At 37.4% G+C, this 72,089-nt stretch overlaps 1 protein-coding gene across 1 annotated transcript; it reads right to left on the reverse strand.

Moving 5' to 3' along the window:
- Positions 1-23,117: 23,117 nt before the first annotated feature.
- Positions 23,118-37,361, reverse strand: LOC110802526 (alcohol dehydrogenase-like 7). The gene is made up of 10 exons (XM_022007952.2): positions 37,201-37,361; positions 36,957-37,093; positions 36,560-36,606; positions 24,645-24,970; positions 24,488-24,570; positions 24,320-24,395; positions 24,161-24,225; positions 23,957-24,052; positions 23,671-23,835; positions 23,118-23,568 (listed from the first exon to the last, which is right to left on the reverse strand). The coding sequence occupies exons 1-10, from the start codon at positions 37,238-37,240 to the stop codon at positions 23,413-23,415; spliced, it is 1,191 nt and encodes a 396-aa protein (XP_021863644.1). The 5' UTR covers positions 37,241-37,361; the 3' UTR covers positions 23,118-23,412.
- Between the last annotated feature and the right edge of the window lie 34,728 nt (positions 37,362-72,089).

Here is a 72,089-nt window from a genome sequence, read left to right on the forward strand (position 1 = left end):
CTCACGCCCTACGCTGGGCGCTGAAGTTGCTGCTTGGCCTTCTGGCCAGGAGCAGCAGCCTCGGTGCCCGCGCAAAAGGTAAATACGTAGCACAAAAAAAACGTTCGTAAAAAAAAATGCTACAAGGGCGTAAAAAAAGCACTCGATTCTAAAAGCGACTCAAAAAAAATAATAACTCTTTGCATCGTTGTTAGGCCTCCTACGACGACGATGCTCGGCACCAAAACCGAACATGCTAATAATTATGAATGTCACACGGGCAAGTGTTTCGAAAATCCAAAGAATGACCAAAAGAAAGAACTAAAAAGTGTACCAACAAAAAAAAGATGAAAAACCAATAGAGAGAGTCGAAGTCTAGATTAAGTAATACTTAAAACTTTGGGACCTAAACTTTAGCTTATCTTATGCATAGGACTGGTCCTGCCACTTGGTGCCGATCAGGAAATCAACGGTTAGTGCGCCTCGAAGATACATCGCCAACACCAGGTTTAGTGACTCCAAGCTCCGTCCGTCATCCCTCATTTCAAGGATCTCCGCTTCCCCAACCTCGATTCGCACCCTCAAACATGTCCATCGAAGAATTGCAAGAGCAGATGGCTCAAATGACCCAACTCATGGGCCAACTAAAAATGGAAAACGAAGCCTTAGCGGCTGCACAAGCCAAAAACGACCTCGATAACGAGAAGAGGATTGAAAAAATGGTCCTACAGCAAACCATAGGGAGCAAGTACTTCTCCCTCGATCCTGAACCTTAGCAAACTACCATAAAAGTTTAGTTCATCTGACTTACCAAAGTTTAAAGCCACGGATAATCCCCGTGATCATCTATTGAGCTTTGTGAATGCCATGAACTTGAAAGGCGTGGACAAGTCCATGTATTTACCTGCCTTTCCTTTGTCCTTGGAACCTGTGCCGCTCAAATGGTACTATCACCAGGACCCTAAGCTCTTCCCCACTTGGGAAGACTTTGTCAATGTCTTCATCAAGCAATACTCGTCGAACATGGATTTTCAAGTCACCATGCGCGAGCTGAAAGTTCTCTTCCAAAAGAAAAATGAGGGTTTCACAACCTACTTTGCTAGATGGAGGGATCAGGCGGCCCAGCTAATCAATAGGCCTCCCGAAACGGAATTGGTCCAAAAATTCATTGACAACCTGGACCCGGCCTACAGACAGCACCTTAGGTACCTGGGACTTGACACTTTCAAAAGAGTTTATGATGTGGGAATAAAGATCGAGGATGATCTCGCAAAAACAATACAAAGCAAACCCGCATACAAAAGCAATACCTACAACAGGGGCAACACATCCCAAGCCCAAGAAGTCCATGCCGTAGAGGAGACTCCCGCCCGAAGAAGCCCTGGAAGATGGGTCCGAGACCGAAAGTTTCCCCACTCGGGTCGAATTTGGTACAAGCCTTTGAAAGACTAACCAATCAAGGGAAGTTGAGACCTATAGGCCCCACTCGTGACCCTCCTGTCAAGGGCAAATATTGGGTCGAAGGTACTTACTGCAAATTCCATCAAGGAAATGGGCATGACACTGAAAACTGCTGGAATCTAAAACATACGATCCAGGACATGATAAAGGATGAAGTGATACCTCTCCCTAACGTTGGCAAACCCAACAACAACAAGAGCCCACTCGGCTCTTGTCACATCTCTCTCGACCAACCAGAGAACTTCGACCCCACGGTGTATATTACACCTCAAGGTGCACCACTCGCTGTGGTCCCTATGGATCGAATCGAGAGGAAAGTGTGCGGTGTGTGGGATGATGATGCTAAAGATATTTACCTATCTCAAGTGTCGGGCCAGGACCTCTTTACTGAAACTTGGCCCGGGCATGCTCTCATTGACACCACCCCTCAGGAGCCCGAGGTCGACAACCTCACCCGATCCGGAAGAATATACCAATCGGATATTCGCCCACCTCCTATGGACGATATCCCAGTTAGGCAAACTCCTGAGAATGGACGGCACACCACCGTCGCGGAAGTCATTGAAAATCCTCTCTTGAAACAACTAAAAAGAACTAAAGCCGAAATTACCATCTGGGATCTCATGTGTACTTCAAAGGAACATCGTGAAAAGCTTATTCGCTCACTCGACCTCATCTCAGTACCTACAGATATCACACCTGACTCATTGGTTAGCCATGTCACGAGAGATGCCGGAGAAAAGGCCATAGTTTTCACTGACAAAGACTTGCCCAAAGAGGGGGGTGCTCACAATAAAGCCCTTTATCTAGTGGTTGGATGCAAAGGACAAAACATCCCCATAGCGCTCGTAGATAACGGTTCGGTCGTTAATGTTTGCCCATTACGAACCGCCCATTGCTTGGGGCTAGGAAACGATGACTTCCAAACCTCCACGCAAGGGGTACGAGCTTATGATAACTCCCGAAGCCTGTGTTGGGAAAAATCAACCTTACCATACAAACCGGGCCTGTGGCACGCACCACGGAGTTTCAAATAATTGACATCAAGCCCACTTTCAACCTCCTCTTGGGGAGACCTTGGCTCCATGACTTAGGAGGTGTGGCTTCTACCTTGCACCAAATGGTTAAACTTAACCATAACGGGGTAATACTAGAAATCCGCGCCCCTCCTCTCGACGTCAGTTGTACTATGGTTGGAACGGCCGAAACTGCAGACGACCTTTACGGGTTTCAAATGGAAGAAACAATCCAGTTTATCGAAGATTATGATCCAGCATTCCTAGACCCGCACGCATCCCGAGTCATCCCTAGAATGCTGTTAGCTCAAGGTTATTTCCCTGGAACCCCATTGGGTATAAGGAAGAAGGAATGCACATTCCATCCTTTACCCAACAAATCTACTCCCTTTGGCTTAGGCTATGAACCAACGGAGGAAGATATTGTTGACCGCCTGTCTGGGCTACGCCTTAACAAGGCCAAACGAACCACCCTCCTTCCCCCATATCAAAGAACCCTTAACGGGATGTTCGTTCGGGAAGGAGAAGGACACTCATGCTGTGATTTCCCTGAACCCTTCGTTCAGGATGGCTTGCTAAAACCAGGATTTGAAATCTTCCATGACTGCCACTCCTTGGATGAGGCACCCCACCTCACCAAGACTAAAACAACTTAAATATTGGACGACCAGGCTCTATGGACATTGTTTAACGAATCGAGGCCTATGGAGGACGAGACTGTGACGACTACCCTAGCTTTACAAGATGAAGGTTTCGATCCAACCCGGTTAATCGCTCCTGCATCAACACTAGAAGAGATCGAGAACGGATGGGTGAAGACATATATCAGTGGGTCAATGCAAAAGGAATAGAATTCAAGATGAGTACCGGTGAAGGACCAAAGTTTTACGAGACTAAACCCAAGGCTTGAGCCACATAGAGCACCGTAGTAAAAAGCGCCTAGTAGTTCTTTAGATTGGTAGAAAAATAATAAAGACTTTAGATGGTCCTAAGACCCCTTAGAATATAGGTCAAGTTTGTTTCAGTGTGTTTTCCTTACTTTCCAATTAATAAAGGCGTAATGTTTCTCCTAAAATTTTATTCTAACACTAAGTAAATCACCAAGTGTACTTGCAAAATACAAAAATAAAGAGGCGGCCCACTCTAGGCCCAACAAACGAGACCCATTCGGTCTTGAAATAGTGCCATGGGAACCAATTCCCGAAACCCACAAAATAAACCGCACCATCCCATTCATATCCCCAAAACCTAAAAAGTCAACCAGTGTCATCATAAAAGTCAATCCACGCAACCCAAAGAAATCAAAAGGAAATCAAATTCAAACAATACAAAGGTTGCTCAAGAAAAAAAACTCATAAAAAATAGACACCGCCCCCGCATCAACACGCACCTCAAACCACCTCAAAAGCCTACACAAAGATCTTCATATCTTCCACACCCTAACTCCATTTTCAAAGCCGTTTCGAGTCACGAATAGAAAAAAAATAATCCGGACAAAAATGCATCTCACGCTAACAGTCAAAAAAGTCTCCGAAGTAGCCTCAAAATTGATTTTAAATACAAGCAAAAATCAAAGCACTAAAACAAAAAAAAGAGAAAAAAAAAATGCAAGAACACGTGAAGCAAAGCGTCAAAATTGACCGCCCAAATCATTTTCAGCGCCCAGGGCTGGGCGCCGAAATCTTTGACGCCCCAGCCTGGGCGTTGAAACTCTCTGCCTGCCTAAATTTTTTAGAAGTGCTCGTCATTTTATCCGCACGTAACGGAAAAATAACGAACACTTGGGGGGTACATCACGTATCCAAATAGGCTCACCAAAAAATATAGCCATACAAAAAGTAGTCGAATTTCATTTTTTACGCGACTTACGGCAAACAAAAAACGGCAGACGAAAATAATGATAATGCTTCACTCATTTGACCGATTAAGTAATATGCTACCACCTCAGGGCATATCTATTAAAATCTGGCATCCTAGAACTTATTCTAGCCAGAACTACGCGCGACCTGTTTCTGACAAGATACGTAGGCAATCCTTACCAAGGATTCGGTCCAATAAAAAAAAACAAACATACATAAATTGTGCAAAAAAGTGTTAGACATATAAAAATATAAAAAAGGAGGAGAAACAAAAAAAATGAAAATGAAAAAAATAAAATACGCCTTTATTGAAAAATAATAAGAAGGAAAACAAAGTGCTAAGAAATGAAAAAACAAACACAACTGAAATAAATAAAGGGCACCTACACCCTAGCAAGAACTACACTACTCTAGTTCTTCCGGATCATCAAATAAAGTCTTGTAGAGGGCAATGTTCGCAGGATCCACCCCCACAGTCTTCTGCGCTGCCCCAATATCGATCTCCATAAGAACCGGCTCCTGGACACTAACTTCCAAAGATGCCAAGGCTTCAGAAACATTCTCAGTTATAGCCCGCTCAGCCTCAAGGGCACAGACAATGGTGGGAGAAGGATTATTATCATCAACTAGACTAGTCGCTGTTTCTACAGGCGGCTGAGCCTTCCTAACCCATACATTGTTCCGGCGACGATCTTCGCGAGAGCTTGCATTTCTTTTAACAACAGCAGGCCCCTTCATGTTAGGCATCTTTTTAGGCTTGAAACTGGAACGGGGAGGGACTTCCTTTCGCTTTCGATCAGGATGAGCCTTCACAGTCTTAATACCATGGGTACGAGGTTTGGCAGAATCAGGACCCTCATACTTAACACGAATACGAGGTATCAAAAGCTCAGCCGGCTCCCCATTTCGAGCCTCGATCCTCACAGCTTTATCATCGGAGCTCATCCACAACTTGTAGTTTTCAGAAAGACCCACAAAGCAATTTGTAGCTACGGCCCAACGCGGGAGACCATCATAATACTTAACCCACGCTTGAACCCGTGCTTGTGAAAAGGCCGCTACTTTAGGTGGTACCGAATCAGAAAAGGGGATAGTCTGCCTTAAACCGTATTGACGCATGACTCGGTAAGGGAAAATATAAATGGGCCGAGATAACCCCAACAAATAAACATAAACCGTTACATCAGAACCCCCCGTCATAGTAGTCAAACCCCACCATGGTACCACCCACTTAATAGAACAGATGCCATAAGTAAAAAAGGAGGCTCATTCGGCCTCGTCCTGGCCTTGGTACAAATATTTTCGGTTACCCAAGGCTATAGGGCGATAATGTTTAGGATCGGCAGGAGCTTCCAAGAGCCTAAGCCATTCCACGAGCCAAATCTGCAAAAAACGGGTACGATAAAAAAATAATAATAAAAAGAAAACGGTTCCTGGGGCGCAGTTTCAACGCCCAGGACCAGGCGCCGAAAATTCCAGCGCCCAGCCCTGGGCGCTGAAACTCAGCCCCAAGGCAGGACGAATGAAAAATATATATGAGAAAAAAAAACGTATACGTGCGCAAAAAAAAATCGATTACCTGCAGTAATAGGGGGCTTCCCTTAAAATATTCAGATTTGGCATCCTTCTTCAGCTCATCCGCACTCAGCAAAGTCTCGGCAACGACCAACGGCATAATAGAATAGCAACTTTCCATCTGGCTAATCAAGGGGATCAACCTTATGTCACCGAACTCACCATTGTTATTCGACAGCAAATAATGATTCAACAAGCAAAATACAAGGGCTCGAATATTCAATTTCTGTTCGGTCATATTCTTACTAGGCCTAAAGTGGTGTTTTACAAGTTTTGCCAAATTAACCTCATCACCTACAACAACTTCAGCAAGCATGTTAGCTTCTAGTCCTAGGAAAGCCCCTATTGTTGTTTTACTCTCTTCAATAGTGCCAGGAGTGGCAGGGGTAGCATTAGTAGGATAACCAAGGATCGCAGCAAATTCATCTGGCAAAGGACATATTTCGTTGCCCCGAAAGACAAAAACATGATGATCGGAATCCCAAAAGCTTAGGGCTGCATGCAGAAAATTTTAGTAAATGTTAATTTGTTGTAAGCCTAAAAATGCCTCTAAGTGGTATTCTTTCAACAAAGCCTTTTCTGTAGGATTAAGGGCCCGTAGCCAACGCCTAACAGTCCGTTGGAGTGAGAAAGTGGGAATCGACATGACGAAAGCAAGGAGTAATTAAAACACAGCAAAGAAAGAAGGAAATTGAGAGTGATGGAAAATAGGGACGTATCTAGCCCCTATATATAGCTGAACGCATCAAGTGACATCCTGATCCCATTCGGAAACGCGTTAAGAAATCCGAAAGTCAAAATTCGCCAGGAAAGGACTTTCAGCGCCCGAATCTGGGCGCCGAAATAATTAACGCCCAGCCTTGGGCGCCGAAAATGCAGCCCAAGGCCCAGATTTCACAAAACGCGGAACAGGAAAAGACTTAAAATCGTGTTGCTAGACACGAGGCCCTATGTACAATTAAGATCAAGCCCAAAAGCACCTTTAAGCTCCCAAGTAGCAAAAATGGATGGTAAAACTTGGTCGAAACTTAGACTTATCTCAAGAAACATACATGTACACTTTTTAAAACAAATATGAAATATCAAGGTCATTCTTCGAAACACCAAAAAATGTTGTTAAGTCGTTGATTTCTCAAATAAAAATGTTTGTCTGTCAAAAGATTAAATCGGGTCAAGCTAAACCGAATGATATTAAACCTTGTCGCCCGAAGACTGAAGTCGCACCCCATGACTTCGCCAAAGTAGCACACCACTATGAAAGGTCGCTCGCACATACGAGCTCGACCCCAAACATGATTAAAAGACGTTATCAAGTATACGAAAATGACTAACAAAGCCCAAGTGCTTCGGGGCTCGCGAAAAGTATACTCCAACAAAAAGGGCGCGCAATCGAAATCACATTCCCGGACTGCGCTATACGCCGTCCCATGTTTGGATGATCTCAAAAGAACAGGTTCGACCTCAGAAAAGGGTCTTCATTGACATTTGTAAATGGTCCTCTGATCAAAGACCAAGTAGTGGCAAAAATCGAGCCATAAAGACTAGCTCAAAACCACGAAAGTAGACGGTCGCAAGACAAAGGTCCGTCTGAACACGTTGTCAGCCCACGTTCAGGTTACAACTAAATTCGAGCATCCCTCGAAAGAATTCTCTCTTGCGAGAATGAACAAAAGAAATTCTCAAAAAAAAAAAAATCACAATGAACAAAAAATAGAGACTTGCCCACCTCAATCAGGCAAGATCGCGCCGCGAACCACGCAAGTTCCAAATCAAGGAAAAAGCGAATTCAGGGATGTCCACCCTTAGCGGACAGGGCTCGCCCACCTTCAGCGGGCGGGGTCTGCGTCACTAGCCGCGCAGTTCCTCAGTTTTCCAAAAATGAAATTTTCAAAATTCAAAATGAATCAGGCTCGCCATTTTCAGCCGGTGGGGTCTACGGCGCAAACCACGTAGGTCCTTATTTTCAAAAATAAACACAAAACAAATTTCAAAATAGATTCGTCCACTTCTATCGGACGGGGTGTCCACCCTTAGCGGACAGGTTCGCCATCTTTAGCCGGCGGGGTCTACGTCACAAGCCGCGTAGGTCCTTATTTTCAAATTTCAAAAATAGATTCATCCACTTCTATCGGACGGGGTGTCCACCCTTAGCGGACAGGCTCGCCATCTTTAGCCGGCGGGGTCTGCGTCACTAACCGCGCAGGTCCTTAGTCGCTGCAGCGATAACTTTTTCTGGTTTTCCGTTTTTCCAAAATAGAACGATGTGAGTAGCTTTCCCTTTTTTCCAAAAATTGGTTTTCCGTTTTTTCCAAAAAAGACCGATGTGCTGGATTTTCCTTCGTTTTACGTCCCATAAAAACAAGGGGGTTTTCTCGTTTAGCTAGCCCTGAAAATGAGAATCTTTAAAAACATTTTTACCTCGTGATTGGACTTGGCCAGGCCCAATTACACTTTATGGCTTTGATTTCGAAAACATATGTAGCTACTCCCAATGACAAAGTGAGGGAGTTCCTACGCCTCTTTAGATACTTCCAATGACAAAGTGATGGAGTATTCTATACTATCCGTTGACAAATCCCAATGACACGTGAGGGATATGTCGAAACTCCAAGTGATGACCCTTAAGTCAAATGTTATCACTCGGGGGCTCGTGAGACCCTCGCAAAAGCAGGTCACCATGACTTGTGTGGCGCACTCCGTCTAATACTTTGACCATCGTCTTACTCCAAGACTCAGTCAAAGTGGGGGCTAACTGTAGACACCTACTTTTGTCCCCATTCCCGAAAGGGAAGGTTCGATGATGAAAACGTAAATCTCCACTTGACAACGCATCTCCTATAAAATAACGAATCTCAATTCCCCTTTTCATTTCACCCGAAACCTGCTATTTATAGAAACCTGCTATTTATGGAAACCTGCTAAAAATAGTAACTGCCGTAATGGGTAGTTGTTAAAAGTGGCAAGTCATAAAAGATAGAAACCTGTCAGAATTAGGTGTTGCACTCCAACATAAATCCTAAATGAGATAGGAATTGCGAGAGAATCCTATTCCTAATATGATTCGAAAGTAAGAGTCACGTATTAATTAAAATCCTAACGAGCCTAGAGTTCGTAACGGCCCAGACGCATCCCGTCACAAGGTTAATACGCACTAAAAGACTCAATTAAATCTCAAATACTCTGGATTCTAGGAATCCGAATCTGACTAAGAAAAACAGCCCAGATCCTATTTTCAACGCCTGGCTCTGGGCGCTGAAAATACCTGGTACGTGTTTTTTCCTAATTCCTCGTGGATTAGAGTTCTGCAATTCTATCTTTCCACGAACTCTTTTCTATAAATAGGGCCTTAAGTTCGACGTGAAAGAAACACAACAACACACAATTAATATTCTGAGTATTGACTCTAAACCCCTAAGCCTAAGCCTCACGCTGCAAAACCGATCACGCTTTCTGTCGCAATGATCCATAAATCGAACAGAATGTATCCCGTCCCATAATTTGAGATCCGTTAAATAAAAGGAGAAATAGCAAAGTCAAAGTGGTTAGTTTTCTGAGAACCGTGACGCACCTCTCAAGGGTGCGTCGTAATGTGTCCCTTTTCCATGGTTTAATTGCTTTCCTCGCCCTTTTATGAACTGTTAAACTAACTAAAATCTGATTGTTCGATCACGCTTAATAAATATGGTATTTTTGGGAAATTGGATTATCATGCTAGGTCCCTTAAAACAATCTAAATCAGATAATCGTGTTCGATCTAGTACTATATGTTGCATATTGTTAAAATCAACTCAGATTAGTTTCATAGTTAACGCATGTCCCTTCAATTATTTATGTTGAGCTAGTAAGGATATCCTGCCTCTGGAGTTATCGAAGAGCGAGTACTCCTCTCGGTAGTTACAGTCCCCCGAACCCTCAATCTCTACCCTGCGGGTGTACGTTGAGCGATCCCCACCACCAGGGATCACAAGGGAACCTACGGCCGTCGGGGTCAAACATAATTGCACTCCCTTTATGTCACGATAACCGGGTTTTGTCAGTTTTTCTCATTGTCGTTAAAAACTGAATGGTGACTCCTGTATTACTAGTCAATTGGGTGTAAACTCACAGGAAATCCAATTACACTTGATTTGACAAAAAGAAGCGTCACACCCACGAGGGACGAGGTCACGCATTAGCCTCGTGCTTTTTCGACCCCCTCACAATTATGTTAATATTAGGATTGCCATAATATTAGTATCCTAATATTAGGATTAACATAATAGTAGTATATTATCTTAAAATTAGGATTACCATATTATTAGTAGTATTATCTTAATATATATAAGAATAGTTAGGTTGAAAATAGTTAGGAATTGTAATATATATTCATTAATTTAATAAGAAGAGTGGTGGCTCTTTGCATCATATTTGTCATGGTATCAAGAGCAAGGTAAGATTTTTTTTTTCCTCCGCAAATTTGACGAGAGAAATACGGTGAGTTTTTAGGTCGTGTAATGGCGAAGGATAATGAGGAAACTCCGCCACCGAAGGATGAACTCGCAAAGGAATACTATCTAGGATCATCTGATGGTCCAGGAAATATAATTACACCAATTAAACTTAGAGGCTCCAAGAACTACGATGAGTGGTCTACATCGGTTCGTAGAGCTTTGATTTCGAAGAGAAAATTTGGCTTCATTAATGGAACAGCCAAAGAACCAACAACAGACCCGGACAGACTTGCAGATTGGATTGTTGTCCAATCTATGTTGGTATCATGGATCACACACACGTTGGAGGAATCGTTGAGATCAACTGTAGGAGATTATGATAATGCCGGAACTTTGTGGCTTCACCTGCAGAAGCGCTTCTGCGTGGTCAGTGGCACACGTGTCTGCAAATTAAAAACAAGCCTCGGTGAATGCAAGCAGGGAGGTAATGAGACAGTAGCTGAGTATTATGGCAGGATGTCAATTATCATGAAGGAACTTGTGAATTATGCAAGGGTACCTAAGTGTGATTGTGGAGGCTGCACGTGTGGTATTGCAGCGCAGGTAGCAGAGATTAGAGAAGAGGATCATCTACATTATTTTTTGATTGGGCTTGACAAACCTTACGAAGCCATCCGAGCCCAATTACTAGGACAGACGCCTCTACCTTCGATAGATGAAGCATACCAATCTGTGACTAATACTGAGGATTTACGAATAAAGGAAGGCCATCAACGTGAGGGTAACATTATGGCTTTCAAGACTGAGGTACGAGGTAAGTCGGGTTATCGAGATCATGCCACTAGATTTTGTAACCATTGCAATAGGGAAGGCCATGAGGATGAGACGTGCTACCAGCTAGTTGGCTTTCCTGAATGGTGGGATGATAGGAGAAAAGGAGGACGAGGCTTTAGCCGTAACAATAATAGTAGAGGGGGTCGTGGGGGCCGAGGTCGCGTAGGAGGCAATGGTTTCACAAGGCCAAGTAATCAAGGGGCAGTAGGTGGTGTGCGAGCTAACAAACTCACAAGCCAGGCACATCAAACTTCTTTCGATGATTCTGGGATGACTGATGGGCTAGCAGGAGTATCCTCCACTCAAGTCCAGCAGATTATTGACCTGATGACATCAAAAACCAATACGAAATTGCAAGGTATATGCGATAATAATTTATTATGGATCGTTGATACGGGAGCATCAAATCATGTTACAAACGACCTCTCAATATTGATGAATGTGCGGACCATCCAAAATTTCCTTGTAGGCCTCCTAGATGGACAATTCACTAACTCGAATCAAATTGGTTTGGTGGAATTGAATGGAGGATTAATACTTGATAATGTGTTATTTGTACCTACTTTAAATTGCAATTTAATTTCTGTGACGCAATTGAGTGATGAATCAAATTGTGTGATTCAATTTACTAACAAGATATGTGTTATACAGGACCGGTTGACGAGGAAGATGATTGGTCTGGGTGAACGAACGGATGGACTTTATTTTTTCCGTGGAACTCCGTTGGTCAAGGTGTGTGCGGTTGAGACAGAATGTGTGGTCGAACTGTGGCATCAACGAATGGGGCATCCATCGGAAAGAATTGTGAAGCTTCTTCCTCCTGTGAGTAATGCTGTTAGGAGAAATAATAATGTATGTGATATTTGTCCTCGTGCTAAGCATACTAGGAGTCCTTTTCCTGTTAGTGAAAATAAAGCTGGTGAAATGTTTGAGTTGATACATTTAGATTTGTGGGGGCCCTATAAGACACATTCGTCTTGTGGTGCTCGATATTTTTTAACTATTGTAGATGATTTTTCTAGAGGAGTATGGATTTATTTGCTTCGTAATAAAACTGAGGTTGAAGATGTGTTTATGAATTTTGTTGCAATGACTAAACATCACTTTGATCAAGATATTAAGGTGATACGAAGTGATAATGGTACTGAATTTAATTGCCTGCAAGGTTATTTTTTAGAAAATGGAATTTGGTTTGAATCATCATGTGTTGGGACTCCCCAACAGAATGGTAGGGTAGAGCGGAAACACCAAAATTTATTAAATGTGGCACGGGCATTACGTTTTCAGGCTAAGTTACCAAAGAAATTTGGGGGGAATGTATTTCAGCGGCATGTTATTTGATAAATAGAACGCCAACTCCTTTGCTCAATAATAAAACACCATATGAAATGTTGTTTGGTAAAATTCCGTCGTATGGGTTGATTCGTGTTTTTGGATGTCTTTGTTATGCATATAATCAACGGAGTAAAGGGGACAAATTTGATTCTCGGGGTAGAAAATGTATTCTTATTGGATATCCGTTTGGCAAGAAAGGGTGGCAATTGTTTGATTTAGAAACACGAGAATTCTTTGTGTCGCGTGATGTTAAGTTTCATGAGAAGGTTTTCCTTATACTGAGGGTATGGCAGATGATGTTGTCGGAGTATTTGCTAATGAGGAACATGTGGTAGTTTATGGGAGTGATGATGAGGCAGAATGTGTTAATAGTCGTAATGTCAGGCAACCTCTAAGGCCTAGTAGTAGTGAGGCAGTAGGAATAAGCGATAATGCACGAAACACAGGGGCATCAAGTGTGCCAGTAGATGCGAGTGATGGAGAAGTATTGCAGGAGGAGTTAGACGAGGTGTCGCATGAAGCGCACGCCGAAGTGCAGCAAGAGGCGCAGATCACAACACCTGCTTCGAACCAGACAACGGCTATTGGGCAAATGAGCAGCAATAGTGCAGAAATATTATGTCTGGCAGTACGACGGTAGGCTCGGGAAGTAAGGAGGAGTTGGGGTGAGGGAAGAGACAAAAATACCCTTCCTTCAAACTTCGAGATTGTGATATGCATACTATACGGAAAAATAAAGTTCCATCGGAAAGTTCATCCTTGACATCATCCTCCTCAGGTACTCCCTATCCTATAACATATTTTGTTAATTATGAAAGATTTTCTGCGAAACATAGAAATTTTATTGCAGCTATTACAGAGGGAAAAGCCCCAAAATCTTTTAAAGAGGCAATGAAACACAAAGCGTGGAGAGAGGCTATGGGTGCAGAAATAGACGCACTTGAAGGGCAGGGGACATGGGTCCTAGAAAAATTACCTCCAGGAAAGAAAGCATTAGGGAGCAAGTGGGTGTATATGGAGAAAAGAGATGAGGATGGAAATTTGATTCGAAACAAGGCACATTTGGTGTGCTTAGGCAATCATCAGATAGAAGGTACAGATTATAATGAAACTTTTGCTCCAGTTGCTAAAATGTCAACAGTGCGAACTTTCTTGGCTGTTGCAGCAGTGAAAAACTTGGAAGTGCATCAAATGGATATACATAATGCTTTCTTACATGGTGATTTAGAGGAGGAAATCTATATGAAAATTCCACCTGAGTTTCATAAAGATAATACTGACATGGTTTGCAGAATGAAAAAATCTTTGTATGGATTGAAACAGGCACCCCGATGTTGGTTTGAAAAGTTGTCCATTGCTTTGAAGAAGTATGGGTTTAAACAGTCATATTCAGATTACTCGCTATTCACCCTTTCGAAAGGAGAGTTACAGTTGAGCGTTCTAGTATATGTTGATGACATGATTATTGCCGGAAACAATGTATTTGCATTAAATAGTTTTAAAGCGTATTTGAGTAAATGCTTTAAAATGAAGGATCTGGGTCATCTTAAATATTTTCTAGGATTGGAGGTTGCACGTACCAAGAGTGGATTTTATGCCTGTCAGCGAAAATATGCTCTAGATATTATTTCAGAAACAGGTCTACTAGGTGCAAAACCCTCAGATTTTCCAATAAAACAAAATCATAAGCTAGCACTTGCAGAAGGAAAGGAACTGGAAGATGTAGAGAAATACAGACGTCTCGTAGGCCGTCTAATTTACTTGGCCGGCCGTGACTAGGCCATATTTTATCGCAGTTTATGAAGACACCAAAGGAAAAACATTGGGAGGCAGCATTAAGAGTAGTGCGATACTTAAAGAAGTGCCCTGGTCAAGGCATTCTTTTACGTTCTGATAGTGCTTTGCGACTAGAGGGATGGTGTGACTCGGATTGGGCTAGTTTTCCTTTGACTCGTCGCTCATTAACGGGATGGTTTGTATTACTCGGTCTTTCTCCGATTTCCTGGAAGACTAAGAAACAATATACAGTATCGCGCTCATCAGCAGAAGCAGAGTATCGTTCGATGGCAGCATTGACATGTGAGTTAAAGTGGTTAAAGCAACTACTTAGAGATTTGGGCGTGGAGCACAAGCAAGGTATGCGTGTGTTTTGTGATAGTCAGTCAGCACTTCACATTGCACATAATCCAGTTTTTCATGAAAGGACTAAACATATTGAGGCAGATTGTCATTTCATACGAGATGCAATCAAGGAAGGTGTTATTTGTCCTTCGTATGTGTCAACGAAGGTGCAATTAGCAGATATTTTTACAAAGGCGTTAGGAAAAGCGCAATTTGAATTTTTTCTTGACAAGATGGGCATTCGAGATCTACATGCTCCACCTTGAGGGGGGATGTTAAGCTATATTAGGAATATTAATATTATGTTAATATTAGGATTGCCATAATATTAGTATCCTAATATTAGGATTAACATAATAGTAGTATATTATCTTAAAATTAGGATTACCATATTATTAGTAGTATTATCTTAATATATCTAAGAACAGTTAGGTTGAACATAGTTAGGAATTGTAATATATATATTCATTAATTTAATAAGAAGAGTGGTGGCTCTTTGCGTCATATTTGTCAGCTTCCTATGGCTTGGTAGCCATCTGGCAAATCGACCAAATCCCAAACTTGGTTTTCAGACATGGAGTCTAATTCAGATTACATGGCTTCTTGCCATTGCTTGGAGCTAGGGCTCGTCATAGCTTGTTTGTAAGTCGCAGGTTCATCACTTTCAAGTAATAGAACGTCATAGCTCTCGTTCGTCAAAATACCTAAGTACCTTTCCAGTTGAGATCTATATCTCTGCGATCTACGCGGGGTTACATTTTTAGATGGTCCTTGATTCTCACCAGATACTTCTAAAGATCTCTGAGTTTCATCCTCAATGTCATCTTGAGCATTTTCTAGAGTTTGTTGTTCGACTCGAATTTCTTCGAGGTCTACTTTTCTCCCACTTGTCATTTTGGAAATGTGATCTCTTTCCAAAAAGATACCATCTCGAGCAACAAACACCTTGTTCTCAGATGTATTGTAGAAGTAATACCCCTTTGTTTCCTTTGGATAGCCCACAAGGATACATTTGTCAGATTTTGGATGAAGTTTGTCTGAAATTAATCGTTTCACGTATACTTCACATCCCCAAATCTTAAGAAAAGACACTTTTGGAGGCTTTCCAAACCATAACTCATATAGAGTCTTTTCAACAGCTTTAGACGGAGCTCTATTTATAGTGAGTGCAGCTGTATTTAGTGCATGTCCCCAAAATTCTATTGGAAGTTCGGCCTGACCCATCATTGATCTAACCATGTCTAGCAAGGTTCTATTCCTCCGTTCCGACACACCGTTCCATCGTGGTGTTCCAGGAGGAGTCAATTCTGATAGAATTCCACATTCTTTCAGATGGTCATCAAATTCATAGCTCAGATATTCACCGCCTCTGTCAGACCGTAGTGCCTTAATCTTCTTGCCTAATTGATTCTCTACTTCACTCTGAAATTCCTTGAATTTGTCAAAGGATTCAGACTTATGCTTCATTAGGTAGACATAACCATATCTACTTAAGTCATCAGTGAAAGTGATAAAGTAGCTGAAACCATCTCTAGCATTTGTACTCATTGGTTCACATACATCTGTATGGATTAAACCCAATAGTTCAGTTGCTCTTTTTCAACTTTAGAGAAAGGTTTCTTTGTCATTTTTCCAAGTAAACATGATTCGCACTTACCATAATCCTCTAAGTCAAAAGGTTCTAGAATTCCTTCCTTTTGAAGTCTTTCTATGCGTTTCAAGTTAATATGGACTAATCGACAATGCCACAGATAGGTGAGATCTGAATCATCCTTTTTGGCCTTTTTGGTATTTATGTTATAAACTTGTTTGTCGTGATATAATAAATAAAGTCCATTGACTAATCTAGCAGATCCATAAAACATCTCTTTAAAATAAAACGAACAACTATTGTCTTTTATTAAAAAGGAAAATCCCTTAGCATCTAAGAAAGAAACAGAAATGATGTTTTTAGTAAGACTTAGAACATGCAAACAGTTTTCCAGTTCCAAAACTAGCCCAGAGGGCAACGATAAATAATAAGTTCCTACAGCTAATGCAGCAATCCTTGCTCCATTTCCCACTCATAGGTCGACTTCACCCTTGCTTAACCTTCTACTTCTTCTTAGTCCCTGCGAATTGGAACATAAGTGTGAGCCACAACCTGTATCTAATACCCAAGAAGTTGAATTAGCAAGTATACAGTCTATAACGAAAATACCTGAAGATGGAACGACTGTTTTGTTCTTCTGATCTTCCTGAAGCTTCAAGCAATCTCTCTTCCAATGCCCCTTCTTCTTGCAGTAAAAGCATTCAGATTCAGAAGTGGGTTGGCTCACCTTCTTCTTCTCAGATTTGGTGCCGCCTGGTTGCTTAGTCTGGCTGGCCTTGTTGCCACCTTTCTTAGCATTCCTCTTCTTACCAGATTTCTTGAACTTGCCCCCACGCACCATAAGCACATCTTGCTTATCACTTTTGAGCGTCTTTTCAGCGGTTTTCAGCATCCCGTGAAGCTCGGTGAGTGTTTTATCCAGACTATTCATACTGTAGTTCAGCTTGAACTGATCATACCCGTTATGAAGAGAATGGAGGATGGTGTCTACAACCATTTCCTGAGAGAATTGCTGATCCAGCCGACTCATATTCTCAATGAGTCCATTCATTTTGAGAACATATGGACTTACGGGCTCGCCTTTCTTAAGCTTGGTCTCAAGAATTTGCCTATGGGTCTCGAATCTTTCGACTCGAGCCAGATCTTGGAACATGTTCTTTAACTCACTGATGATCGTGAAAGCATCCGAGTTGATGAACGTTTTCTGTAGATCTGCACCCATGGTTGCAAGCATTAGACATTTCACATCCTTGTTGGCATCAATCCAACAATTGAGGGCTGCCTAAGTGACCCCTTCGCCCGCGGCTTCGGGCATCGCCTCTTCCAGGACATACTCCTTTCCTTCCTGCATAAGAACTATTTGCAAGTTCCTTTGCCAGTCAAGGAAGTTCTTCCCGTTCAACTTCTCCTTTTCAAGAATTGATCGAATGTTGAATGAATTGTTGTTTGCCATAGTTAAAACTACAATTGAAAAAGAATAAACAAATAAATAACCATTCACAGTTTCTCTTAATAAACTTTAAATTCTAGCAAACATGCATAATTTATCATTTATTAAGCATTTTATTCAAGTTATGTGTTCCGGCAGGTGTGAATAAAATGATTCCAAGATCCTTAAATCATTGAAGAATTAAGCACATTATGTATTTAGACTCAATTCTAAAATATTTTAGGTAAGCAAAGCTTTTGCTAATAGTCTAGAAACTACTCTTGGTTGATAGGTACGTCTAAGAACTTATTAGGTAAACCTATTGCATTTGCCACGACATAAAAGGACTCCTTACTTACATGGTTGAGTTTCACCAAAACTAACATGTAATCACAATTTTTTGTGTACCTTACCCCTTTAGAACCAATAAGTAACACCTCGCTATGGCGGAAAAATATTACTAAGATTGATGTAAAGGTTATCCAAGTAAGTGTTATTTTTGCATGGCACCTTTTAACTCAATTTTTAAGTTTGGAACTTAAGGCTCTTACTATGTTGGTTAGATTTTAAGTGAACTAAAATCCTTAATCATACAACATAATCAAGCCATAATCTCATGCATAATTAAGACATATTTAAAGCAATAAATAACTTAAAACATGCATAAGATATAAATGTGATCTAGTATGGCCCGACTTCATCTTGAAGCTTCAACTTCAAAGTCCGTCTTGAAAATGGATTGGAAACTCCGTCTTGAATTTTACCATGGGAGGCGCCATTTTCTTCAAATAGGATAAGCTATAATTAAACTAATTACAACTATTTGATGGTACGCATACCATATTTAAAAGCAATAAAATTTGGTACTTTAGACCAATATTACATTCAAATTAATGGTACGCAGACCATATTTTCTATCCTATTTGGGCCATACTAGTCACTTTTCAATAACCTGCAAAACAGTACATATACAATATATACCATTCATCCATTCATTATCATGAATGGCCCACATAGCTGGTTAGTAGAACATGTTATGCATCACATAAATATTTGCAGCAATTAATCAAGGGCACCAATAATCTACCAATTATTCAGTCCTTATTAATTCTAATCAAGTTGTTTAACCTTAAAGGAATGTAGACCTAATCAAGAGTTTATGACTAAAATTCTCCCACTTAAACCAATAAATTCACATACTTTACTAATTTTAAACATAAAAATGTATTTCCTAGTCTAATCGGAAACATACTAATTTAATTAAAATTTAAAGCTCATATAAATTTATAATTGAATCAATTTAATTTATTTTCAGTTGAATTAAATAAATTTAAATTAATTCAAGGTTTTAATTTTAGTAAAATAATTAGTATAAATAAATTTTATAATAATTAGATTATTCAAAATTAAATTCCGAGAAAACAATTTAAATTACGAATTTTAAAATTAATTAAAATCGTTTCCGAACTGAAAATTTAAAATTAAAATCAAAACGCATCAATCGTAACAAGATGAGGCACTTGGGCTTGCGCCCAAGCCCCGTCGAGTGCACGAGGCAGCAGCGCCCCTCGACTGATCGTACGGCATCACACGAGCAGGCCACACGCAACGTAGCAAGCCCAGGCCACGCTGCGCGCAGCCTGCCTCACTCGACGCGTCTGGTTGCTTCGCTGGGCGCGGCAGCGCGCGCTGTGGCGCAGCATGCTCGCTGCCCACACGCGGCTACTCGCCTGGCTTGCGCCAATGCCCATCGCTCATCGCCCACGCTGCACACAACACTCGACACAAGGGCAGCGTGCTACCTTGTGCTCGTGTGCTATGGCCCTTGCTCGCTGCATTGTACCGCATGGGCGACGAGCTCCCTTGCTCGTCGTCGCATGCCCGCACTATACAACACCCCTTAAGGGTAACACGTAGCGTCCATTCTTTGTGCGTGCATGTTTTATGAGTGAATTTCATAAAAATTAAAACTTTTATTTCAAAATTAATGACAAATTAATAAATCATATTAATTTCATAATTTTAGGGCGAAAAATCGAAAATTTATTAATCAATTAATTTCCGATTATCATGGATTCAAATCTAGGTCATAAAAATCTAAAATTTATCATAAATTAACAATTTTTATAGTGGTTTTTAATCATGGATACCTAATTAAATCGTTAATTAATTATGAAAATCAAATCAATTCTAAATTATTCGAATTTCAACAAATTAATTACAATTACAAATTAGGTTGTATAATTAAAAAGCTTAGGCATTCAAATTTGTTAAACATATATAGTAGGTCAATCAAAAATTCAAGATTTAACAACAAGAATCGCAAATATTCAATTTAACATCTTAAAATTACAAACTTTTGCGTTCGAAAAACTAAAACCTCCGAAACGTCATAGTTAGGCTTCGAATTTGGGAATTCTAGGTTCGGCCGAAAAAAAAAATTGTCAAAATTTCAGAATGCCTTTTACATGCGAATTGACACAAAAATCACTCGATTTCGTTTAGTAACGAAGAAACTGCCGAAAAACTGCGTACATATAATTAAATAAACGCAATTTGCAAGTAATTAACAATTACGAAAAATTAATCACCCCTTTTAATTCTTTGCAAATTTGTAAAATTTAACCATGTTAAGCCATTATTATGGAATTAATTAGAGGCTCGTGATATCACTGCTAGGTTATGATACATATAAACGAATATAAATCATGCGGAAAAACCATAAACGCCAGGATTCCAAATTAATTGCCACATAACAATTAGCATAATTAGGATGCATACTCTTTGTAGCGTGCCCTCCCTTGCTGCGCCCGAACCGAACAAGAACAAACCTTTAGGACTCCAAGTGTCGTCCCTCCGTAGAAAGTCCACAGCACGTCAGGATCCGCCTTAAGATTGACCAACTAGATCGAATCACCCTTAAGGTACTAAATTTATTCGGCTATTATGGGCAAGTGTATGGCTGAAATTTTGCTCAAATTCTTACCTTTGAATACTTCAAACGCGTTATAAATTATGAGACTTGATCTCATATTTATAGGCCATGGAATAAGCAATTGAATCCTACTAGGATACGAATTAATTAAATTAGAATCCTAGCAGAACTCTTATTTAATTAATTTATCTTTTTAGGATTAGGAAATTTAATCATCAAACGAATCCTATACGCTTTAGGTTTCGTATGTGAACGCAAACTCACACGCACGTACAGCAACCCACGAGGGGCGCCATGCGCGCGCGCGCAGCCCGAGCGACGCAGCCCACTCGCCACGAAGCCCACGAGTTGCCTGCCCCGTTGCCTTGCGGTGGGCCTGGCGCAGCCTTGGGCTGGGCGTGTTGTGGCGCGCTATTGCCTTGCTGGATGCGGGCCTGGCTTCGTGCTGAGCCTTCGTCTAACAAGCTCATCCGATGCTAATTCGTACGACGCGCTTCCGATTAATTTCCCGATTCCGGAATTCATTTCCGATTCGAACAATATTTAACATTTCCGATTCCAGAATTAATTTCCGTCTCGAACAAATATTTAATATTTCCGTTTCCGGAATTATTTTCCGATTCCGATAATATTTCCGATTCTGACAATTTTTTAGTTTCCGGCAACATTTCCGATTCCAACAATATTTCCATTTCCGATAATATTTTCCGATACGTACCATGTTTCCGTTTTCGGCAACATCTACGACTTGGATAATATTCATATTTCCGATACGATCCATATTTCCGTTTCCGGCAACATCATCGTTTCCGGAGTATTCATTTCTTTGCCTCTGACGATCTCAGCTCCGATGAAACCAAGATCCGTCGATTCCGAATATCCATTAGATAGAGTATTTAATGCCATTAAATACTTGATCCGTTTACGTACTATTTGTGTGACCCTACGGGTTCAGTCAAGAGTAAGCTGTGGATTAATATCATTAATCCACTTAAACTGAAGCGGCCTCTAGCTAGGCATACAGTTCACTTGATCTCACTGAATTATTAACTTGTATAATTAATACAGAACCGCATTTATTAGACTTATCATTAAATGCATACTTGGACCAAGGGCATTATTTCCTTCACTGCCGAACTTCCAGCAGGTTCGGCTGAACCTCTAGCAGGTTCTGCCGAACTTCCCCTGTTGCATGACAGCTTCTCGTAAAATAGTCATAACTCCCTCATTTCTCATCCAAAATGAGCTTATGACCAAGCGTTGGAAAGCTATTGAGCCAAGATTTCACCTCCAACTTGAATCAACTCAATCTAATGAGTAGATCATGAGATATGTCCATTTTAAGTCAGACCTTCCACTATAACACCCTAACATCATTCAAGAAAGATTCGAGGCACACATAACAAAGCATGATTAGTTTTAGGCATTGTTTTAGCTTGTAGTATTCAACTTTTGCTGATTACGTGCTTTTGTCTTTTGGTCATGGCCTTTACCTTAATAACCCTATGATGATCAATCAATTGCATTTGCGATGTTGGGGAGTAGCATTTTCTAAAATGGATTCCTAGAGGTGATATGCAAATGAAGTCAACATTCAGGATGAAAATGTTGAGAGTTTTTATACTTGCATTTATCATAAACTCTATTTTAATAATTGTCTAGACAAAGCTTTGTTAACGGATTGTTTTTAAAGTTGGATTTTCGTTTGGGACTTTATGGTTCCAAGTAGAGCTGTCAAAAATCGACCTGACCCGAAAACCGACCTGAAAATACTGTGTCCTGAACAAGATTTTGTGACCCGTAACCCGGAATCCGAACCCGAGCAACTCGAAAAGGAATGGGTCAAAACCTGACCGAACCCGTTTTGGATCCGACTGAATGAAAATCATTGTATTTATAGTAATAAATGATATTATGAGAAAATTTAAGCATAAAAGACACGTTGTTTTTACTATTGTTGTGTGTAGTATGATTTTAATTTGAATTATAAAAGCCGCTTTATGGTTGAATTTAACTAAATATAAACTTTCGTAGGAAAATTCGTTAATTTGTGCCAATATTTTGTATATTTATCACCTAAATTAATGAAAATATAATGCGCGTTTTAAAATCTCTCAACCCGTTGGGTCGACCCGAACCCGAAAGTTCTGGGTCTTGAACAAGCATTTGTAAACCCGAACACGATAGTGACCGACCTGATTCAACCCGAACCCGAAAGTAAATTTTTACAACCCGACCCGATCGACCCGTTTGACAGGTCTAGTTCCAAGTTGTATTAAAAGCCATTAACTATATTATTTTTGTTTTAAAGTTAGTTAATTTAAGATGCGTAATTGTGGTACTAGCTTTAACCGTTATCACAGTGGCGGTAATATTCTAGTAATTTCTTTATTCAAATAGGAAAATGATTTTATAAAGCAAAAGTTATTTAGGGTGTAATAACAGAGGTAAATTCAAGTCAAAAAGTGGAGGGAACTCGTTGGGATGGGGCAGAAACAGAGAAATTTAATGTTTGTTGTTACAAGGTAGTATTACTCATGAAACTTATAAAGTAGAAAATATAATAGAGTTTTTATAAGATATTAATTCACAAAACGTTCAAACGTTAAATCATTGTTTCACAAAATTTCCTTGTGTAACTCTCAAAAAATACGGGCGCAAACACTTAACACGAAGGGCGTGGAGGGAGTAGACTACTTACAATCCAAAAGTCTCACACCATGAGCGGTCTAGCTCTTTATAATACTCCGTACTAGTACAGTAGTAATACAGACATTATTATGGATACAAGCGATTGAAAAACATTGTAGTGTTTGAACTTTAACCATTCCATTAATCAATAATTTACTAAGGCTCAGCATTTCCATTTGACTCCAGAAGCTTATCATCTTTATCGAACCATAACACACATCGAAGACACTTCCCCTCCAGGAGCAACTCGAAGGCCTTGTTGATGTCCTCGAATTTCATTTCATGCGTTACAAACTCATCCAAACGCAGTTTCTAGTACAAGTTAATAATAAGATTGAGTACGTTTAAATGTCAAGTTATATATAAGCCCCAAAAACTAGCAAAAGAATTTGTATGCATTAATAAATAAATTACCTTGTCCAAGTACCATTTAACTAGAGTTGAAATGTCAGATTTGGCTTTGAGACCTCCGAATAAAGAACCTGTTAGGATCTTCCCATTGTGTAACACGTCGTGAGAGCTAATGTTCAACTTTGAATTAGGCTTATCCACTCCTAGGACTACTGTCTTTCCCCATCCCTGGTGCATTTACATTCAAGGTAAAATCATTACCCTAGCTAGTAGCTACCTTCTGTTTATAACAACTAACTATTCGTTTTATTGTCAAATTAGCGCGTTGTTAGAGTAAAGCTCCCAATACCTTCCTGCAGCAAGCAAATGCTTCTTCCACCAACGATGACATTCCCACACACTCGAAGCAGTAGTCCGCACCCCCATCTGTCATCTCGTTTATAATCTGATCACAGATTTATCAAGACTTACAATGACTAGCTAGGTGAATTAAGAATCTAAAATAAAGACAAAATCTGTAAGAATCAACTAGGGAAGAAGAAAGGATTGAGACCTCACTGACAGATTTTGTTGTATCGTTCATAGGGTTGATATAATCAGTAACTCCAAACTTCTTTCCTGCAGAAAAAGGCATACAATGATAATATTATTTATCTCAAAAGTCAAAACATGAATTTTCATACACATAAAATTGATAGGAGGAAGAGGTTACCTGTTTCGAATTTAGCAGGGTTTACATCCACACCAATGATTTTAGTAGCTCCACAAATTCTAGCTCCCTCTGCAACCTTCGCAATTAACAATGAGATCAAATCATAACGTCCTGTAGCCTTGTCTTAGAATGATAGATAACAAGAGAGAAAATGAGATGGATGCATACCGCTAATCCAATTGCACCTAGGCCAAATATAGCAACTGTTGAGCCTTCATCAACTTGTGCTGTTTTCCAAGCAGCACCAACACCTGCAGATCAATTTTTCTGTCAGAAGCTGCAATTGCAAGTAGTTTCTATAATGATATAATGAATCAAGAATTACCTGTGGAAACTCCACAGCTGAGAAGGCAAGCTCTATTAGGCGGTATTCGTGGGTCAACCTTAGTTACATGAGCAACATCCACAACAGTATACTCAGTGAAACTGGAAACATGCAAAGAATGGTACAACAAATCTCCCTTGGAATCTGTAAATCTGCTACTCTCATCTCTTGGCATCATAGCTGACAACTTAAATGGCAGTGTTGAACATAGATTGCTTCTATTTGATTTGCAGTCACTACAGTCCCCACAGTTTGCCAAAAATACAGGCATTACAAAATCGCCTTCAGAAAATTCATCCACACCTTCACCTACGCTCTCCACAATCCTATAGTGGCAATACCAAGAACAAGAGTTATTGTCAATTTTCAGATTCAAAATGCACTTGTCTTACTAACAAATCAATCATTATGGAACTCCAACAATTCATGTACTGCTTTTTAGATTTCATTAACAAACTACATAGGGAAATAGTCATCATTCAGCAAATAACATGTCACATTAGTTTGGGCCTGGATACTTAAGCTCATATTAGTTTGTACATGAACACAATTTGACAACAATACAACCTAAGGAAATACAATTCTTAACATGGTATCAGAGCACCACTCTGATCTTCTCAGATACTCTCCATATTCTAGAATCTATGCAAAAAGAAATTGGTGCTTTGGAGGATAATGAAAGTGGGCGATGCAGGAGCTGCCTCTGGGAAAGAAAGCCTTGAGATGTAAATGGGTGTATAAAATATATAAAATTTCATGCCAATGGCGCGATTGAGCGTCTAAAAGGTCGTCTTGTCATTTTTGGCAATCATCAAGTCGAAAGAGCTGCTTACAATGAGACCTTTGCTCCTGTTGTGAAAATGGTTATTGTTTGTGTGTTTTTTTGCGATAGCTGCGACAAAAATTGGGAAGTCCATCAAATGGATGTTCACAATGCGTTCCTTCAATGTGATGGTCTTGATGAGGAGGCATACATGAAAACCCTCTCGACTTTCATGGTGGCAAACTTGGTATATTGCGTTGTTTGAAGAAATCATTAATTGGTTTGCATCAAGCCCTAAGATATTGGTTTGCTAAATTAGTTGGTTCTTTAAAAAGGTATGATTTTTCTGTCATACTTATTATTCTCTATTTACATTAGTGTTCTTGTCTATCTCGATGATTTGATAATTTCGAGAAATGACTCATCTGCTATTGCCGAGGTTTAAAAAATATTTTAGTGAGTGCTTTCACATGAAAGATTTGAAAATGTTGAAGTACTTTCTTGGCATATAGAGGTATCGAGGAGCCTTGGGGGTACTTTTTTTATGCCAACATCAATACACACTCAATAATTGTTGATGTTGGTATGTTACGGGCACGTTGGGTCGGGTTTCCAAAAAAACACTTTCGCATTGTCAAGTGGCGCATTCTTAGATGATTCAGAGATGTACCCGTCGACGATACATCTTTGTATCATCTAGAATTCTAGCACAATTCATGCAAAATCCTCGCCAAGAGCATTGGGACTCCATCATTCGTATTGTGCTATCTAAAAGGATGCAATGTCAAGGGATTCTCTTGCGTGATGATTGTGATTTACAGTTCATAGGTTGGTGTTACTTAGATTGGGTGAGTTTCCCTTTTACGAGTCGATCGATTAGTGGATGATTGGTGTTTCTTGGTTGTTCCTCTATTTCTTAGAAAACCAAGAAGCAACACACGGTGTTCATTCTTCCGTAGAGGCATATCGTTCCATGGCCACCATTACTTCGAAGTTGAAGTGACCCTAAAAGCCTTACTTGGTAGTTTAGGGGTGGCGCATCCTCGTGCGACTAACTTATTTTGTGATAGTTATTCAGCTTGCGCATTGCCCAAAATCTTGTATTTCACGAACGCACAAAGTAAATAGAGGTAGATTGTCACTATATCTGGGACGCGATCCAGGTGGGTATTATTAGTACTAGTCACGTACGAACGGATAAACAACTTTGTTCATATCTTCACAAGGGTGTTAGGCAAGTGTCAATTTTTATATTTACTCGATAAGGTGTGAATTTATTTGCATGCTCTAACTTGAGAGAATGTTACTTAAGTCTTCCTAGCTATTATGATTAGGCCCAATATTATAATTTTCTTATTTAGTATTTGGGAATGGATTATAATCTCTAAAAACAATTTGACAGCAAAACAAGCTAACGAAACGCAATTCTTAACATGGGACCATTGTGTATAGTTAAACACCATCAAGACATCAGATCTACGGCATCTTCCTCGTGAATGTTGGCCTGCTATAATTGCCAGCCTTGCAGGACATTAACACTAATGTTGTTCGGCAAAATTAATTTTAGTGGATTCCTTTTAACGGTTTAGCATTGGGTAATCGTCAGAATATTGGGTAATGGTGAACTGTTAAAAATGTTATAATATATTCTGTATGTGTTTGGTAAAATAGTAGTTGAGATTTAAAAATACAATAAATAAAAAATTATAGGAAAATTTGTAATTATTAATTCAATCTTTGCCCGGTTCTCTTTAATTAAGCCTACTTATACGATATTTCTAAATAATCCAACTTTTATGACCCAACTACTATTATTAAGCCCTGGATGACCGGTTACCTGCTACAAAGTCAAGGAAAATTTGTAATTATTAATCCAACCTTTGCCAGATTTTCTTTAATTAAGCCTACATATGCGATATTTCTAAATAATCCAACATTTATGACCCAACTACTATTATTAAGCCTGGATGACCGATTACCTGCTACAAAGTCAACGTTAAAAACGTTGACAACCTAAAGTTGGTTTCCCTGCTAAAATATTGGACACGTCATCATGCCACCTAAACAAGGATTTCATTTTTTTTTCAAAAAACTCTTAACCCTTCTCTTCTCTGTACCGTGTTTCAATTCCTCTCTCCTCCATTACTGCTGCTTCAACCACAATTGTACTGGTTCATGACATCATCAGCGATTTTCTAGTGGAAATAGGTGACTTCATCCACGCGCATTCAAATTTCGTCTCCAAAATTGTACAATTGAAGGTGAACTTACGAACCTTGGCGTTTTTTTTCCTTTTTTGGTAAATTTTGAATTTTGGGCTTCCTTGATGGTCAGTTCGTAAAAACCCGAGCTGTTGAAATAATATAGTTTTTTTTTATGTTGTGGGATGTTGGTTATTGTGGTCTTGTTGAAAATTTAGAAAGAAAAAAAAACCTTGAATTTGAAGAAGATCCAGATCCAACAGGCAATTACTTTACCCCAGCCATAGCAATTGGTGATTATTTTTTATGAACTTCGAATGGAGAGGTATGAGGGATCGACAATGATGGAGAAGAGGTAGAAGAGAAATAATGGAGAGGAGTTCAGAGATGAAGCAGAAAATCGCAGAGGAGAGAGGAACGAAAATTAAAATAGCAATTAAAGAAAATAAGGGGTAAAAAAAATTATAATTGTTATATGCCACGTAAGGGTGAATACCGCCTATAGCATGTTAGTAACTTGTTAAGCTTAATAATAGTAGTTGGGTCATAAAGGGTGGATTATTTAGAAATATCGCATAAGTAGGCTTAATTAAAGAAAATCGGGCAAAAGTTGGATTAATAATTACAAATTTTCCAAAATTATATACATTGTTTTAAATTATATTGTAATTTGACAAAAGCTACACATTACTTATACAAGCTAAAATGTTTAATGTTTAAGAAAAGTTGTTTAACTGCTACCTCTACTCCTAATTATTACCTAAATCCCTATCTTGTCAAACTCTTATAAATTTTACAAGTATCAGCTACCCCCGCCCATTAAATTTTGCATCTGAATACGCCTTTGCACAATGTAATTTTTTAACTTTATAACTTTTAATTTACGCCTTCCGTTCCTAAATGCTTACACCATGTTGACTTTTACATTACTAATATATTAAAATCAAAAGTAATTGTATAATATGTTATTGGATTAGACTAATGTATACATAGTATTATTCAAGTATACGTTTTTTAAAATAATTTTTAGTAACATATGCATATAATCACCATCAAACTAATATTATAACAAATGTGTCGATTAAATCATTTTCGGAAACGAGGAGTATTAGTAAAAATTGAGGACCGGATCATCCCAAAACAAGCCCCCAAAACTATTTGAGGATTGAAATATCCTGAAGCAAGTCCCAAAATAGTTTTTGAGGATTGATCATCCCGAAATAATTTCCTATATGTACATGTACATCTACCATTTAGGTTTTCACACATTCTTATTTAAGAGGTAAAGTTAACTATATATATAAAAATTATTTATTTTTTACTATAAATTTTTTATCTTCAATACTCTATCCGTTTCAAAATGTTCTTTACATATTCTATTTCGGGTGTCCCAAAATATATTTTACATTTCTTTTTATATTATCACATAAATGATTTAATATTCTATGAAAATTTAACTACAATAATTTGTATCTTTAATGACAACCTAATTACGACGGGTCAAAAATCCCGTCGCAAAAGCCTTTTGCGACGGGGCTAACAACCAAACAAAGACGGGAACAACCAACAACCGTCGTAAATGTCTCTTATGACGGGTTAACGACGGAATTTTCCATTTACGATGCCCCCCTTTTATGACGGGTTCGCGACAGGAAATTCCGTCATTAATCAACGATTATTGGCCTTTAACGACGGAATTTCCCGTCGTTAATAGTACAATTTCTTGTAGTGTTTGTGTCAAATATTATTTTAACCAATTAAATTCATTGTGGTATTTAATCTATCACACTATTCCACTGTGACTTTAATATTTTTCATTTTTCCAATGTCAGATTTTTGATAAAATTGAAAACATTATAAATAAACATAATTTGTCTTGTTTTTTTTTAAAGAAATAGAGGAATCTCAATGCACATTAATCTATACTATATATTAAAAGGCGTTTATAAAATAGCATACGTGACACGTTGCGCTCTGCTTATGGGTAGTTCGCTTCAAGTAAGTTTTATATACATTAAAAAAATGTCAAATATGATTAGCATAAGGTTTGAACTCTTGATCTTGAGTTTAAACAATAGAGCTTTTACCACCAAGCTATTAAATATTTTATGTTATCATTGCAAAAAAAGTTATATATATAAGTAAATGTGAATGTTGTTAACGTAGTAACCCGGGGCATCGCCCGGGCCCAAAAACTAGTTAGTCGTTAAATCGCGCGCAAAATATCAAACGTAATTAACATGTTGGAACGAAGGGAGTAAAAATTATCTCTTCAAAAAATCATTATATACAAAGGTAACCATTTAGCCTTTAAAATGTTTATTCGTTAATTTTTATTATAATACAAAGGCTGGTTAACCAAAACATTCTACACCGAATGAGTGCAAGACCTTTTTAAAGTGACAAAATTCAAACACAGGTTTAATAAAGAACTTGCTCTCTTTATTAATTGTTTAGAAAATAACTCAAAACTAAACAACTTTTATTCTAATTAATGATCTACCACAACTCGGCAATCATATATATAGGTTTAGAGATCATTTTCTAATCCTATTACAATTCTAACTATCCTTAGGAAATAGATAACTCCTATTTCTATTGGGATTACAATGAGCCTATTTCTAATCTAGGTTAATCTAGAAAGTCTTTGGCTCCAAGCTATTGAAGCTTATCCAACATTCACCCCCTTAAGCTTCAAGTTCTTTCCGTTGAGATCTTGAACTCCAATCAAACTTCTCATTTCCTTGAATTTGATCCTTGCGAGGGCCTTTGTCAATATGTCTGCACATTTTTCTGTTCCGGGAACATGCTTAACTTCAATTTGATCATTCTCGACACATTCTCGGATGAAGTGATATCGTTTGTGAATATGCTTGCTTCGACCATGGAAAACAGGATTCCTTGTGAGTTCAATGGCTGACTTGTTATCGATACAAATCAATGTTTTTTCTATGTTTTGTCCCGTAATTTCACTTAACAAGTCTTGAAGCCATATCGCCTGTTTTGCAGCTTCCGTTGCGGCCATAAACTCGGCTTCACAAGACGATAAGGCGACAGTCTATTGCTTCTGAGAACACCATTTTATTGGGGTTTCACCAAAGTAGAAGACATGACCTGTAATGCTTCTTCCATCATCTTCATCCACATTGTGACTGTTGTCACTGTATCCTACAAGTTTCTTTGATCCTCCATGCTTGAAGATCAACCCATAACTCAGAGTTCCTTGAAGGTATCTTAAGACTTGTTTCAATGCGTTTCCATGTGACTCACGTGGAGAATGCATATATCTACTTAAGATTCCGACTGAGAATGATAAATCTGGTCTTGTGTGTAAGAGATACCTGAGGCAACCAATCCTTCTTCGATACAATGTAGCATCGATCTCAGGTTCTTCTTGAGCTTTAGACAGCTTTAATCCGAACTCCATTTGTATTTGGGCAGGATTGCAATCTTCTAATCCTACTTCTTTTAGGATACGACGAGCATATGCCTCTTGTTTTATCACAATGCCTTCTATGCCTTGCTTAACTTCTATACCAAGGTAGTAAGTAAGCTTTCCAAGATCAGACATCTCAAAGTTTGAAGACATACCAGCTTTACACTCTTCGATGATCTTTGTTATATTTCCAGTAACAAAGAGATCATCGACATAAACCGCGATGAGGAGAAGATTTCCTCCTTCTTCCTTCCGATAAACTGAACTTTCCTTAGAACACTTCTTGAATTTTAGACCTTTTAAAATCTGATCAAGCTTTGTGTTCCAAGCCCGTGGAGCTTGTCTCAAACCGTATAATGCTTTAGTGAGTTTGAAAACCTTATGCTCTTCTCCCTTCTTTTCAAATCCTTCAGGTTGAGACACATAAACTTCTTCATTAAGTTCTCCATGCAAAAAGGCGGTTTTTACATCAAGGTGATGGATTTCCCATCCTTCAGAAGCGGCTAAGCCAATTAACAGTCTGATAGTCTCAATGCGAGCTACATGTGCGAAGACTTCATCAAAGTCAATCCCTGATTGTTGCACATATCCTTTTGCAACGAGTCTTGCTTTGTGCTTATTAATTGAGTCGTCTGCATTCCTTTTAATCTTAAACACCCACTTGAGACCTATCACTTTAACTCCAACTGGTTTGTTTACTAGCGTCCATGTTTTGTTTTTGTTTATCGAATCGATCTCCTCATAACACGCTTTTGTCCATTCCACCTTTTCCTTTGCCTCTTGATAATTATATGGCTCGTCATTGAGAGATAGTAGAAGGGTCTCACATTCGATATCTGCCATTAAAACATAGTCATCAAGATAGCCGGGTGGATTTGACTGTCGTGTTGAGCGTCGGAGTTGAATTTGCTCTGGAGCTTGTGCTGTTAGTTCATTGGTATCAATTCCAGCTTCCTCTTCAGTCTCACTCTCTTGGTGTTGCTCAGTTCCGATTTCAGTATCACTCTCAACTTGAGTGTTGCTGACAATGAATGGACCTTGTCCATCATCTGTAACTTCTCCCCAAGTTAATCGAAACATACCAGGTTCTCCTTGCTCTTCTTGTTCAGATCCCTTCCAATTCCAGCAAGCCTTCTCATTGAAAATCACATCTCGACTCACTATGATTTTCCTTGTGGTTGGATTGTAAAGTCTATAAGCCTTTGAACCTGGTTCAATGCCTAGATGAACCAGAGTCTGAGATCTATTATCAAGCTTCTTAAGATGAGTTGAGTCGATTTTTGCATAGGCTAGACAACCGAAAACTCTCAGATGTTCAACATTGGGCTTTCTCTCCTTAAGACACTCGTATGGGGTTTGATTTTTCAGGGCTCTAGTGGGCACACGGTTAATCAAATATGTGGAGTGACGAACAGCTTCTCCCCATAAATAGTTTGGTATGTTCATCGCCTTGAGCATACTTCGTGTCATCTCCATTAACGTTCTGTTTCTCCTTTCAACAACTCCGTTTTGTTGAGGAGTGTAGGGAGCTGTTAGGTGTCTCTTGATTCCGTGTTTTCTGCAAAAATCTTGGAATTCAACCGAAATGAATTCACCTCCTCTGTCCGTACGAAGTGTTATAATCTTCTTGTCAACATCCTTCTAAACAGAGTTTTGAATGCTTTGAATTTTTCGAAAGCATCTCCTTTTTCTTTCATCAAGATCGACCACATATATCTCGTATAATCATCTATTATAACGAAAATATACTTGTTTTGTGAGAGAGTAGCTGGTGAGATTGGACCACATAAGTCAGCATGTAGTAGGTCCAACGGTTTTGATGCTCTTAATGATGTTGCTTTCGGAAAGCTTTGGCGAGTTTGTTTTCCGACTAAACAGGATTCACAGACTTGTTTCTCTCCTCCAACCTCTGGTAAGCCATGAACCATCTTGTGCATAGCCATTGATTTCATGGTTCTGAAGCTGACATGACCGAGTCTTGTATGCCACTTCCATGAGTCTTCCTCGAGTTTTGAAAGCAAGCAAATAGGTTTCCCGATTTTAAGAGAAATCTTGTAAAGTCTATTTGGAGTCCTGAATACTTTTGCTAGTAGCCTTCCATTAGGATCTCTTAGTGTTAGATAATCATCCTTCATTCTAACATCGCATCCTTGCTCGGTGGCTTGTCCCAGACTTAAAATATTGCTTCTTAAATCGGGAATGTAATAGACATCTGTCAAGAGCTTTTGTTCACCCGTCTTTGCCTCGAACAAAATTGACCTATTTCCGTTGATGCCTACATACGACCCGTCTCCGAATTTGACTTTTTCTTTGATGTTCATATTAAGTTATGAGAAGTACGACTTTTCACCAGTCATGTGATTGCTTGCGCCATTATCTAAATACCAGACACCTTCTTCCTTCTTTGTTTTCTCGTATTTCTTTGGCATTACTTTTCCTTCATTAAGAAAAACGACTTGGTGCATGTAGAGAGCTGCATTTGCTGTCTCTGTCTCGCTTTTATTGAGTTCGTCGTTGTTTTTCTTCCTGGTGGGACAAACAGAGGCGAAGTGTCCTTGTTTATCACACCTGAAACACGTTATCTCTGTTTTGTCCTTCTTCTCTCTGTTTCGACCTTGAGAATTGTCTCTCCCATGGCCTCTTCCTCGAAAACTTCGTCCTCGACCTCGATTTTTACTCTGTCCTCTTCCTTTGTTTTCATCAGAATTTGAAAACAAGACAGTTTCTTGTTCGTCGGTCGTTGATTGAGATTTTGAGCCAAGTATTCTTTCTTCATATGTTTTGAGTCTCCCTACTATGTCTTCAAAGGCTGTCGTATTCAAATCAAGCACTTGTTCAAGGGAGGCAACGATATGAATATACTTGTCGGGGGGCAGACTCTGAAGAAACTTTTTTACAAGTTTTGGCTCATCCATTGTTTTACCTAAGGATGAAGATTTTGAAGCAATCTCTGAAATCTTTCTTGCGAAGCCATCGATTGTCTCTGTCTCCTTCATCTGTAGTTTGTCAAATTCCGCCATTAACGTCTGTAAACGAGCTTCTTTCACCCGGTCTGCTCCTACGTGTCTTGCTTTGATTCCTTCCCAAAGCTTGTTTGGAGAATCTAATTCTCCGATTTGAAGAATAAGATTCTCTGGTATGGATTGAAACAATAGAGCTGTTGCGATGTTGTTCTTCTTATCGTTTTTCGAACCAGGCTCGATTGTCTCCCATACTTCATGTGCGCGGAGGACCACTTTCATCCGTATTGCCCATACGGTGTAGTTGCTTTTGTTTAGCATCGGACATCATACTGCAGAGGAACCGGATTCCTTTGAAGCCATGGCTGGACAGGCTTTTGATCTTCAAGAACCTTAACCTAGGCTCTGGTACCAAATAAAGTGACAAAATTCAAACACAGGTTTAATAAAGAACTTGCTCTCTTTATTAATTGTTTAGAAAATAACTCAAAACTAAACAACTTTTATTCTAATTAATGATCTACCACAACTCGGCAATCATATATATAGGTTTAGAGATCCTTTTCTAATCCTATTACAATTCTAACTATCCTTAGGAAATAGATAACTCCTATTTCTATTGGGATTGCAATGAGCCTATTTCTAATCTAGGTTGATCTAGAAAGTCTTTGGCTCCAAGCTATTGAAGCTTATCCAACACTTTTGTTATGTTGTTTACATCCAAGTGTGTTTTTTTTTAAATACGATGTTTTTTGACCTTATTCTCATACTCCGTAACTTATTTTTGATAAAGTTAGACAAGAGTAGATTAAAAATTCAGATCATACTAAAAAAGTCAAACTATATTCAACCATAAAAAGTAAAAAGAATAATAGAAAACGTTCATACCAAATGAGACCATAAATAATTTATACTTTTCCAAGTGAAAAGAATTTTATTTATTTATTTTTAGTGACAGGAACCAAGCGAAAAGAACCTATCCTAAGTTCCTAACCTAAGCTGAAAAAAATGTCAAGTAATGAAATTAAAAAACATATCAGAATTTGGTGGATAAGTTCGTTCACCGACTAACCGTTTGTTGAATAGCAAGACACAATATGGAACCCCCAAACTTAATGCAGAGGGTTTTAAAGCTAATTAAGGCGTGTAGCCCTACCAATTTTATATCGTAGCAATCCTAATTAAACTAAATATGGCGTGATATGCGTTTGTACATTTAATGGTTCGACGTGATACAACATTTATATACTAGTCTAAATTTGGAAGTGAAAGGTGTTAGTCGGGTTAGCCCTTCTTTGCATAAAAAAGAATACTTGTATATCGAAAGCCGAATGGCGCTAACCCATACTCCCCAACTCATTCTCCATAACTCTAGAACAGTAGAATTAAAGGGCGGCGTGTCCCATATCAGAGATGTATTTAGCAAATACATCTCACCCCATTAAACGATAAAATAGGGATAAGACAAGCATTAGAACATGCGTTATTTTTTAAAAACTGATGCCATTTTGGAAAATGAATGCCATTTTTCAAAAACAGATGCCATTTTCTAAAATAATTGATTTTGTGTCTATGTAACCCCAACATAAAATATGAATTGTTAAAATAGTTCAAATATTAAAACACGGCCTACATATAAAATAAAAAATTTAACAATATATGGCTGCATCGAATGCTAGTGATAATCGTTGAAACTCAATTTTTATCTACACCCTCTATTCCAATTGATGATCCATTTAAGAATTTGGACAATATTCACAATTAAAGAGAATATTATAATTTTTTTTTCTAGTATATAAGGAAATAAAACATATCCACGTAGGTTTTTTTTAATTCGTCTCAATGAGTACTCTAATCATATCAAAATAGATATTTAATAACACGTACTTAATTAATTATAAATAAAAAATGACATGTGCATTATCAAATGTGAAGGATATATCATATGCAGAAAGTACATACAAGTTGTTCCACATCGGGGAAAAATAGAAACGTAAAAGACAACATAATGTAATGTTATTACCCGCATTAGCCTTAACTATTATTCTTTCCTGCTATAGGAAACTAGAATACGTCTGTGTTTGATTATGGAACTAACATTTATGGTTCCTGTGATAATTCTAATTCTGGACAAAGAGAGTGATAGAACACATGACACTAATCCAACTAGCCAAGACAATATAGACGTATAGTCTAATATGCATGACACACCAAAAATACAAAGTGGAGTAAATTGGCCAAAAAAATTACATAATTTTAGTTAATTGTTAATTAATTCGTATAAAAATATACTTCATTTAGTTTTTTTTCATTAATTTTATGATTATTACCTAACTTAGTACAGTTTCAGAATCAGCCATTGACTCATCTCTCATTAAATGTCCGATCTATCGTAGATAATGACCTTTCTCCAACACCCCTTAGATCCTTACCCCCGCCCAAAAAAAAAAAAAAAAAACCAACAAATAGAGAAAAGTCAAGGAAAGACTGAAATTTAGTGGCAAAAAATAAAATTGAATGAAAAACTCTCAATCAAGATGAAAAATGTTACATACCCAACGGCTTCATGGCCCAGTATTCTTGGAAAATATCCAGGAGGTTCCTTCAAAAGTTAACATCAATATGATCAGAATTAGTAAACTTGCCTATCTTATAGATGTTTTTATTTTTGACTTCTTACTCCATTCGTTCTGTGATGATATCTCAATTTAAAATTTAAAATTTAAAATTATTTGTAATACATATGAAAAAAACATATTCATATTGGAAAAATATCAAAATTTATAATTTATTCTAATATATAATTAAATGATGAAAAATATATATTGACAAATGTGAAAAGTAGAAAATTGGAACATTATTATGTAACGGAGAGATTATATGATCTTGCCCGTATTTCATTTTCAATAATAAAGTAAAATGAAATAAAGGAAAACGCATAAGAGAACTTACTTTCAAACTCCATAATGTAAGATCGCTGTGACAAAGAGATGTGCACAAGATTTTGATGCGAACTTCATTACACTTTGGTGTTGCTACTGATATTTCCTCTATTAACAACGGTTTTCCAGGTTCTCTAGCTACCGCGGCTGCGTCGTTTCATGCGTAACAACAAGCAACACGAAGCGTTTAGACATTAGACTATTAGAGATCAATAAAACAGAACTTGCTTAATTTGTTAAACATTATATTTTACCTTTGCATAGAATGGGCTTCCCAGCTGATAATGAAGGCATGGCTTTCTCTGTTTTGTTGGTTTTTTTTTAATTTGGTTGACTTTAATCTTTAAGCAAGAGGAAGAAGACGTATTGTATTTATATATGCTGGGACCTGCGGAGTATAGCTAGTGGAGTGGAACTTTCAATTTTATTAGTCACCCCACAATATTCGAGGCTGATTAAATACTCGATCATTTCTTGTAAAAAACAGTAAGAAAAATTCAAGATGTATGCACAAAATATAAATATTGTGAAATTAAAAAGTTGATTAGTTCCATCAACTATTTTTACGAAAATGATAAAAGTTGCAACATGTGCCTTTTAAGTTTTGTCACAATGATATGTCCTGATTTAAAATTGGAAACTAAAATATTTAACTTATGTAACCTATTATACATGTTTTAAAAAAAAGGTAAGAAAATTTAATATTCTAATTTGTTTCCTTCTTTATACCGACTACTTTATTTACATGGTTTCATAGTAAAAATATTACATTGATAGTAATTATATTCCGATGACGAATATCTTACGTGGCGCCTATATGTACCAATTAAATTTCAACACGTAAGAATGCGACAATTGAATATTGTCGCAACGTGCGACCTTTATCATCACCCACTATTTTGATCAGATAATCTATACCTAGTATTTAAAAACGAACACCATATATTATTAGAAGTCATGTGGCATCTCTCCTTTCATCCATCATTTTATTTTGTTTTTTTTCAATTTTTCTTTATTGTTTTTATGATTTACAACTTCTAATGCATCTTCCACTCCATTTTCCTTATTCAACATCAAGTTATTAATAGTCTAATATATACTCATTACAGTTATTAATAGTCTAATATACTCATCATTACTCTCTTCCACTTCACCCCTTTAACATCCAATATTTATTCAACATATAATTTTTATATTTTTCCAACCTTCAAATTACACTTCTATTTAATTCATATATTACCAAAAATCACGAGTACTCACTAATTGTACAACCGCCCGTTCTATAAATGGGCTCAAAAGCTAATTGTATAAGTAGTTTTCCCGTATATCTTATTCTCTTATTAATTGGTGTGATGAGTGCTTTTTTGTTTTTATCAAAATAGTTAAATGTAAGTTGCTGAGTAGCAATTAAATAAAAAGAGAAAATGACATATGTAACGTCTCAAATGTTGATCGTAAGAACTTAGAGAGTGTTTGGTATAGTATAAAACATTTTCATGGAAAATAATTTTTTCTTTTCAATCATTTTACGTTGTTTGATTTGGAAAGCGAAGGAATATAATTTTTCATAACTCTTTCAAAGTTGAAACACCCTTTTCTATTTGAAAGGAAAGCAAACCACTTTTCCATTTTTATTCTTTATCTCCCTCTTCATCCTTCCCCTCAATTTTACTTTCTAAGTCTTGTTAAGATCTTAGAAACTCCTCTCTCCCCTTTTTCTCTCTTCTCTCTCATCTTTTGGGGTTTCAATTTTCTTTGCCGTTTAAGCCGAAAATAATCTAATTTCTTCGGAAATTAGACTATTTTCGACCCTTATTTCTTGTTTTTTTTCATTGTTTTCTCTTTATGTATTGTCTTGTTTTGTTTTTTCCGTTGTTTTGTTCCCAATTTATTCTTGGGTTGTTCCCAATTTATTTGGGTTTTTCCTAGAGTTTTCTAGGTTCTTGATTCTCATCCATGGATGAGAATTTTTTTAGGGTTTTTAGGGTTTCAATAATTGGGAAGGAGATTTGGATTCATACAGGTTTAGGGTTTATCATCAACTCGTCAATCAGAACAATTCGTGCGCATATTGCGAAGGGCTCTACTTGGAAAGATGCGAAAACATCGAAAATCACTGCTCGCGTTAAGCTAGAAGCGGTGGAGTACGAGATGTGCTTTAGAATGCAGAATAGTAATTGTTTTGATTGTAACAATTATGTATTTTCTTTGAATCTGTGGTATGCAGATCTATTTTATTATTGTAGATGCCGTATGGCTGATTATTAATGAAATTGTTCCTCCCCGTCAAAAAAAAAAAAAACAAAAAATATCCTTCCCCTCAATTTTCACCTATCTTCTTCCATTTTTCATTTTCTATTAATTTTTATTATAAGGAATCAAAAAAAATCAAAACTAGTTTGAAATTGTGTTTTTTCTTGTAAAATATTAGTCCAAATTAATTATGCATTGGGGGGTAAAATATTGACTTTACTAGAATCTAATAAAGGTAAACGCAACTAATACATTGATAAGTATTCTAATAAAGTTGTACGCAACTAATACATTGTTAAAATAACCAAAAAATTTACTTGTAAGTAAATTACTAATCCTAACACTTATAAAGGCTTAAACTTCTATTACTATTCACCCAATAGTATCAATGATGTCTTGGCCTAGTGGTTAAGACTGAGGGCCTGTGTACAATAGGTTTCAGGTTCGAATCCCCCCTCCCCCATTTGTAATTTATATTGCCCTTATGCCTCATTCGCACCAAAAAAAAAAAAAAAACTATTCACCCAATAGTGCAATTACATACATACCCCTAATTTCCTTCTTTGTTTTTCTTTTGTCTTATTCTTATCAATAGTGTAATGTCTATTTTCACCCTTCTTTTTGTCTTAGCTTTTCTATGAGATGCTCCCCCTTCCATTTTCAACCTAAGCACGTTGCTAATGTTTCATGTGGAATATTACAATAACAATTTCGGAGAGCTTAATATTGCACGTGAAATGTTAAAATATTAATGAAACCTCTCGTAAACGTATTTATAATCACATATTATCAATTACGAGCAAATCGAGCTTTAACTTTGTTTTCCTAGAATTCGCCATAAATTTGTAAATGTCCTTTTGTTTTATACCTTGGAGGATCATGGGCGCTAGCGCACGGTCCAATAACTAGTTCATACAAAATAGTGGGTGACTCATGTTTCTAGAAAAAAGGCATTAGCTTAAAATGAAAAATTTGTAAATTGCTACTTAGGTTATTAGAGACTTTGTCAATTACCAATGATGTCTTGGCCTAGTGATTAAGATTGAGACAATGTATACAATAGGTCTCAGAATCGAATCCCCCAGTCCCCATTTATAATTTATTCGTACCCTTGTGACTCATTTAAATCACCCCATCCCCATTTCAATTTTTATCAATATAGTTAAATGTGCGTTGCTGAGTAGCAATTAAAATAAAAAGAGGAAGTGACATAGGTAACGTCTTAAATGTCGACGTTATTAAACTTAGAAACATCAACTAAACAGCAGAAAAAAAAAAATCAAAAGACGAGGTAATTCTCGAGAATAATATAAGGTTTCATATTGGTCTAAATTGATTACTACCTCTGTTTTAAAAAGATCTTTACAGTTATTATTTGTACGGACTCCAATGCAATATTTAACTAATAATATACCCAATTTCGTATGTGAAAAAATTATAATATTTGATATTCAGAAAATACATCCCGAGATCAATCTAATAAGATCTTACATGTAACGCTTTAATGTATATAATGGTGAGAATTTACGGTCAAAGTTTTTATACTTTGGACACATTTTCCAAAGCGTAAAGAACTTTATGAAACGGATATAGTATGCATTTGGGGTTAAAATATAAACTTTTAGATAATCTAATAAACTTGGCCGCAACTAACACATTGATAATTAAGTGATTAAAAAAAGTTAGACGTCACTAATACATTATTAACAGAACTTAAAAATAGGTGTTGTTACTTGTAAGTAAACTACTTCGTACAAATTAATGGGTGAATCATGTTTTTAGGCAAAAAAAGCATTAGTTTAAAATATTAAACTCTCGTACTTATAAGTTATATCTAGTAAACTTAACGTAACTAACACATTGGTACTCCTTAATCTATACTAATATATTAAAAGGCGTTTGTAAGAAAGTATACAATGTCATGTGGCGCCCTCCTCTTTCAATTTGACACATGTCATTACGTGTCATCCAATATTATTCAAAAATTACAAATACAAGATTTGAACCCATGACTTGGTGATTGGAACCATTAATTACTTATCCACTTGGCTATGCAAATTTACGTGTTATATTTTGCAAACAATATATAATAAAGTGATAGTAAAGAAAGAAAAATGATTTTAATAAAAATAAGAGTTAATTATGATTTGTTTTTATTTTTTTTTACAGAAAAATAGGCATAGTTACAATTATTCAAGTGATGACTCTGCCTTCGGGGCATCGCCCGAGCCCAAAATCTAGTTAATAAAGTAAAACTGGTTGCGTTATATTTGTTATTTTGTTTTGTTTTTTTTCACCCGGTTTTCCTTAGGGCTAATTAGGATCCGAGACAAGCTCTGAGTGATAGGTTTCAATCCCCTCCCAATTATTGTTTCGGAGGATCGAACATGCGTTCCTCCCTACCAAGTTCAGCTCTAATCATCACTGAACCTACATATAATTGGCTTTTTTTTTTTTTTTTTCCTTAATGCATTAGCTTAGATGTGTCATGTGACAGATGGTAAATAAATTATTAATAAGATTCAAAAATAATTTTAACATATGATTTAACTGTTTCTGTTTTTAGTGATTGTTTTTTCTGATTAATAAGATGCTTCTGAAGATCGATTAAGGTACAATTATAAGCTTGATTATTAGTATAGATGGTTAACATGTCTCAATCAACTTCATTATTTTTGAGTTAATAAACAACTACTCCATTAATTGAAAAAAAGGAAAATAAAAACAATTCCATTAATTTAATGAATGGTCTTTCAAATCTACAATTCTATGGCTTGAAAGCTAGACTTGCATGATACGGAATACTACATTACAGATTTACAGCTTAGTGGACCCGTGATTTTCCCAATGATATTATATCTAATGATTAACCAGTGTATACGGAGCAATAAACAAGATATCCGAGTGAATAGCAACTCCAATGGTTACAAAATGGACATGCTGATAAAAAAAAGAATATGTGAGCAGGTAGTCCATTATTAGTACAATAATGACATAAGCCGCTGTTAAAATCTTGTATTTGTTTTGAGCTATGTAGCTCAAAAAATATAGCTCAAATAAATAAATTATTTAAATCAAATATTAGAGGGGGCTACAAAGTATTGTAGCCCACCAATATGATAATTTGTAGTTTAATCAATTGTAGTTAGAAATTTGATGTGGCAAATTTAGCCACAACATCTTGTAGCTCACTATTGGAGTTGCTCGAATAAACTTAATTATGTCTTTTCGGAAAATAAAATAAAATAATGATAATAAACTTATAGTTTAATTAAACTAATTTTATTATCACTTATTTTACTACCTATTTCGTTTGACAAATATATCATGTAAGATGACCTAATTTAATGGATAAATTTTATGTATTTCTACTTTTTAAAATGTATGTGTATAACAGGATCCTACTACATGTACACCTAATGTATAAATCATCTTGTACATCATGTTTTTCTATTGGTTGAAATGTGAAAATTCTAAGATAGTCATCATAAAAATGACAATGGTAAGGAATTAATATAGACAACACAAATTAGTTTTCTTTTATCTTTTTTTATTTTCTTTTATCTTTATTTTTTTATCCAAAAATCATTTAATTGATTTTTTAGAAATATAAAAATCAATATATTTAATTTTGTGAAAATCAATAAATAATTTCCAAAAATAATTAGGAAAATAATTAACTTTTGAGTTTTGTTAATTTATGGGTTAAGTTCAATTCTCTCTCCTCTCGCTCTCCTCTACCGGCGCCAGAAAACTCACCGGCGAAACCAAATCGAAGCGCGTTGTCACCATCTCCTGCCCCCGACATCCACTCCTCCTTCTGAACGTACACCATTCCATAATTTCCATTATCTTCAACCTCTGCTCATACTCCAGGAAAAAAAAGAAAAAAAAATTGAATGGCGATGGTTGTCAACGAGAGCTACAACATTCTCGAACGCAGATTAATGTGATGATATGGAGAAATGGTTGTCGAAGTTTGGTTAAGAATTGTTAAAAAAATGGTTTCTCAATTTTTCAGATCAGAGTTGCAAATTTATGTTTTAGATCTAGAAATTTTGTTGACAGTGTACTTTGTAATGTTTTTGGTTGAATTCAAAGTTACACATTGACACTTTGGGTGCATGTAAGCTATTGGGGGTCTGGGGAAAAAGATGCTGAAAGTTGCGTTTTGGGTTTGAAGGAAGAAGACGATGAACAATAGTTAAATTTAGACTTATGTCCTGGACGTGGCAATTACAAACTTGAGTGACAAACCCTGACTGTAGTACTGCCTATGAATATTTTTGGCCATTACCAACGCACAATGATGATTAAAAAAACCACGCACAATAGGACATTACCAAGTATATTTATGCACATTACCGACCATATAAGAGTTAGGTTATGAATAATACAACAATATAATTCCTGAGGAAAAACCATAAAGCCAAAATCAAAATTAATTGTCACATAGTGAATTAGCATAATTTAGGTGACATACAATGTGATGCGTGCCTTCCCTAGCTGCTCCCGAACCGAACAAGAACAAGTCTTTAGAGCCCCAAACGTTGCCCCTCCGTAGAAAGTCCACAGCATGTTCGGATGCGCCTTAGCTGCTCCCGAACCAACTAGGTTTTTACTTAAGGTTTTATGTATTCGGGTAGGCTTGTATATGTTCTCCCTTGAACACAATGGGAATAAAGAATATGTTTTCAATTCAATTGATGTGTTATAATTATGAGGCCCTAGCCTTATATTTTTAGTGTAGGAAATAAGGAATTTGAGTTTTAGTAGGAATAGAATTACCAAATCTACAAGGATTGAAATTCTTATTCAATTAGAATTGCAATATTAATTAAACTCTTAATTATTTGAATTCTAGTAAAAATAGGAATACTTAATCCAAGGTTACTTGGGAACTAAGCAATCGGATATTTCTTGAAGCCCAAGACGAACAACCCATCGCAGCCACGATGGGCCACGTGGGTGTGTGTGCTACCTCGGCCCATGCCTCTACAGGCCTTGCACACGATGCTCGCAGGCTGGGCGCTGTTATAGGTTATGATACATATGACAAAACATAAATCATGCGGAAAACCTTAATGCCAGGAAACATATTATTTACACATAATCATTTAGCATAATTTAGGTGCATACACTTTGTAGCGTGCCCTCCCTAGCTGTGCCCGAACCGAACAAGAACAAGTGTTTAGGACTCTAAGCGTCGTCCCTCCGTAGATAATCCACAGCACGTCCGGATCCGCCTTAAGATTAACCAACTAGAATCGCCCTTAAGGTACTATAACTTTCGGCTATTATGGGGCAAGAAAGTGACTGATTTTTCTGCTCAAAAATCACTGTTTTATTGTATGAATACTTATTGAAAACTCGTGCGTAAAATTATGACCATAGGCATATATTTATAGGACTTTGGAAAAAGAATTCGAATCCTGTTAGAATACTAATTTATTAATAAGAATCCTATTAGATCTCTAAATAATAAATTTAATCTTTTAGGATTAGGATTTAATCAATGCACGAATTCCGATAGCATTAGGATTCGTCACGCACACGAGCACCGCACAAACACCGCACGTCCGCACGCAAGCCTTGCGGCCCACGTCGAGCGCACATCGCTGAGGCCCATGCTCGCAGCCCATCGCTGAGCTTGTCGCGCGCCAAGGCTTGGCTGGGCCTGGCCTTGCGCTGGGCCTGGTCGAGCACTTGGCGTGTTGGATGCGTGTGGCTTGCTGGGCGTCGGCCTAGCTTCGTGCTGGGCCTTTGTCTAGCAAGCCTCGTCCGATGCTAATTCGTACGATACGCTTTCCGATTAAATTCCCGATTCCGGAATTCATTTCCGATACGAACAATATTTAACATTTCCGATTCCGGAATTAATTTCCGTTTCGAACAAATATTTAATATTTCCGTTTCCGGAATTATTTTCCGATTCCGATAATATTTCCGATTCTGACAATATTTCCGTTTCCGACAATATTTCCGATTCCAGTAATATTTCCATTTCTGATAATACTTTCCGATACGTACCATGTTTCTGTTTTCGGCAACATCTACGACTTGGATAATATTTATATTTCCGATACGATCCATATTTCCGTTTCCGGCAATATCATCGTTTCCGGAGTATTCATTTCTTGCCTTTGACGATCTCAGCTCCCACTGAAACCAAGATCCGTCGATTGCCGAATATTCATAGATGGAGTATTTAATGCCATTAAATACTTGATCCATTTACGTACTATTTGTGTGACCCTACGGGTTCATTCAAGAGTAAGCTGTGGATTAATATCATTAATTCCACTTGAACTGAAGCGGCCTCTAGCTAGGCATTCAGCTCACTCGATCTCACTGAATTATTAACTTGTCAATTAATACTGAACCGCATTTATTAGACTTATCATTAAATGCATAATTGGACCAAGGGCATTATTTCCTTCAGTCTCCAACTTGTCCTTAGGGACAAGTGTGCATTTCCTAATTCCTTTGTCGCTCGATGCTTGCTCTTGAACATAAGGTAAGAGTTGTCATCCTTATTACGTCCAGAGGTGTTCCTCGGTTTCAGAGTTCAACTGATCAAATAAACAGATAATCATAGCCTATGATTCATCTGAGCACGGCCATGCATTTTACAGTTTCATGCTCTCCGAGTGGCCTTGTACAACTTTTAAGCTTCTCATCCCGATTTATGGGAGGACAATCCAAATCTTGCGATTGAGATTAGACTTCGTTTGATAGGTGATTACCCGAGCGTTGCCTTTATAGCCTCCTTTTACGGTGCGACGGTTGACGACGTCAAAGTAAGCAGTTCTCAAACAAGTAATCTCAAATCACTTAGGTATTGAGGATTAGTGTCTAATAACTTTAATGAAATTTACTTATGACAGATTTTCATCTCTAACAGTAAAGTTTCATAGGTCTTTCCGATACTAGTCTTCCCAAAGTAAGTATCTATGCAAATGATTATGACATTGCCATGTCCACATAGTTCAAGAAACAGAACTACAAGTCATCTTGCATTCTAGTCGTCTAACGTTTTCTATGCGTCCATCTTTATAGAAAACTCCGACCGGAGACCATTTTCAACTTTTGACATTCAAGTTCACTTGATAGACATTTCTTAGTCACAGGACTGGTCCTGATAGTCTATCTTGAATATTTCGTCAAATTGAAGGGACTCATCATTTAATTGAAGGAAATAATGCCCTTGGTCCAAGTATGCATTCTATGTTAAGTCTAATAAATGCGGTTCAGTATTAATTAACAAGTTAATAATTCAGTGAGATCAAGTGAGCTGAATGCCTAGCTAGAGGCCGCTTCAGTTCAAGTGGAATTAATGATATTAATCCACAGCTTACTCTTGACTGAACCCGTAGGGTCACACAAATAGTACGTAAACGGATCAAGTATTTAATGGCATTAGATACTCCATCTATGGATATTCGGAATCGACGGATCTTGGTTTCAGTGGGAGCTGAGATCGTCACAGGCAAGAAATGAATACTCCGGAAACGATGATATTGCCGGAATCGGAAATATGGATCGTATCGAAAATATAAATATTATCCAAGTCGTAGATGTTGCCGGAAACGGAAACATGGTACGTATCGGAAAATATTATCGGAAATGGAAATATTACCAGAATCGGAAATATTGCCGGAAACGGAAATATTGTCAGAATCGGAAATATTATCGGAATCGGAAAATAATTCCGGAAACGGAAATATTAAATATTTGTTCGAAATGGAAATTGATTCCGGAATCGGAAATATTAAATATTGTTCGTATCGGAAATGAATTCCGAAACCGGGAATTTAATCGGAAGCGTATCGTACGAATTAGCATTGGACGAAGCCTGCCGGACGAAGGCCCAGCACGAAGTCGGGCCATCGCCCAGCAAGCCAAACGCGCGCCCAGCCAAGGCAGCGCCCAGGCCCACCGCAAGGCAGGCCCAGCGCGCGCCAAGGCCATGGCCTCGCTGCGTGGGCTGCTGCTCGCACGCACACGCATGGGCGGCCCTCGTGGCTGCCGTGTGTGTGTAAGTTTGTGTTCATGCATGATTCCTAAAACTATTAGAATTAGTATATGATTAAATTCCTATTCCTAAAAGGATAAATTAATTAATTAGAGTTCTTGTAGGATTCTAAGTTTAATTAATTCGTATCCTACTAGGATTCCAATTCCCTTTCCATAACTCTATAAATACGTGCCTAGGGTCACATATTTTAAGAGATTAATTCAAGTATTCAAAGTGAGTTTTGAGAGAAAAATTCAGTCATATTTCTTACCTAAGAGTGCCGAAAATTCTAGTACCTTAAGGGCGATTCTAGTTGGTCAATCTTAAGGCGGATCCGGACGTGCTGTGGACTATCTACGGAGGGACGACACTTGGAGTCCTAAAGACTTGTTCTTGTTCGGTTCGGGCGCAGCTAGGGAAGGCACGCAACAAAGAGTATGCATCTAAATTATGCTATATGATTATGTGTAAATAATATGTATTCCTGGCTTAATGGTTGTTTCCGCATGATTTATGTATTGTCATATGTATCATAACCTAACAGTGGTATCACGAGCCCCTTATTATTTTCATAATCTAAATTGCATGAACATGGTTAAATATTACAAATTGCAAGAATTAAAAGGGGTGATTAATTTTCGTAATTGTTAATTAATTGCAAATTGCGTTTATTTAATTATACGTACGCAGTTTTTCGGCAGTTTCTTCGTTACTCATCCAAATCGAGTGATTTTTGTGTCAATTCCGCATGTAAAAGGCATTCTAAAATTTTGACAAAAATAGTAATTTTCTGCCGAACCCAGAATTCTCAAATTCGAAGCCTAACTATGACTTTTCGAAGGTTTTAGTTTTTCGAATGCAAAATTTCGTAAATTTAAGATGTTAAATTAAATATTTGCGATTCTTGTTGATAAATCTTGAATTTTGATTGACCTACTGTATATGTTTAACAAGTTTGAATGCCTAGCCTTGTTAATTATGCAATCTAATTTGTAATTATGATTAATTTGTTGAAAATTAGAATAATTTAGAATTAATTTGATTTTCATAATTAATTATAATTTAATTAGAAACCTATGATTAAAAACCACCATAAAAATTGTAAATTTATGATAAATTTTAAATTTTTATGACCTAGACTTGAATCCAAAAAATCGGAAATCAATTGAATAATAAATTTTCAATTTTTCGCCCTAAAATTATGAAATTAATATTATTTATTAATTTGTCATTAATTTTAAATATAAATTTTAAATTTTTTATGCGATTCGTTCATATAACTTGCACGCACAAAGCAATGGACGCTTCGTGTTACCCTTAAGGGGTGTTGTATAGTGCGGGCATGCGACGACGAGCAAGGGAGCTCGTCGCCCGTGCGGCACGAATGCAATGAGCAAGGCATGGTGCACGAGCACAAGGCAGCAGCCCTGCCTTGTGTCGTGGGCCACGAACTATGGACGAATGGGCATGGGTGAAAGGCGAGCCATGGCAGTCGCGTGTGGGCAGCAAGCGAGCTGCGCCACGACGCGTACTGCCTCGCGCAAGAGCGCGCAGCCTCGCGCACAGCAAGCGCAAGCTCGCGTGCCACGAGCGCTGCGCCCAGCGTTGATCGCGCGCGATGGCTCGCGCGCACAGCGAGCGATGTCGTGCGCACAGCGAGCAATGGCTCGCGCGCACAACGAGCGATGGAGCGCGCGCAGCGAGCACCAAAGTGTGCGATGGCTTGCGATGGTAGATGCAGCAGCTATGCGACGAGCGCATGGGCTGCGCGCACATGGCCAGCGATGGCTGTGTGCGTGCGGCCCATGGGCGTGCGATACGTAGGGTGTTTGCGTTACGATTAGATCGTTTTGAATGTTTAATTTGAAATTTTTCAGTTTACGTAATTTTAATTAATTTTAAAATTAATAATTTAAATTATTTCCTAGGATTTTAATTTTGAATATTGTAATTATAATAAATTTTATTTATTCTAATTATTTTACTAAAATTAAAATCATGAATTAATTTAAATACGACTGAAATTAAATTAAACTTTTTGGATTCAATTATAAATTTATATGAGCTTTAAATTTTAATTAAATTTGTATGTTTCCGGTTAGACTTGAAATACATTTTTATGTTTAAAATTAGTAAAGCATATGAATTTATTGGTTTAAGTGGGAGCCCTTTTAGTCATAAAACTCTTGATTAGGTCTACGAATCCTTAAGGTTAAAACAACTTGATTAGAATTAATAAGGACTGAATAATTGGTATATTATTGGTGCCCTTGATTAATTGCTGCAAATGTTTACGTGATGCATAATGTGTTTTACTAACCAGCTATGTGGGCCATTCATGATAATGAATGGGTGAATGGTATATATTGTATATGTACTGTTTTGCAGGTTATGAAGTGACTAGTATGGCCCAAATAGGATGGAAAATATGGTCTGCGTACCATTAATTTGAATGTAATTGGTCTAAAGTACCAAAGTTATTTTTCAATTCAAATATGGTCTGCGTACCATCAAATAGTTGTAATTAGTTATAGCTTATCCTATTTGAAGAAAATGGTGCCTCCCACGGAGATTTTCAAGACGGACTTTGAAGTCAAAGCTTCAAGATGAAGTCGGGCCATACTAGATCACATTTATCTTATGCATGCTTTAAGTTATTTATTGCTTTAAATATGTCTTAATTATGCGTAAGATTGTGGCTTGATTATGTTGCATGATTAAGGATTTTAGTTCACTTAAAATCTAACAAACATAGTAAGAGCCTTAAGTTCCAAACTTAAAAATTGAGTTAAAAGGTGCCATGCCAAAATATACACTTGCTTGGATATCCTTTACATCAATCTAGTAATAGTTTTCGCTCAGCGAGGTGTTACTTATTGGTCCTAAAGGGGCAAGGTACACAAATAATTGTGAGTACATGTTAGTTTTGGTGAAACTCAACGATATAAGTAAGGAGTCCTTTTATGTCGTGGCAAAATCGATAGGTTTACCTAATAAGTTCTTAGACGTACCTATCAACCAAGAATAGTTTCTAGACTATTAGCAAAAGGCTTTTGCTTACCTAAGATGTTTTAGAATTGAGTCGACAAACTGTGCTCAATTCTTCAATGGTTTTAGGGTCTTGGAATCATTTTATTCACACCTGCCGGAACACATAATTCGAATAAAATGCTAATAACTTGTTTGAATTGCATGATTGCTTTAATTTTCAAGTTATTATTCATGATAAATGTTTAGACTTTGCATGCTTCAATGTATGTTTTAATTATTGTTTATAATAAAATATCTTGCACTGCAGTAAATCCTTTTAGAAAGGTAACAGTAAACTTCCTCGATTGGTAGTGAATCCAAGAACGATTCACGGAAATGAGAGAAAATGAGCAATTTAAAATGTACGTTTCTTTTAGCGACTTTTATGGTTGTTTTCGAATATCAAAATCGAATGGCAAACCAATTGGTGCTTGTGAATTCAAAATACAATGTAGTTTTGAGATCATAAAGCATTGAGTTTAAACGCTCAGCTTTACCAATGGTTAACAACCTAAAAAATCTTTTTTCCATTTAATTCTCGAATGAGTCTAGTCCCTAGACATTCGAATAGATCGATGCTTAGAGAACTTTAGAAGCTTCTGGTAAGATCATCTAGTTGAAACAAAATATTCAACATAAATTAAAATGGTAAAGAACCTTGTTGGTGACATTGGACATGTCTAACAAAGTATAAAAGTCAACACTAGAGAATTCAATTCTTAAGACTATAAGAAAGGGTACAAGAAATAGGAAAACAAAGGAACAAATGAAAGGAATTTACGATTCCGTTTCTACCTATAAGTTTATGTTTAAAGAGAAGTGACCTAGCAATCAAACTTCCTTGGTATCATATACCGCTTGAGGTTCTTACTTCGGTAAAAACTCAAACAATGGAAGCTAGGCTACACTAATGACCTACAAGTGGGAAATGAAGCATGGCAATGCTACATTAGTTGTAGGGTCATCTAGTTTGTTTTAAGTCCTTTCAAAGGCTGGAACTTAATGGCTATTTTGTTCCATAATCAGCATACCTAAATTTCTGCTTCAAACACAGAAAGACTCACATTCAAGAAAAACAAAAACAATGTTTGTTTGTTTATTTGAATGAAATGGTCAATTACGGGTTGAGTCAATATGCTTGATTAAAACAAACAACTCTTTAAAGAACTTTACTAGGTTCAAATCAACCCCTTGATTTGAGTTCCACTAATCTTTGGCATTGTTGCTTAGACCATATCAACAAGTTAACATTCACAAGCTCTATTTTAATGGACTTTTGAAAGTTGGTTGATTTCTAGATCAACTTAAGACAAGCTAGTCTTACTTGTTGAAAGTAAAAAAGAATATGAACTATTGTTAGAACGCCTAGACGATAGAGTTCAAAGCTAAAGAAAGGTTTTATGACTTTATTATTTCACATGGATTTGAGTGAATATAGGTTTATTTACTCAAATGTGATATAAGTTGAATCTGTTTGGCTAGTTCAAAGATTCAGAAGTATAAAATCCACTTGGCAAGAAATCATAAAGATCTAGGTTAGATTATGTTGATGATTACTTGAGACCAAATATGATCATCAATGATTGTGTGTTGTAATTTCACAATCTAGGTCCATAAGATATGGCATATCTTAGTTGGAATAATCGAAGTCAATTAGCACTTGATTCGATCAATGATGAATCATAAAGGCTTTTCCTATAATTTCTAAAACAAAATGCTCAACTACCACCAAACTAAACCAAATTCGTCAAAGCTATTGAAAAGTAATTTCAGAATAACTTTTCATAAAATATATCTAGAGAGTTGCAAAACTCAGTGGGAGATTAGTGTTTGTCATTCGACAAACTAAGGCCCAAGTATAGATATATGTTTCATTGTGATTTATTCAAATGAGACACAAGGGTATTGTTTCTACCACGAATTTTTGAGAACATAATGTTTGTTTGCTCGAAATGATGTCCTTTTGGAGATTCGTTTCCAAAATGACAAGTGGGAGAAAATAGACCTCGAAAGTCTTCGAGGCGAACAACAAACATAAACGGACATTCAGGAGGCTTTTCGAAGTTCTTTAGAAAATCCGATCATGTATTCTTTAAGGACTTTAGAAAGTGGCTTTAAAGAATAGACATCTCTTAGAAGACTTTACAAGTGCTTCAAGGAGAACAGAATATTCAAAGGACTTTCAAGTGGCTATTGATATTCTATTGTTTGATGTTCTATACCCAAGTAGGCATAGAGTTCAAGTCACTGAAACTATGAGATTCTTCTATTAGATAGTGAAGAAACATGGAGTTCAGGTCACTGAAGCTATGCAATTCTTCTATTAGATAGTGAAGAAACCTACAACTTGCAGTCAAACTATTATCATGTAGATTAATGAGTTTGTGACTTGTAAGAAAGCTATGACAAAACCTAGATTCCCTAAAATGGTTAGAGGCCATATATAGACTCAAATGTTTTAAATGGTTAGAGGCCATAAAACATACTCAATGTTTTGATGACAAAATTGAAATTTTGTTGATTTGCAAGAATAGGTTCACACCTATTGGTTGCAAGGATAAAAACCATCAAACATGAAATTGTGTTCACACACAAAGCGAGATTAGTTGCTAAAGGTTACAAGTAAATTCATGGTGTGAATTGTGTTGAAACCTCATGCATAATCGCAATGCTCAAGTCTATAATTCAAGCAATGATTGCATATTGGTACATATGGCAATTGGATGACAAAACGTATTCCTCAATCAAATGTTGGAATATAATATGTACATGGTATGTCATAGAATTTGTGGATCCAAATAAATGCTTGAAAAGGAAAGCTAGCTTATAAAATCTAAGTACAGATTTAAGCAAGCAATTGGGAATTGGAACTGTATTTTAAGTGAAGCTAATAAGCATTTTAGTTTCATAAAATATACATGATTCTTATAGATATATAAGAAGTTTAGTGGGAGTACTTAAAACTTAATTGGTCCTATGTGTATTACACACATATCTCTCTATTTTGAAATAACATTCAAATGCTAATGACTTAGATTTGAAATTATTCATCAATGATGGACCATGGAGAAACTTAGTACATACTGGGTATTAAGATCTATTTACAAAGATCTTATGATATTGTTTTGGATTAAGTAATGGCATTTACTAAATCAAACACGAAAGTCTCCATTGGAGATATTCGTCCCATGTGAATAAATCTAAGTAAAGGATGTTTGAACTATGTATAAGCATTTACTAAGTTAAACATCAAAGGATCTAAATAAGATTCTTAACCTATATTATATGTCAAAGAATTTAGTTGGATTCAGTATCTGCTGAAATTGAATGAGCTAAAGTTACATGAATAGAATTCAATTGGGAATTATTCTGCAAAAGAATTTATCATGTATGATATAATATGAGGATCGCCAAAAACGTATCGTATGACTTTAGGCATGACGAACATATACCAATCTCTATTGATCTAAGTGAAGATCAACTAGATTGAGATCAAGAATACTTATGGTACTTGAAAAGGTACATAAGAATAGTTCTTGATTCAAGGAAATAAAGATATTCTAAATATTGATGCTACACGCATAAACACTGGCAAAGGATCAAGCAAGACCCTTTGGAGTTAACCATTGATAAGGACGAGCTATAGAGCATCGTGTTTTGAAATGGCAACATGGATTGGAGACCATGAGTTGTTGCGTGGGAAATTAAAATAATAATTTCTATGTTCTAAGATATAGTTGGAGAGTCTTCCACATATCTATGAACTGCTTGGATAGGTAAATCCAAACAAAGCATCACTAGCAACCTATACAGTTGAAGTAAAAGTGATTATTGCCTAAGAAGCAATAAAACAAGGTTGTTTAAAGTTCTTCACTGAACTTGGGTAGATCACCTATCTGCTGGCTTGATGGTTCTTCATTGAAAAATGCGTAGAACCACTCTTGAAGCAAGAAAAACGTCTGCTAACTTGATGGTTCTTCATTGCAAAATGAGTAAAACCACCATCAAAGTAAGAAAGACTAGATCGCATAATAAACAAACTCGAAAAGATCTTATCATCATATCTCGAAGAACATTCGATGAAAATGATATTAAGATTGGCAAAGCATGATAACTAAACCTATGCAACAAGTGAGAAGCAACACTCACGTTGTAGCACTGGAAATCAAGCATAGCTTTGAATTCCATGAACTTTTTTAAAGATGGGTTTGAGGCCCATGGTTTTAAAACATTGGGGTTCAACATTTATCATATATGAAATGTATTTTCATATTCCATTTAATCTTGGTTTAGTATTAAATGATGAGTCCCTTCAATTTGACAATATATTCAAGATAGACTGTCAGGACCAGTCCTGTGACTAAGAAATGTCTATCAAGTGAACTTGAATGTCAAAGGTTGAAAATGGTCCATAGTCGGAGTTTTCTATAAAATTGGACGCATAGAAAACGTTAGACGATTAGAATGCAAGATGACTAGTAGTTCTGTTTCTTGAACTATGTGGACATGGCAATGTCATAATCATTTGCATAGATACTTACTTTGTGAAGACTAGTATCGGACAAGACATATGAAACTTTACTGTAAGAGATGAAAATCTGTCATAAGTAAATTTCATTAAAATTATTAGAAACTAAATCCTCAATACCTGAGTGATTTGAGATTACTTGTTTGAGAACTGGTTACTTTGACGTTGACCAACCGTCGCACCGTAAAAGGAGGCTATAAAGGCAACGCTTAGGTAATCACCTATCAAACGAAGTCTAATCTCAAGATCGCAAGATTGGGATTGTCCTCCCATAAATCGGGATGAGATGCTTAAAAGTTGTACAAGGCCACTCGGAGAGCTAGAAACTGTGAAATGCATGGCCGTGCTCGGATGAATCATAGGCTATGATTATCTGTTTATTTGATCAGTTGAACTCTGAAACCGAGGAACACCTCTGGACATAATAAGGATGACAACTCTTACCTTATGTTCAAGAGCAAGCATCGAGCGACAAAGGAATTAGGAAATGCACACTTGTCCCTAAGGACAAGTGGGAGACTGAAGGAAATAATGCCCTTGGTCCAAGTATGCATTCTATGTTAAGTCTAATAAATGCGGTTCAGTATTAATTAACAAGTTAATAATTCAGTGAGATCAAGTGAGCTGAATGCCTAGCTAGAGGCCGCTTCAGTTCAAGTGGAATTAATGATATTAATCCACAGCTTACTCTTGACTGAACCCGTAGGGTCACACAAATAGTACGTAAACGGATCAAGTATTTAATGGCATTAGATACTCCATCTATGGATATTCGGAATCGACGGATCTTGGTTTCAGTGGGAGCTGAGATCGTCACAGGCAAGAAATGAATACTCCGGAAACGATGATATTGCCGGAAACGGAAATATGGATCGTATCGGAAATATAAATATTATCCAAGTCGTAGATGTTGCCGGAAACGGAAACATGGTACGTATCGGAAAATATTATCGGAAATGGAAATATTACCAGAATCAGAAATATTGCCGGAAACGGAAATATTGTCAGAATCGGAAATATTATCGGAATCGGAAAATAATTCCGGAAACGGAAATATTAAATATTTGTTCGAAACGGAAATTGATTCCGGAATCGGAAATATTAAATATTGTTCGTATCGGAAATGAATTCCGGAACCGGGAATTTAATCGGAAGCGTATCGTACGAATTAGCATTGGACGAAGCCTGCCGGACGAAGGCCCAGCACGAAGTCGGGCCATCGCCCAGCAAGCCAAATGCGCGCCCAGCCAAGGCAGCGCCCAGGCCCACCGCAAGGCAGGCCCAGCGCGCGCCAAGGCCATGGCCTCGCTGCGTGGGCTGCTGCTCGCACGCACACGCATGGGCGGCCCTCGTGGCTGCCGTGTGTGTGTAAGTTTGTGTTCATGCATGATTCCTAAAACTATTAGAATTAGTATATGATTAAATTCCTATTCCTAAAAGGATAAATTAATTAATTAGAGTTCTTGTAGGATTCTAAGTTTAATTAATTCGTATCCTACTAGGATTCCAATTCCCTTTCCATAACTCTATAAATACGTGCCTAGGGTCACATATTTTAAGAGATTAATTCAAGTATTCAAAGTGAGTTTTGAGAGAAAAATTCAGTCATATTTCTTACCTAAGAGTGCCGAAAATTCTAGTACCTTAAGGGCGATTATAGTTGGTCAATCTTAAGGCGGATCCGGACGTGCTGTGGACTATCTACGGAGGGACGACACTTGGAGTCCTAAAGACTTGTTCTTGTTCGGTTCGGGCGCAGCTAGGGAAGGCACGCAACAAAGAGTATGCATCTAAATTATGCTATATGATTATGTGTAAATAATATGTATTCCTGGCTTAATGGTTGTTTCCGCATGATTTATGTATTGTCATATGTATCATAACCTAACATTAATAAACCACAAATTAAATGGAAAAATGAATTATATTCATTTATTGTGAATGATTAACCAATAATGTTTTACAAAGTATTAAACTCTAAAACTTTAAAACATTAAACAAGGACATCAAAGCCATTCTCCAATATGCTTGATTCCCATAGCTGCAGTGTGCGAGTTGTGCTTCGCCTGCGGTAGAGGTTTAGTCAATGGATCTGAGATGTTGTCATCAGTTCCAATCTTGCTTATCTCGACTTCTTTTCTTTCAACGAACTCTCGTAGAAGGTGAAATCTACGAAGTACATGCTTGACTCTTTGGTGGTGTCAAGGCTCCTTTGCCTGTGCAATAGCTCTGTATTATCACAATACAGGGCTATTGGTCCTGGAGGGGACTACACCAAGTTCACCTATGAACTTCCTTAGCCATAGAGCTTCCTTTGCTGCTTCATGTGCAGCAATGTACTGTGCTCCAGTTGTAGAATCCGCAATGGTGCTTTGCTTAGCACTTTTCCAGCTTACTGCACCTCCGTTGAGGCAGAAGACAAACCCAGACTGTGATCTGAAATTATCCTTGTCGGTTTGGAAACTTGCATCCGTATAGCCTTTAACAATTAATTCATCATCTCCACCATAGACCAGGAAATCATCTTTGTGCCTTTTTAGGTACTTCAGAATGTTCTTGGCAGCAGTCCAATGTGCCTCTCCTGGATCTGACTGGTATCTGCTCGTAGCACTGAGTGCATACGCAACATCCGGGCGTGTACATATCATAGCATACATTATTGAACCAATCATTGATGCATATGGAATCCCATTCATTCGTCTACGCTCATCAAGTGTTTTTGGGCACTGAGTCTTGCTTAGAGTCATTCCATGAGACATGGGTAGGTAGCCTCGCTTGGAGTCTGCCATCTTTAACCTTTCAAGAACCTTATTGATATAAGTGCTTTGACTGAGTCCAATCATCATTTTAGATCTATCTCTGTAAATCTTGATGCCCAGTATGTACTGTGCTTCTCCTAGATCCTTCATCGAAAAACATTTCCCAAGCCAAATCTTGACAGAGTTCAACATAGGAATGTCATTTCCGTTAAGTAATATGTCGTCGACATATAATACTAGAAAAGAAATTTTGCTCCCACTGACCTTCTTGTATACACAAGATTCGTCTGCGTTCTTGATGAAACCAAAGTCACTGACTGCTTCATCAAAACGTATATTCCAGCTCCTTGATGCCTGCTTCAATCCGTAGATTGATTTCTTTAGCTTGCATACCTTTTTAGCATTCTTTGGATCCACAAAACCCTCAGGCTGTATCATAAACACAGTTTCTGTTAAAACGCTGTTTAAGAAAGCGGTTTTGACATCCATCTGCCATATTTCGTAATCGTAATATGCAGCGATTGCTAACATTATCCGAATAGACTTTAGCATTGCAACTGGTGAAAAGGTTTCATCGTAATCCACACCGTGGACTTGCCTGTAACCTTTTGCAACCAATCTAGCTTTGAAAACTTCAAGTTTCCCATCCTTGTCCTATTTCAGTTTGAAAACCCATTTGATTCCTATGGCTTGGTAGCCATCTGGCAAATCGACCAAATCCCAAACTTTGTTTTCAGACATGGAGTCTAATTCAGATTGCATGGCTTCTTGCCATTGCTTGGAGCTAGGGCTCGTCATAGCTTGTTTGTCAGTCGCAGGTTCATCACTTTCAAGTAATAGAACTTCATAGCTCTTGTTCGTCAAAATACCTAAGTACCTTTCCGGTTGAGATCTATATCTCTTCGATCTACGCGGGGTTACATTTCTAGATGGTCCTTGATTCTCACCAGATACTTCTAAAGATCTCTGAGTTTCATCCTGAATGTCATCTTGAGCATTCTATAGAGTTTGTTGTTCGACTCGAATTTCTTCGAGGTCTACTTTTCTCCCACTTGTCATTTTGGAAATGTGATCTCTTTCAAAAAGATATCATATCGAGCAACAAACACCTTGTTCTCAGATGTATTGTAGAAGTAATACCCCTTTGTTTCCTTTGGGTAGCCCACAAGGATACATTTGTCAGATTTTGGTTGAAGTTTGTCTGAAATTAATCGTTTGACGTATACTTCACAACCCCAAATCTTAAGAAAAGGCACTTTTGGAGGCTTTCCAAACCATAACTCATATGGAGTCTTTTCAACAGCTTAAGACGGAGCTCTATTTATAGTGACTGCAGCTGTGTTTAGTGCATGTCCCTAAAATTCTATTGGAAGTTTGGCCTGACCCTCATTGATCTAACCATGTCTAGCAGGGTTCTATTCCTCCGTTCTAACACACCGTTCCATTGAGGTGTTCCAGGAGGAGTCAATTCTGATAGAATTCCACATTCTTTCAGATGGTCATCAAATTCGTAGCTCAGATATTCACCGCCTCTATCAGATCGCAGTGTCTTAATCTTCTTGCCTAATTGATTCTCTACTTCACTATGAAATTCCTTGATTTTGTCAAAGGATTCAGACTTATGCTTCATTAGGTAGACATAACCATATCTACTGAAGTCATCAGTGAAAGTGATAAAGTAGCTGAAACCACCTCTAGCATTTGTACTCATTGGTCCACATACATCTGTATGGATTAAACCCAATAGTTCATTTGCACTTTCTCCAACTTTAGAGAAAGGTTTCTTCGTCATTTTTCCAAGTAAACATAATTCGCACTTACCATAATCCTCTAAGTCAAATGGTTCTAGAATTCCTTCCTTTTGAAGTCTTTCTATGCACTTTATGTTTATATGGCCTAATCGACAATGCCACAAATAGGTGAGATCTGAATCATTCTTTTTGGCCTTTTTAGTATTTATGTTATAAACTTGTTTGTCGTGATCTAATAAATAAAGTCAATTGACTAATCTAGCAGATCCATAAAACATCTATTTAAAATAAAGCGAGCAACTATTGTCTTTTATTAAAAAGGAAAATCCCTTAGCATCTAAGCAAGAAACAGAAATGATGTTTTTAGTAAGACTTGGAACATGGAAACACTCTTCCAGTTCCAAAACTAGCCCAGAGGGCAACGACAAATAATAAGTTCCTACAGGTAATGCATCAATCCTTGCTCCATTTCCCACTCGTAGGTCGACTTCACCCTTGCTTAACCTTCTACTTCTTCTTAGTCCCTGTGGATTGGAACATAAGTGTGAGCCACAACCTGTATCTAATACCCAAGAAGTTGAATTAGCAAGTATACAGTCTATAACGAAAATACCTGAAGATGGAACGACTGTTCCGTTCTTCTGATCTTCCTTTAGCTTTGGACATTCTCTTTTGTAATGGCCTATTCCATCACAATAAAGACAGCTTGATGTGGACTTGTCTTGCTCTGATTTAGCATTGCCCTTGGACTTTCCACCTTTCTTGAAGGGTCTCCCTTTAGCCTTGAGTAAATCTTTGGCTTCACAGTCCAGTATTATCTCAGCCTTTCTGACAAGGTGAACAAATTCTGCAACTGTTTCTTCTCTTGGTTCACATAGGTATAGTTGCTTGAAGCGACCAAACCCACTGTGCAGTGAATTGAGCAAGATAGAGACTGCCATCCTTTCGCTTATTGGGGTTCCTAGTAGACTTAGGCGATCAAAATATGAAAGCATAAGCTCCACATGGTACCTCAGTGGGACGCCTACCCTGTGTTTAGTGCGAAGGAGCTGAGCATGTGTTTCTTGGACTTCCATCCTATAACACCTGTTGGGAGAACTAACCTTTAGACCAGACATTGATTCAATCAACTCATGGACGTTTAGGTCCTTGTCCTCCGTGCTTCCACGACAGATATCCCTCAGATTCTGTTAGGTTATGATACATATGAAAAAACATAAATCATGTGGAAAAACCATAAAGACAGGAAACATATTATTCACACATAATCATTTAGCATAATTCAGATGCATACACTTTTTGCGTGCCCTCCCTAGCTGCGCCCGAACCGAACAAGAACAAGTCTTTAGGACTCCAAGTGTCGTCCCTCCGTAGATAGTCCACAGCACGTCCGGATCCGCCTTAAGCTTGACCAACTAGAATCGCCCTTAAGGTAGTATAGATTTCGGCTAAATAGGGGAAAGATAGTGGCTGATTTTTCTTGAAAATCTTACCTTTGAATACTTCAATTGTATCTATAAATTATGACCCTAGGCACCTATTTATAGAGGTATGGAAAAGGAATTATAATCCTACTAAGATTTGGTTTTATTAATTAGAATCCAACTTGAACTCTAAATAATAAACTTAATATTATTAGGATTAGGATTTAATCAATACACGAATTCCGATAGGATTAGGATTCGTTACGAACATGAGCATCGTATGGCCACGAGCATCGCACCACCTGCGCAGGCCTTGAGACCCACACGAGCAGCCGCTGCTCGCAGCCCAACAGCACGCTGTGCGCGCGCGCGCCAAGGCCTTGCGCTGGGCCTGGCGAGGCTGTGGCAGCTCCATGTTGGGCGCTCGGCTTGCTGGGCGCGGGCCTGGCTTCGTGCTGGGCCTTCGTCTAGCAAGCCCCGTCCGATGCTAATTCGTACGATGCGCTTCCGATTAAATTCCCGATTCCGGAATTCATTTCCGATACGAACAATATTTAATATTTCTGATTCCGGAATTAATTTCCGTTTAGAACAAATATTTAATATTTTCGTTTACGGAATTATTTTCCGATTCCGATAATATTTCCGATTCCGACAATATTTCCGATTCCGGCAATATTTCCGATTCCAGCAATATTTCCATTTCCGATAATATTTTCCGATACGTACCATGTTTCCGTTTCCGGCAACATCTACGAGTTGGATAATATTTATATTTCCGATACGATCCATATTTCCGTTTCTGGCAATATCATCGTTTCCGGAGTATTCATTTCTTGCTTGTGACGATCTTAGCTCCCACTGAAACCAAGATCCGTCGATTCCGAATATCCATAGATTGGAGTATTTAATGCCATTAAATACTTGATCCGTTTACGTACTATTTGTGTGACCCTACGGGTCCAGTCAAGAGTAAGCTGTGGATTAATATCATTAATTCCACTTGAACTGAAGCGGCCTCTAGCTAGGCATTCAGCTCACTTGATCTCACTGAATTGTTAACTTGTTAATTAATACTGAACCGCATTTATTAGACTTAATATTATATGCATACTTGGACCAAGGGCATTATTTCCTTCAGTCTCCCACTTGTCCTTAGGGACAAGTGTGCATTACCTAATTCCTTTGTCGCTCGATGCTTGCTCTTGAACATAACGTAAGAGTTGTCATCCTTATTATGTCCAGAGGTGTTTCTCGGTTTCAGAGTTCAACTGATCAAATAAAACAGATAATCATAGCCTATGATTCATCTGAGCACGACCATGCATTTTACAGTTTCTAGCTCTCCGAGTGGCCTTGTACAATTTTCAGCATCTCATCCCGATTTATGGGAGGACAATCCCAATCTTGCGATCTTGAGATTAGACTTCGTTTGATAGGTGATTACCTGAGAGTTGCCTTTATAGCCTCCTTTTACGGTGCGACGGTTGGTCAACGTCAAAGTAACCAGTTCTCAAACAAGTAATCTCAAATCACTCAGGTATTGAGGATTTAGTGTCTAAAATTTTTAATGAAATTTACTTATGACAGATTTGAAGGAAATAATGCCCTTGGTCCAAGTATGCATTCTATGATAAGTCTAATAAATGCGGTTCAGTATTAATTAACAAGTTAATAATTCAGTGAGATCAAGTGAGCTGAATGCCTAGCTAGAGGCCGCTTCAGTTCAAGTGGAATTAATGATATTAATCCACAGCTTACTCTTGACTGAACCCGTAGGGTCACACAAATAGTACGTAAACGGATCAAGTATTTAATGGCATTAAATACTCCATCTATGAATATTCGGAATCGACGGATCTTGGTTTCAGTGGGAGCTGAGATCGTCACAGGCAAGAAATGAATACTCCGGAAACGATGATATTGCCGGAAACGGAAATATGGATCGTATCGGAAATATAAATATTATCCAAGTCGTAGATGTTGCCGGAAACGGGAACATGGTGCGTATCGGAAAATATTATCGGAAATGGAAATATTGCCAGAATCGGAAATATTGCCGTAAACGGAAATATTGTCAGAATCGGAAATATTATCGTAATCGGAAAATAATTCCGGAAACGGAAATATTAAATATTTGTTCGAAACGGAAATTAATTCCGGAACCGAAAATATTAAATATTGTTCGTATCGGAAATGAATTCCGGAAACGGGAATTTAATCGGAAGCGTATCGTACGAATAAGCATCGGACGAGGCCTGCCGGACGAGGGCCCAGCACGAAGCCAGGCCATCGGCCAGCAAGCCAAACACGCCACACGAACAGCCAGGCCCAGCGCAAGGCCAGGCCCAGCAGGCCGTGGCAGCGCGCGCAGGTGCTTGCGTGGGCTTGTAGCTCGCGTAGGCCTCGCTGCGTGGGCTGCTGCTCGCACGCACGCGCATGGGCGGCCCATCGTGGCTGCCGTGTGTGTGTGCGTAAGTGTTTGTGTTCATGCACGATTCCTAAAACGTGCAGAGTTCGGTTAATGATTAAATTCCTAATTCTATTTGATAAATTAATTAATTAGAGTTCTTGTAGGATTCTAAGTTTAATTAATTCGTATCCTAATAGGATTCCAATTCTCTTTCCATACCCCTATAAATATGTGGCCTGGGTTCACAATTTATAACGAGTTTTCAAGTATTCAAAGTGAGTTTTTGAGAGAAAAATTCAGTCACACATCTTGCTCAAAAGTGCCGAAAATTCTAGTACCTTAAGGGCGATTCTAGTTGGTCAATCTTAAGGTGGATCCGGACGTGCTGTGGACTATCTACGGAGGGACGACACTTGGAGTCCTAAAGACTTGTTCTTGCTCGGTTCGGGCGCAGCTAGGGAGGGCACGCAACAAAGAGTATGCATCTAAATTATGCTATATGATTATGTGTAAATAATATGTATTCCTGGGTTAATGGTTGTTTCCGCATGATTTATGTAATATCATATGTATCATAACCTAACAGTGGTATCACGAGCCCCTTATTATTTTCATAATCTAATTTGCATGAACATGGTTAAATATTACAAATTTGCAAGAATTAAAAGGGGTGATTAATTTTCGTAATTGTTTTAATTGCAAATTGCGTTTATTTAATTATACGTACGCAGTTTTTCGGCAGTTTCTTCGTTACTCATCCAAATCGAGTGATTTTTGTGTCAATTCCGCATGTAAAAGGCATTCTAAAATTTTGACAAAAATACTATATTTTTCTGCCGAATCCAGAATTCTCAAATTCGAAGCCTAACTATGACTTTTCAAAGGTTTTAGTTTTTCGAATGCAAAATTTCGTAAATTTAAGATGTTAAATTAAATATTTGCAATTCTTGTTGATAAATCTTGAATTTTTGATTGACCTACTGTATATGTTTAACAAGTTTGAATGCCTAGCCTTGTTAATTATGCAATCTAATTTGTAATTATGATTAATTTGTTGAAAATTAGAATAATTTAGAATTAATTTGATTTTCATAATTAATTATAATTTAATTAGAAACCTATGATTAAAAACCACCATAAAAATTGTAAATTTATGATAAATTTTAAATTTTTATGACCTAGACTTGAATCCATAACAATCGGAAATCAATTGAATAATAAATTTTCGATTTTTTCGCCCTAAAATTATGAAATTAATATTATTTATTAATTTGTCATTAATTTTAAATATAAATTTTAAATTTTTATGCGATTCTTTCATATAACTTGCACGCACAAAGCAATGGACGCTTCGTGTTACCCTTAAGGGGTGTTGTATAGTGCGGGCATGCGACGACGAGCAAGGGAGCTCGTCGCCCGTGCGGCACCAATGCAATGAGCAAGGCATGGTGCACGAGCACAAGGCAACAGCCCTGCCTTGTGTCGTGGGCCACGAGCTATGAACAAATGGGCATGGGCGAAAGGCAAGCCAAGGCAGTCGCGTGTGGGCAGCAAGTGAGCTGCGCCACAACGCGCACTGCCAGCGCAAGAGCGCGCAGCCTCGCGCGCAGCGAGCGCAAGCTCGCGTGCCACGAGCGCTGCGCCCAGCGTTGCTCGCGCGCCCAGCGAGCGATGTCGCGCGCACAGCGAGCAATGGCTCGCGCGCACAGCGAGCGATGGAGCGCGCGCAGCGAGCGCTGGCGAGCGCGCACTGCGAGCGATGGAGCGCGCGCAGCGAGCGCAGCGAGCACCAAAGCGTGCGATGGCTTGCGATGGGAAATGCAGCAGCTATGCGACGAGCGCATGGGCTGCGCGCACATGGCCAGCAATGGCTGTGTGCGTGCGGCCCATGGGCGTGCAATGCGTAGGGTGTTTGCGTTACGATTAGATCGTTTTGAATGTTTAATTTGAAAATTTCAGTTCACGTAATTTTAATTAATTTTAAAATTAATAATTTAAATTATTTTCTTGGATTTTAATTTTGAATATTGTAATTATAATAAATTTTATTTATTCTAATTATTTTACTAAAATTAAAATCATGAATTAATTTAAATAACGACTGAAATTAAATTAAACTTTTTGGATTCAATTATAAATTTATATGAGCTTTAAATTTTAATTAAATTTGTATGTTTCCGGTTAGACTAGAAATACATTTTTATGTTTAAAAATTAGTAAAGCATATGAATTTATTGGTTTAAGTGGGAGCGCTTTTTAGTCATAAACTCTTGATTAGGTCTACAAATCCTTAAGGTTAAAACAACTTGATTAGAATTAATAAGGACTGAATAATTGGTAGATTATTGGTGCCCTTGATTAATTGCTGCAAATGTTTACGTGATGCATAATGTGTTTTACTAACCAGCTATGTGGGCCATTCATGATAATGAATGGGTTAATGGTATATATTGTATATGTACTGTTTTGCAGGTTATGAAGTGACTAGTATGGCCCAAATAGGATAGATAATATGGTCTGCGTACCATTAATTTGAATGTAATTGGTCTAAAGTACCAAAGTTATTTTTCAATTCAAATATGGTCTACGAACCATCAAATAGTTGTAATTAGTTTTAATTATAGCTTATCCTATTTGAAGAAAATGGTGCCTCCCACGGAGATTTTCAGACGGACTTTGAAGTCAAAGCTTCAAGATGAAGTCGGGCCATACTAGATCACATTTATCTTGTGCATGCTTTAAGTTATTTATTGCTTTAAATATGTCTTAATTATGCATAAGATTGTGGCTTGATTATGTTGCATGATTAAGGATTTTAGTTCACTTAAAATCTAACCAACATAGTAAGAGCCTTAAGTTCCAAACTTAAAAATTGAGTTAAAAGGTGCCATGCCAAAATATACACTTGCTTGGATATCCTTTACATCAATCTAGTAATAGTTTTCGCTCAGCGAGGTGTTACTTATTGGTCCTAAAGGGGCAAGGTACACAAATAATTGTGAGTACATGTTAGTTTTGGTGAAACTCAACGATATAAGTAAGGAGTCCTTTTATGTCGTGGCAAAATCGATAGGTTTACCTAATAAGTTCTTAGACGTACCTATCAACCAAGAATAGTTTCTAGACTATTAGCAAAAGGCTTTTGCTTACCTAAAATGTTCTAGGATTAAGTCGACAAACTGTGCTTAGTTCTTCAATGATTTTAGGATCTTGGAATCATTTTATTCACACCTGCCGGAACAATAAATCGAATAAAATGCTAATAACTTGTTTGAATTGCATGGTTGCTTTAATTTCAAGTTATTATTCATGATAAATGTTTAGACTTTGCATGCTTCAATGTATGTTTTAATTATTGTTTATAATTAAATATCTTGCACTGCAATAAATCCTTTTAGAAAGGTAACAGTAAATTTCCTCGATTGGTAGTGAATCCAAGAACGATTCACGGAAATGAGAGAAAATGAGCAATTTAAAATGTACGTTTCTTTTAGCGACTTTTATGGTTGTATTCGAACATCAAAGTCGAATGGCAAACCAAATGGTGCTTGTGAATTCAAAATACAATGTAGTTTTGAGATCATAAAGCATTGAGTTTAATACGCTCAGCTTTACCAATGGTTAACAACCTAATATCTTTGTCCATTTAATTCTCGAATGAGTCTAGTCCCTAGACATTCGAATAGATCGATGCTTAGAGAACTTTAGAAGCTTCTGGTAAGATCATCTAGTTGAAACAAAATATTCAACATAAATTAAAATGGTAAAGAACCTTGTTGGTGACATTGGACATGTCTAACAAAGTATAAAAGTCAACACTAAAGAATTCAATTCTTAAGACTATAAGAAAAGGTACAAGAAATAGGAAAACGAGGAACAAATGAAAGGAATTTACGATTTCGTTTCTACCTATAAGTTTATGTTTAAAGAGAAGTGACCTAGCAATCAAACTTCCTTGGTATCATATACCGCTTGAGGTTCTTACTTCGGTAATAACTCAAACAATGGAAGCTAGGATACACTAATGACCTACAAGTGGGAAATGAAGCATGGCAATGCTACATTAGTTGTAAGGTCATCTAGTTTGTTTTAAGTCCTTTCAAAGGCTGGAACTAAATGGCTATTTTGTTCCATAATCAGCATACCTAAATTTCTGCTTCAAACACAGAAAGACTCACATTCAAGAAAAACAAAAACAATGTTTGTTTGTTTATTTGAATGAAATGGTCAATTACAGGTTGAGTCAATATGCTTGATTAAAACAAACAACTCTTTAAAGAACTTTACTAGGTTCAAATCAACCCCTTGATTTGAGTTCCACTAATCTTTGGCATTGTTGCTTAGACCATATCAACAAGTTAACATTCATAAGCTCTATTTTGATGGACTTTTGAAAGTTGATTGATTTCTAGATCATTTTAAGACAACTAGTCTTACTTGTTGAAAGTAACAGAAGATATGAACTATTGTTAGAACGCCTAGACAATAGAGTTCAAAGCTAAAGAAAGATTTTATGACTTTATTATTTCACATGGATTTGAGTGAATATAGGTTTATTTACTCAAATGTGATATAAGTTGAATCTGTTTGGCTAGTTCAAAGATTCAGAAGTATAAAATCCACTTGGCAAGAAATCATAAAGATCTAGGTTAGATCATGTTGATGATTACTTGAGACCATATATGATCATCAATGATTGTGTGTTGTAATTTCACAATCTAGCTCCATAAGATATGGCATATCTACGTTGGAATGATCGAAGTCAATTAGTACTTGATTCGATCAATGATGAATCCTAAAGACTTTTCCTATAATTTCTAAAACAAAATGCTCAACTACCACCAAACTAAACCAAATTCGTCAAAGCTATTGAAAAGTAATTTCAGAATATCTTTTCATAATATATCTAAAGAGTTCCTAAACTCAGTGGGAGCTTAGTGTTTGTTATTCAACAAACTAAGGCCCAAGTCTAGATATATGTTTCATTATGATGAGACACAAGGGTATTGTTTCTACCACGAATTTTTGAGAACATAATGTTTGTTTGCTCGAAATAATGTCCTTTTGGAGATTCGTTTCCAAAATGACAAGTGGGAGAAAATAGACCTCGAAAGTCTTCGAGGCGAACAACAAACATAAACGGACATTCCGGAGGCTTTTCGAAGTGCTTCAGAAAATCCGAACTTATTCTGTAAGGACTTTACAAGTGGCTTTAAAGAATAGACATCTCTTAGAAACTTTACAAGTGCTTCAAGGAGAACAGAATATTCAAAGGACTTTCAAGTGGCTATTGATATTCTATTGTTTGATGTTCTATACCCAAGTAGGCATAGAATTCAAGTCACTGAAACTATGAGATTCTTCTATTAGATAGTGAAGAAACATAGAGATCAGGTCAATGAAACTATGAGATTCTTCTATTAAACAGTGAAGAAACCTACAACTTGCAGTCAAACTATTATCATATAGATTAATGAGTTTGTGACTTGTAAGAAAGCTATAACGAAATATAGATTCCCTAAAATGGTTAGAGGCCATATATAGACTATATGTTTAAATGGTTAGAGGCCATAAAACATACTCAATGTTTTGATGACAAAATTGAAATTTTGTTGATTTGCAAGAATAGTTTCACACCTATTGGTTGCAAGTTTGTTTTAAGGATAAAAACCATCAAACATGGAATTGTGTTCACACACAAAGCTAGATTAGTTGCTAAAGGTTAAAAGCAAATTCATGGCATGGATTGTGTTGAAACCTCATGCAAAATCGTAATGCTTAAGTCTATAATTCAAGCAATGATTCCATATTGGTACATATGGCAATTGGATGACAAAACGTATTCCTCAATCAAATGTTGGAATATAATATGTACATAGTATGTCATAGAATTTGTGGATCCAAATAAATGCTTGAAAAGGAAAGCTAGCTTATAAAATCTAAGTACAGATTTAAGCAAGCAATTGGGAATTGGAACTGTATTTTAAGTGAAGCTAATAAGCATTTTAGTTTCATAAAATATACATGATTCTTATAGATATATAAGAAGTTTAGTGGGAGTACTTAAAACTTAATTGGTCCTATGTGTATTACACACATATCTCTCTATTGTGAAACAACATTCAAATGCTAATGACTTAGATTTGAAATTATTCATCAATGTTGGACCAAGGCGAAACTTAGTGCATACTGGGTATTAAGATCTATTTACAAAGATCTTATATTAATGTTTTAGATTAAGTAATGGCATTTACTAAATCAAACACGAATGACTCCATTGGAGATATTCGACCCATGTGAATAAATCTAAGTAAAGAATGTTTGAACTATGTATAAGCATTTACTAAGTTAAACATCCAAGGATCTTAGTACATACTGGGTATTAAGCTAAAGATCTATTTACAAAGATCTTATGATATTGTTTTGGATTAAGTAATGGCATTTACTAAATCAAACACGAAAGTCTCCATTGGAAATATTCGACCCATGTGAATAAATCTAAGTAAAAGGATGTTTGAACTATGTATAAGCATTTACTAAGTTAAACATCCAAGGATCTAAGTAAGATTCTTAACCTATATTATATGTCAAAGAATTTAGCTGGATTTAGTATCTACTGAAACTAGATGAGCTAAAGTTACATGAATAGAATTCAATTGGGAATTATTCTGCAAAAGAATTTATCATGTATGATATAATATGAGGATCGCCAAAAACGTATCGTATGACTTTAGGCATGACGAACATATACCAATCTCTATTGATCTAAGTGAAGATCAACTAGATTGAGATCAAGAATACTTATGATACTTGAAAAGGTACATAGGAATAGTTCTTGATTCAAGGAAATAAAGATATGCTAAATATTGATGCTACACGCATAAACACTGGCAAAGGATCAAGCAAGACCCTTTGGAGTTAACCATTGATAAGGACGAGCTATAGAGCATCGTGTTTTGAAAATGGCAATATGGGTTGGAGACCATGAGTTGTTGCATGAGAAATTAAAATAATAATTTCTATGTTCTAAGATATAGTTGGAGAATCTTCCACATATCTATGAACTGCCTGGATAGGTAAATCCAAACAAAGCATCACTAGCAACCTATACAGTTGAAGTAAAAGTAATTATTGCCTAAGAAGCAATAAAACAGGGTTTTTTAAAGTTCTTCACTGAACTTGGGTAGATCACCTATCTGCTGGCTTGATGGTTCTTCATTGAAAAATGCGTAGAACCACTCTTGAAGCAAGAAAAACGTCTGCTAACTTGATGGTTCTTCATTGCAAAATGAGTAAAACCACCATCGAAGTAAGAAAGACTAGATCACATAATAAACAAACTCGAAAAGATCTTATCATCATATCTCGAAGAACATTCGATGAAAAGGATATTAAGATTGGCAAAGCATGATAACTAAACCTATGCAACAAGTGAGAAGCAACACTCACGTTGTAGCACTGGAAATCAAGCATAGCTTTGAATTCCATGAATTGTTTTAGAAGATGGGTTTGAGGCCCATGGTTGTAAAACATTGGGGTTGAACATTTATCATATATGAAATGTATTTTCATATTCCATTTAATCTTGGTTTAGTATTAAATGATGAGTCCCTTCAATTTGACGATATATTCAAGATAGACTGTCAGGACCAGTCCTGTGACTAAGAAATGTCTATCAAGTGAACTTGAATGTCAAAGGTTGAAAATGGTCCCTAGTCGGAGTTTTCTATAAAATTGGACGCATAGAAAACGTTAGACGACTAGAATGCAAGATGACTAGTAGTTCTGTTTCTTGAACTATGTGGACATGGCAATGTCATAATCATTTGCATAGATACTTACTTTGGGAAGACCAGTATCGGACAAGACCTATGAAACTTTACTGTAAGAGATGAAAGTCTGTCATAAGTAAATTTCATTAAATTATTAGACACTAAATCCTCAATACCTGAGTGATTTGAGATTACTTGTTTGAGAACTGGTTGCTTTGACGTTGACCAACCGTCGCACCGTAAAAGGAGGCTATAAAGGCAACGCTCAGGTAATCACCTATCAAACGAAGTCTAATCTCAAGATCGCAAGATTGGGATTGTCCTCCCATAAATCGGGATGAGATGCTTAAAAGTTGTACAAGGCCACTCGGAGAGCTAGAAACTGTGAAATGCATGGCCGTGCTCGGATGAATCATAGGCTATGATTATCTGTTTATTTGATCAGTTGAACTCTGAAACCGAGAAACACCTCTGGACATAATAAGGATGACAACTCTTACCTTATGTTCAAGAGCAAGCATCGAGCGACAAAGGAATTAGGAAATGCACACTTGTCCCTAAGGACAAGTGGGAGACTGAAGGAAATAATGCCCTTGGTCCAAGTATGCATTCTATGTTAAGTCTAATAAATGCGGTTCAGTATTAATTAACAAGTTAATAATTCGGTGAGATCAAGTGAGCTGAATGCCTAGCTAGAGGCCGCTTCAGTTCAAGTGGAATTAATGATATTAATCCACAGCTTACTCTTGACTGAACCCGTAGGGTCACACAAATAGTACGTAAACGGATCAAGTATTTAATGGCATTAGATACTCCATCTATGGATATTCGGAATCGACAGATCTTGGTTTCAGTGGGAGCTGAGATCGTCACAGGCAAGAAATGAATACTCCGGAAACGATGATATTGCCGGAAACGGAAATATGGATCGTATCCGAAATATAAATATTATCCAAGTCGTAGATATTGCCGGAAACGGAAACATGGTACGTATCGGAAAATATTATCGGAAATGGAAATATTACCAGAATCGGAAATATTGCCGGAAGCGGAAATATTGTCAGAATCGGAAATATTATCGGAATCGGAAAATAATTCCGGAAACGGAAATATTAAATATTTGTTCGAAACGGAAATTGATTCCGGAATCGGAAATATTAAATATTGTTCGTATCGGAAATGAATTCCGGAACCGG

This window comes from Spinacia oleracea, chromosome 5 (assembly GCF_020520425.1).
Source record: "Spinacia oleracea cultivar Varoflay chromosome 5, BTI_SOV_V1, whole genome shotgun sequence".
Classification (NCBI taxonomy): domain Eukaryota; kingdom Viridiplantae; phylum Streptophyta; class Magnoliopsida; order Caryophyllales; family Amaranthaceae; genus Spinacia; species Spinacia oleracea.

What these genes read in the sequence shown, in the direction of transcription:
- LOC110802526 (XM_022007952.2), bottom strand. Translation starts at nt 37,240, where the DNA reads ATGCCTTCATTATCAGCTGGGAAGCCCATTCTATGCAAAG. An exon ending in CCCTGCTAAATTCGAAACAG is followed by an intron (nt 24,226 to 24,319) that starts GTAACCTCTTCC and finishes CTTTTTCTGCAG; the next exon opens with GAAAGAAGTTTGGAGTTACT. An exon ending in CATTTGCTTGCTGCAGGAAG is followed by an intron (nt 23,836 to 23,956) that starts GTATTGGGAGCT and finishes TAAATGCACCAG; the next exon opens with GGATGGGGAAAGACAGTAGT.